This window comes from Lactuca saligna, chromosome 5, assembly GCF_052625555.1.
Source record: "Lactuca saligna cultivar CGN05327 chromosome 5, ASM5262555v1, whole genome shotgun sequence".
NCBI lineage: Eukaryota > Viridiplantae > Streptophyta > Magnoliopsida > Asterales > Asteraceae > Lactuca > Lactuca saligna.
In genome coordinates, this window is record NC_136421.1 from 185,819,206 (window position 1) to 185,891,294 (window position 72,089).

At 33.7% G+C, this 72,089-nt stretch overlaps 5 protein-coding genes across 10 annotated transcripts; 2 read left to right on the forward strand and 3 right to left on the reverse strand.

Moving 5' to 3' along the window:
- Nucleotides 1-6,651: 6,651 nt before the first annotated feature.
- LOC144997909 (Calcineurin-like metallo-phosphoesterase superfamily protein) lies at nt 6,652-17,156 on the reverse strand. 3 transcript variants are annotated; one of them, XM_078957775.1, is made up of 9 exons: nt 16,972-17,156; nt 16,838-16,888; nt 16,414-16,435; nt 16,138-16,252; nt 8,345-8,377; nt 8,022-8,147; nt 7,516-7,622; nt 7,359-7,430; nt 6,652-7,246 (listed from the first exon to the last, which is right to left on the reverse strand). In XM_078957775.1, the coding sequence occupies exons 1-9, from the start codon at nt 17,137-17,139 to the stop codon at nt 6,900-6,902; spliced, it is 1,041 nt and encodes a 346-aa protein (XP_078813901.1). In that variant the 5' UTR covers nt 17,140-17,156; the 3' UTR covers nt 6,652-6,899. The 3 variants fall into 3 exon arrangements, with proteins under 3 accessions (XP_078813901.1, XP_078813903.1, XP_078813902.1); XM_078957777.1 differs by having other exon boundaries at nt 16,371-16,435; nt 16,972-17,111; XM_078957776.1 differs by lacking the exons at nt 16,414-16,435; nt 16,838-16,888; nt 16,972-17,156 and adding an exon at nt 14,169-15,096 and having other exon boundaries at nt 16,138-16,245.
- A 7,659-nt stretch (nt 17,157-24,815) lies between these two features.
- Nucleotides 24,816-47,790, reverse strand: LOC144997910 (uncharacterized). Of its 3 annotated transcripts, XM_078957779.1 has the most exons (18): nt 47,339-47,788; nt 47,004-47,061; nt 46,748-46,856; nt 46,513-46,657; nt 46,198-46,249; nt 45,751-45,897; nt 45,535-45,646; nt 45,156-45,282; nt 44,821-45,071; nt 26,512-26,593; nt 26,304-26,378; nt 26,186-26,222; nt 25,937-26,020; nt 25,776-25,836; nt 25,582-25,688; nt 25,433-25,498; nt 25,173-25,298; nt 24,816-25,088 (listed from the first exon to the last, which is right to left on the reverse strand). In XM_078957779.1, exons 1-17 carry the CDS (start codon nt 47,461-47,463, stop codon nt 25,197-25,199), a joined length of 1,740 nt encoding a protein of 579 aa, XP_078813905.1. In that variant the 5' UTR covers nt 47,464-47,788; the 3' UTR covers nt 24,816-25,088; nt 25,173-25,196. The 3 variants fall into 3 exon arrangements, with proteins under 3 accessions (XP_078813905.1, XP_078813906.1, XP_078813904.1); XM_078957780.1 differs by lacking the exons at nt 44,821-45,071; nt 45,156-45,282; nt 45,535-45,646; ... (4 more) ...; nt 47,004-47,061; nt 47,339-47,788 and adding an exon at nt 27,273-27,510; XM_078957778.1 differs by lacking the exons at nt 24,816-25,088; nt 25,173-25,298; nt 25,433-25,498; ... (4 more) ...; nt 26,304-26,378; nt 26,512-26,593 and adding an exon at nt 39,460-40,579 and having other exon boundaries at nt 47,339-47,790.
- LOC144997913 (large ribosomal subunit protein eL39z/eL39x) lies at nt 31,804-32,789 on the forward strand. The gene is made up of 3 exons (XM_078957782.1): nt 31,804-31,953; nt 32,437-32,540; nt 32,637-32,789. Exons 1-3 carry the CDS (start codon nt 31,951-31,953, stop codon nt 32,683-32,685), a joined length of 156 nt encoding a protein of 51 aa, XP_078813908.1. The 5' UTR covers nt 31,804-31,950; the 3' UTR covers nt 32,686-32,789.
- On the forward strand, nt 40,778-44,545 carry LOC144997911 (ATPase 8, plasma membrane-type-like). Its single transcript, XM_078957781.1, has 6 exons — nt 40,778-41,105; nt 41,211-41,453; nt 42,582-42,984; nt 43,122-43,636; nt 43,751-43,924; nt 44,010-44,545. Exons 1-6 carry the CDS (start codon nt 40,827-40,829, stop codon nt 44,166-44,168), a joined length of 1,773 nt encoding a protein of 590 aa, XP_078813907.1. The 5' UTR covers nt 40,778-40,826; the 3' UTR covers nt 44,169-44,545.
- Nucleotides 47,791-51,633: 3,843 nt separating the features above from the next.
- DCL4 (dicer-like 4) lies at nt 51,634-60,297 on the reverse strand. Of its 2 annotated transcripts, none has more exons than XM_078957786.1 (25): nt 59,821-60,297; nt 58,858-59,035; nt 58,524-58,634; nt 58,302-58,442; nt 58,131-58,203; nt 57,991-58,031; nt 57,744-57,887; nt 57,545-57,673; nt 57,319-57,457; nt 57,126-57,225; nt 56,834-57,026; nt 56,486-56,646; nt 56,214-56,420; nt 55,660-55,916; nt 55,298-55,575; nt 54,803-55,233; nt 54,619-54,713; nt 54,336-54,541; nt 54,039-54,248; nt 53,505-53,966; nt 53,130-53,402; nt 52,732-53,058; nt 52,367-52,664; nt 52,152-52,269; nt 51,634-52,059 (listed from the first exon to the last, which is right to left on the reverse strand). In XM_078957786.1, exons 1-25 carry the CDS (start codon nt 59,979-59,981, stop codon nt 51,906-51,908), a joined length of 4,887 nt encoding a protein of 1,628 aa, XP_078813912.1. In that variant the 5' UTR covers nt 59,982-60,297; the 3' UTR covers nt 51,634-51,905. The 2 variants fall into 2 exon arrangements, with proteins under 2 accessions (XP_078813912.1, XP_078813910.1); XM_078957784.1 differs by having other exon boundaries at nt 57,126-57,240.
- Between the last annotated feature and the right edge of the window lie 11,792 nt (nt 60,298-72,089).

Below are 72,089 nucleotides of genomic sequence, written 5' to 3' on the forward strand. Positions count from 1 at the left end.
CAAGTGGATAGCAGCTTGAATTATATTGAGAGGTCGGTCGCGATTCTGGATCGGAAGGCAAAGACCTTGAGGAACAAGGTAATTCAGCTAGTGAAGGTGCAGTGGGAGCACCGGAAGGGGTCTGAGTGGACGTGGGAGGCTGAAGATGAGATGAGAGAACATTATCCCAAGTTATTTGCAGATGCAGCAGCAGACTTCGAGGACGAAGTCTGAGTCAAGTGGGGGAGAGTTGTAACGACCCGTCTCTGGTATGTTGTTTTTTTTAGTATTTATTTTTGAAGTTTGTAGAGGAACTCGGCGAGTCTATGTCCCGACTCGTCGAGTGGGGTCGCGTTGTTGATCAGCTTATAGATCGGCGACTCGGCGAGTCCATATTCGGGACTCGGCGAGTCGGCCTGCCAGGTTGAAACCCTAAATCTCTGGGTTTGCACCCTATTTAAACCACCTTATCAGCCCCAAACTCGCCTCCTTCACCTCAGAGAGCTGTGAGAAACCCTAAACCCATCCCTTGATTGATTGAAGTGTCTTTGTGTGGATTCTTGAAGGCTTGAAGAAGAAGAAGAAGAAAGGAACAAAGAGAAGAGGTGTAGAGCAAAGATCCAAGGTCAAAATCAGAGTTCTTTGAGGTATTTCTCGGAATCCTCCTATTTTATGCTTAAAATCTCCATTAGAACATTTCTAGGGTTAGTTGATGTATTTTTCCAACCTTATAGTTGATTGGATGCCTTAATAGGTCGAGATATCCTTAGATCTGTTCATTTGGGAGTTGTAGAGCCCAGATATATTGCCTTTTTGAAGTTGCTTTGTATGAGAACCCTAGATCGAGCCTTTATCATGCTTTTTGAACCTTATTATCTTCTTGGATGCTTATGTACACGTAAAGATAGAATCTTTACGTGTTAATCGAACTAAGGAAGCCCAGATCTATAAGTTTTAGATGCTGGATCCAAGCAGAATCGAGTTTTGAGTAGCTGCATGGATGCGACTCGGCGAGTCGGAAGAACGACTCGGCGAGTCAAGCCGCGAGTCCCGATTTTTCCCCTTTTGAGTGATGTCGAGTGGGAACCTGTGAGTGGGAGAGTGGACTCAGTGAGTTGGAGGGCATACTCAGTGATGGAGGGACTCGACGAGTTGTTCATACAACTCGGCGAGTCCAAGGCAATCTTCTTATGATTCAAGAACAACTCGTCGAGTTGTTCATACGACTCGGTGAGTCGGATGCAGATGACCTGAGTGTTGATAGAGAGCGGGAACTCGTCGAGTGTATGCCATACTCGACGAGTAGCAGCGAGCAAGGTTGAGAAATGAGAGTAGGGACTCGGCGAGTTGGCGGCCCAACTCGACGAGTCAGGTCAACTATAAAGTTGACTTTGACCAGGAGAGTTGACTTTAGCCAGGGGTAAAAGTGTCATTTACCCCAATGCAGTTATTAGTAATTTGATTGAGTGTATTTGTGGATTTGTAGCCGGGGAGATACCGGAGCAGCAGCAGATAGTTCCCGGAGCCACACACTCAGCAGCCAGATCACGAGGTGAGTTTCCTTTCAGTTGGAACGGGTCTAAGGCCACAATGCCGGCCCGTTTAGCTAGCAGTAGTATCCGGACTTCGGTCCGATGCAGATTCTAGTATGTTTGATGCCTTCGTGGCTCAGACAGTATTTTGTGTTATGTGTTTCGGGTTACATCCCGATGTAGTATGCTATCTATGTACTCATGTTAATTGATATGCTTATGTGATGCTATGTTCAGTATGTTCCGGACTTCTGTCCGATGCAGTCAGTTTCGGACTTCAGTCCGATGCAGTTAGTTCTGGACTTTGGTCCGATGCAGGAGGCAAGGCCTCAGTAGTTCCGGATCCCGATCCGATGCAGAGGGCAAGGCCCTGGTTAGTTCCGGACTTTGGTCCGATGCAGTTTCCGGACTTCGGTCCGATGCAGTGGGCAAGGCCCAGTATGTGTTTATATGTATTATATGGTATGTGGTAGTTTGCGGGAGCTCACTAAGCTTCGTGCTTACAGTTTCAGTTTTGGTTTCAGGTACTTCCGCAAGCAAAGGGAAGAGCTCGGGTTGATGGCATCGCACACACACACCACAGCTTCAGCCGTCCTGGGAGTTGTTTTGATTTTCATAGATGTGATTGATATGGTCTTGATACAGTTTACTCATAACACTTTACTTTTGTTTGTGAGATATTGACGTGCGAGTTTACCTTATGATTTTATCATGGTGTTTTAGTAATTATTCAACAAAAAATTTTGGGTCGTATTTTGGGATGTTTCAAATAGCATATAATAGGGACTAAATGTGGACCAAAGACTACTTTAGGGACCCATGTGAAAATTTTACTCTAATAAATGAAAGTTTTTTTTGCCACATGACACACTCTCATTCAATTTGACAAATGTTATTTTGTGGTTATTTTGAATTAATTTTTTTTCCACATGTCATTTTATAGGTCTTTCTGTTTTAAAAAATTTCACATAATACTAAACTCCTTGACATGAAACATCAGGTTGATCTATTACGTTAAAGTATTATGTGGAATTGTTTAAAATAGAAAAACTCATAAAATGATATGTGGAAAAAATCAATTTTAATAATTTATTATTTTTCTTATTTTCTTATAAATCTAAAGTTTTTAAATATTCAGACCTTTATATTTAAAAAAATTTAATTAACTCATGTAATACATAGTTACACCTAGTAAATAAATAAACATATCGAATGAGATTGTACAATAATTGCTCTAGTTTTTCATCTTTTTTCCTTACAACAATAGTTTACGAAAATAAATATTAGTTATCTCATAGTATATATTTGGAATGTATAGATCATTCGTAATGTCATGTCCTAAATATGGTTATTCATGAAGATGCATGAAGCATATACAAATAATTGTCAACCATGCATTTCACACTGAAAAATATATAGGACCACACCCCCCAGGAAAAAATCTACACTATAATATATGATGTTAATGTGCGATATAATATAAAATATGATTGCTGAAGACGAATATCAAACCGAAACAACCATTAACAACCTAAAGAAAACGCCAATATCTGAAAGCAATAACAACTAAATTTTACGAATTCCTTGCTCGGGCATAAGCAAAATAAAGATGGAGAAATATAATTACTGATTTTCTAAGTTGTATATGTTGGATTTTAATCATTTTGTATTCAGCTATAAATAAATTAGATAGAAATTTTTATTTATTAGGTTAATAAATAAAACCATCTAACTAAATAAAGTATTATAATTTTAATGTTGCAAATGATATTTTCTGTTTATGAACTTTCTAAAAAAGTTCAATACATATCGATCGAAGGCAAACGGGCAACAAGCTGCGCCGCTAGTCCTTTCTGGATGGCAAAACCAATTCTTTTGAAAACAACATTTGTGGATCTAGGAGATATGCATTATAATGCATGACCCGTTGGACTCTATGAAGGAGCTCCACCGCCTCTGGTACGAGAAAACCAAATGTATCGAATGCAAAAGGAACAAACACATGTTGATTTTCTCTACATGCATTCTCGTGCTTTACCACTTTGCAAGCAGCGGCTTGCCCAGCTGCAAAACCTCCGCTCCCCAAACCAACGAGAGGAGATACACCAGTAAGATCCACGCACGCATGCTTCCCTCCTATCCATCCAAAGACCACAATGTCAGCCGGTCTAAGTGTGGACCTGCCATCCTGCTGGTCCGTCAAAAAGTTCACTGGCGCTTCTTTCTTTACAAATATACCAGCACGCCGACAAACATCAAAGAGAACATCCCGAACCACATCATGTCTATACTTGAAACCATGGAGCTCTTTACAATGAACCGCGTGTTCCCCAAATGTATCCAAACATGCCTTGCGACAAACTGGACATATCTCGTCAATTGAGAATATGAGAATCATGAGGCGGTAACGAAGAATAATTCGAAACTCCACAGGAGACATAAAGTATGTATAAAGTTGAACCAATTTTTAGACTAATTAGGTTGAAAGTAGATGGTTGAAGAGTGTATTTAAAGATGCATTATTTTTTTCTATATTTGAAGATAAAGAAACAAAAATGGTTAAATATAACCTGAAAACACCATAATTCAAAAGAAAATTGAAATCACATATAGCTTAAAAAGTGTAATTGTACTCCAAATTTTTAGAGGAAAGTAACTCGTTTTTGTAAATAGTAGATTGTAAATCTTCCTTCAATTCCTTTTTGTAAAAATAAATAAATAAATAAATAAACACATGTATTTGTAATAAAAAAAGAACATAATAAATTTATTTAAAATTTAAAAGGTCAAAATTGACTAGGTCAAAAAGCCAAAAATATATATATGGAAGTTGGTGTCCTAACAAAAGCCGATGCCTTGAACAAAGCCAAAGATGACAAGAGTTTCTTCTTTTTATTCCTTTGCAAACTTACATCCTGATATTTAATACAATAACGAGTTCATTAAGCCATTATTAGGTATTGAAGTGTAAATAAGATTAATATAATGAAAAAAAAAAAAAATCTCTCTCATGAGAAATTCATATTAGAGATGTTGATGTGGAAAAACATATATCACAATGAAACCACTTATTACAGAAATATCAACATATGACCACGGTTTTCAAATATGGCCTTATTCCTAAAATGATTTATGACAAAAAGGTTATCCATGAAATATTTCGAAGTTAATTTGGAATATGGTTCAGAAATAAGCTTTGTCGAAATGGCTTATGGTTTTCGAAATGTGATTACAAGACCTAAAGTAATTTCGAAAATAACATTATCAGAAATCGTGAACCAATTTTTGAACTCACTTAGATTTAAGGAATCAATTTTCTAACATAAATAACTCAATTTTGATGATTTTGAAATATATATATATATATATATATATATATATATATATATATATATATATATATATATATATATATATATATATATATATATATATATATATATATATATATTATCTATTTAAGGATACATTTTCAATCTATTATTTCTTTCTCTCACTTTCAACCCTCCCAAGTCCCAACCCAAGAAATGGAATCCTCCCTACCACATAATATGATACAAATATACAAGCACAAGGTACAAGTTGAGATGAGAGATAGGAGAGAGGGGTATCGGCTCCAAGAACCGTCTCGACTTAAATTTTTCTGGTATCGACCATGGTGGAGCCTTGTTCCTAACGGTACCAAGTGCAACCTGAACGCCTTGTCGTTCGATTTTATCCACTCTTCAAGGGTAGGTTTTCTTTGCTTGAATACGTTATCAATGTATGTAGGTGGCCATCAAAACCTTTTGAGTTAGGTGTGTGAGGACATACACGTAAGTGTTATTCAAATTCTTTTTTAAAGAGATTATCAAAACAAGAGAAATCATCTGGCCAAGAAGAAATCTAGGAAGCAGGTACAACAAATGACGCACTACATATGGTGTGTAATGCATGAATTAATTACGATATGCAATGTTGGAGTCGCAAACGGCTAAACAATGCGTAATTCAACTTTCCGAATTGGTTCTTACCTACGATTTGGCCACTATTTAAAATAAGTAATAAGGCTAAAAACAACTGTGAAAACATGCTTGGATGTATATGGATGGTTTCCCATGGTTGGATGTATGTGGATGGTAGAGTACATAGCAATAGTAACAAAATTTTAGGAATTTATATCTATTTCTCGTTTGATATCAATTCAGGTGAAAACGCGTCGGAAACTAATCTTTTGAGGGAGTTACTATCACATAAGAAGTAGCTATTTATTCCTAGATTTATGAAGAAAAAAAAAATGTTGTAAGAAACACTTATCATTTTGTTTCAATTTGTAATATATACGCACTAAACACATTAATGATTTACTATGGTTTTATGAGTTCTTATTTCTAAGTTTTGAGTTACCAATTAATGAAAAGACAACAAATAAATTGGTTATAGCAAACTAATTTTATTTATAACAAAGTTTCTTACATAATATATTCCTAGATAAATTGATTATTATGTACCAAAAAAACTAGTAATAAATTTATCTCTTCCTTAACAACCTTTTGCCAGAAAACAATTTCAGTTCCTAGATTGACAAAGAATGTTGGAACAAGATCTACCAAGACATCTAACTCTAGTTGTAGGTGGCAGTCCAAGAACCTAAAGACATTACATCGAAGACATGAATACCTTATTTGTTAACTTTATTTTCTTTGTTTTGACAATCTTTCAATGCACATACGACCTCAAATTGTTCTATTAAAAAAAACATAATGCATATCAACTAGAAATAGTTTCGAAAATAACTTTCTAGATTTGCGAACCAATTCTTGTTTTTTAAAAATATTAACTTCATGCTTTTAACAAAATATTTTGAAAATAAAACCAAGATAAAATACTTCTATTTATGCAAAACGATGTTGAAGATAAAATTGCTTCACATGTTTTCGAAGACATGTAATCTGATTTTCGAACATATTCTTCAAAATTAGGTTGTTACAATGTAATATATGTTTTTCCTTTGTGGTGAATTATCTCTTAATATCATCATTACCAATAACAAAAGATACCATTTACCAAATCCTTGAAGGATGAGTTTATTTTAAAGACCAATTTGCATGATTAAAAAGAGTGTACTATCAAACCTAAACAATAAAAAACAAAGTAAAAGTAAAGTAAAGTTGGTGTAGTATTCAGTATTCAAAAGGAATGAGTCAACACTTACAAAATTAGTTACACATCCGACCCCCATCACCTTTAATACTTTTCATTTCACCTTTCAACATTTATCTAGGTGGGTCACTACTTTCATCTCATCTCCACCTGCCCATCGTAACACCCTAAAAGTCCACTTACTCATATAGAACTTTACGTTTATATATATATATATATATATATATATATATATATATATATATATTATACAGAAGATGTATTGGGTATGTTGGTATTAGTAAATAAAATATGTTCCTCCTCAATAGTGGTGGTGTCTTGGGTTAATGAAACTGAAACCCAAGTTTCTGTTATTTTTTGGAGTTTTCCATGTTTTGAGTCTATTAAAGTAAAGGCTCGAAGTGTGTTGTGAGAGAATCTTTTGACCCTAGGAACAATAGCCCCGTTTAGGTATATGGTGTTGTCATCCCCAACCACAATCATTTTACGTTGACCATTTCCAAATGCCAGCTCCTTATGCATGTGTCCAAACACCACCACTGGAATGGAATATTTGGTGCTACCTTTAAGTTGAGATATAGCAACCGCTAAATCTGTACCACAAATAATAGTAAATCACCGTTTTGCCCCTTAATAAATGAAAGTGAAGTATGTTGTTGATATATATATATATATATATATATATATATATATATGATCAATCACCTGGATCACCATGGTCTCCACCTCCACGCACCCAATCTCTTCCACAGATGTCATTCATGTTGGAGCCAAGCCCTCAAGAAATTTTTTGCAAAATTGATTTGACCGTTTGACCATGAAACATGAAATGAGATGTTTATATGTTGGGAAAATGGCGTACCTGTGGGCCCATTGTGAGCAAGAAGAATGATGGAATGATCCTTTGGTGTCCCTACAGCAGCTTCACAGATTCTCTTTGCACTTTCCTTCATGTTGTCGACTCCATATCTGTCAGCAACACGTGTATAAATACTAGAAATAGCAACCTACTTTCATTTATTTGTGTATTATTATAACATCCTACTCAAAATCATTGTTCAACAAAAATCGTAAGAGATTGAACTTTTTGTGTGAATTTTTTTTACCATTTGGCGATTTAGCCATTGAACTTAAGGTTTTTCTCAAGACTTGGACACTTAAATATTATTATAATATAAAACTAATCGTAGAACAACAATCCAGTGGCTAAATCGATTAAAAAAAAAAAAAAAAAAAAAGGTGAAAGTATGTTGTGCTTTTCTGCATTACAATTTTTTTCAAAACTTGCAACCAGGGTTCAGGGTTTAGGGTTCTTCAATGCAATCCTATTTAAGTTGATACATGCAAAAAACTTAAAAGGAAACAGACCTTTTAGTCAAAAGTTGTTTTCTAAAGAGCCTTTCACCTCCACAAGAAAAGGGGCGTCCTCCAACAACACTAAGCTTCAATGAATGGAAGTCTAATCTTTGGTAACCAACATGCTCTTCCCCAAAACTAAATGTCAATTGTCAATTGTCAATTGTCATCTCACAATATAATTATACAATGGATTCTTTTTTTTTAAAAGGAACATATGATATTGTATTAAACATGATTGTTATATCAGAATATTGAGTCATGTAGGTTTTTGAGCTTAGAAATAAGATTAAAAAAAAAAAAACTTTAAAACTGGAAATAAGTAAAGCTCTCACCTTTCCAGCTGGAGTTGAACAGCATCTTTCCCCCTTCAAAATAAATGAATGGACACAGTTAGAAGATTTCTTACTTTTCTAGTATTTAATTACATAGTAATCATAAATTATGAAGATAAATAAATCAGAAGTTGATAATGCATTTTATTAAAAATTGTCTAAATTATTATTATTTACAAAAGAATTGTTAAATAATTAGATGGGTGTCTAAATTTGAACCTTAAGGTGTCCTTGGCCCTTGAGGTGTGAAATTTGTATTTGATTTTGGGGATGGGTTTTTGACATACAAATCACTTAAAAATAATGATAATTTTATATTAGGAATTTCATCACTTGTGTCTTCCAATTAATATGTGTATTTGATGTCATAGCTTCATTCATTCTTCTAAACAATCATTCCATTAATGATCCAAATTTTATTTGGAACAGCTCCAATGCTACCTTTGACTTCTTTAACTTGTGAAGCTACAACCATTTGCGAATACGAAGTTAGAATGTACATATGTGTGATAAAACTACATTGCGCGACACGTCCATTTTCTGGACTCTGGTTCACAGCATCTCCATCTTTTTCTCTCTTTGTCATATCCTACAAATATGCACCGGATTGTTTTCTTTTCTAACTTGCTGTGAAGGTGGTTAGGTATGAACACATAGCATACACACCCAAATACTCGAAGGTAGCTTACATTGGGTTTTACTTTCCAAAGTAGTTCGAAAGGGGACACAAACTTTAATCCTTGTTGTGGAATTCGATTGATTACATATGAGTTGTTTGCATGGCTTCAGCCCAAAACCTCCGGGGTATATTTTTATCATGTAGCATGCTTCTACATATTTCATCCAAGTGCCTGTTTTTTCTTTCAGAGACCACATTTTGTTAGGGTGTGTTTGGGGATGTCAGTTGCCTCTTGATCTTGTTAGTGAACTCAGCTGAGTCTGAACATAAACACATTACAACATATTTCAAGTCTCTTTTTGCTTCTTTAAATTCCTTAAACTTTTGGGATACTTCTGCCCTTTCTTCCATGAAATACACCTATTGGAATGTAAATGTTGTACATATGCATTGGCCTAGTTTTAGCCCATAGGGTTTCCTATGTCTAGGGATCCTGCCTCTTTATATACCCTTACATCTTCTTGTAATAAGATATCAATCAATAAGGTTATTTTCACCTTAAATCTATTTTCTAGTTTACATGGTATTAGAGCGATGTTTAGGGTTGGAGGGTTTTTTGCATTGAGAGATTACTGTTCACGGAGTATTGTTCATTCGATATTGTTCACAAAGTACTGTTCATCGGGTAATGTTCATCGAGCACTATTCTGGTACTGTTCATCGGTATTCCAACACCACCGTTTTCTGATTAGGGCATCTTGTGAGTGCCATTCTCTTTTCTTATTTGTTTCTAGTTCGTAAAGATGTCCAGAGGAGACAAATCATCTAGCAGCAGTGGTCCACAAGTACCTGAGTTGCTTCCGGTAATTGCTAGATTCACCGACAACAAACTTAATGGCTCCAATTTCTTTGAGTGGAACAAAACTACTCGGATCTACCTCCAAAGCATGGGAATGGCTTCTCATCTCATATCTAATCCCCCAAAAGGTGATGGTTCTGATTTGTGGTTACAAAGTGATGCTCGTTTGTATTTGCAGATTGTCAATACTATCGAGCCTTCTGTCTCTTCTCTGGTTAGTCACTGTGAATATGTAAAAGAACTTATGGACTATCTTAACTTCTTATATCCTGGACAAAGCAACATCTCACGAATCTATAGTGTTTCTAAGTCCTTTCATAGTGGGGAACAACAACATCGATCACTCACCACTTGTGTCATCGAATTTAAGAAAGTATATGAGGAGCTCAACTCTCTTCTTCCCTTGAGTGCTGATGTCCAAGCTATGCAGACTCGGAGAGAACAAGTGGTTGTAATCAGTTTCTTGACCAGTTTGCGACCAGAATTCGACTCTATTAGATCTCAGTTCTTGAATGAATCCGGCATTCCTTCCCTTCAAGAAATATTTTTGAAATTAGAATATTCAGTCTCCACAACTTCTGATCATAATAGTGATTTGGTTAGTCGAGGAGGATTTCATGGTGGCTCCCAAGGAGGATCTCGTGGGGGTCACAGAGGGGGTCCTAGAGGTAGTCATAGTAACCAAACTACAGACTCACAGGTTGCTATCTCAACTTCTGATGATGTTGAGTGTTACTATTGTCATGATTTTGGTCACACCAAACGCACTTGTAAGAAGCTCTTGTCTAGAAATCAGAAAAGCTCATCAGCACATGTTGCTTCTTGATCAGACAACACTGTTACCATACCCGCAGAAGAATATGCACACCTTTTAAAGACAGAAAATTCCATTGGTTCAACTGCTGCATTTGCTGAAAAAGGTAACCCTAATACATCCCTATTATCTTCTGCCTAAAAATGGGTAATCGATTCAGGTGCCTCGGATCACATGACGGGTAACCCTAATACATGCCTATTATCTTCTGCCTCAAAATGGGTAATCGATTCAAGTGTCTCAGATTACATGACACATGACAAGTAATCCTACCCTCTTCTCTAGTCTTGATAAACACACATTTTCATCTCATGTCACGATCGTTGATGGGTCTACCCCACATGTTCTTGGTTCTGGCACATTGAACTTACGCCATCTGTTTCCTTATCCTCTGAACTGGGACTACCAAATTTCTCATTCAATCTATTATCAGTCAGCAAAATTACCCGTGCCTTAAATTGGTTGTCTCATTCTTTCCTGATTATTGTTTCTTTCAGGATCCGTCAACAAAGAAGATTATTGGTAGAGGACAGGAATCTGATGGCCTATACATATTCAAACATCAAACACCTTACTCTTTGGCGTTATCCACTTCATCCCCATTTGAAGTTCATTGTCAATTAGGTCATCCGTCTCTGCAGAATCTAAAGAAGTGTCCTGAGTTTTCTTATTTAACGTCTTTGCAATGTGAGTCTTGTCAGTTTGCTAAACACCAACGTATTCATTTAAGTCCAAGACTCAATAAGCGGGTTTCATCCCCATTTGAGTTAGCCCATTCTGATGTTTGCGGACCATGCCCTATTACTTCAAAACTTGGGTTTAAATATTTTGTTACGTTTGTTGATGATTATTCGCATACTATTTGGCTTTATTTTATGAAAAATCGATCTGAAGTGTTTACACATTTTTGTTCATTCTATGCTGAGATTAAAACACAATTTAAAATCACCACCCAAACCCTTCGTAGTGATAACGCAAAAGAATATTTGTCTCAAACATTTCAATCTTACATGCTTCAAAATGATATTCTTCATGAGTCTTCCTATGTTGACACACCAGCCCAAAATAGGGTCACAGAACGAAAAAATCGTCATCTTTTAGAGGTGGTTTGGGCTCTTTTATTTCACATGTTTGTTCATAGAACTTATTGGGCTGATGCGCTTTCTACTGTTTGTTTTCTCGTTAATGGATAGTATTCTGTTGTCTTGGATGGTATGAGTCCACTCTCGGTTCTATTTCCTACAAAGTCACTGTTTCCTGTCGAACCAAAGATCTTTGGTAGTACGTGTTTTGTCCGTTATACCCAACCACACCTAACCAAGTTGGATCCAAAGTCCTTGATATGTGTCTTCCTTGGTTACGCTAGACTTCAGAAGGGCTACAAGTGTTTCTCTCCTGCACTTAATCGATACAGTGTATCTCAAGATGTTACATTTCATGAAAATATACCCTTCTTTCCTATGACTAATCGTTCCAACCCAAGCATGTCTGATGATCTGTTGGTATATACCATACCTGCTCCCGAGTCTCCTAGCTCATGTAACTCCACACAACGTGAAGAGCATATTAAGCCACCAATTATTCACGTATATAGACGCCAATGACCTACATCAAATCCCGATCTAATACCATCTTCTTCTATAGATCCAAGTACTGATGAAACTCATGTGCTATGAGTGATTCATCACCTTCCTATACACAGGAACCTGATCTTGATGTTCCTATTACCCTAAGGAAAGGTAAGCGTTCATGTACATACCCTATAGCCTCTTTTGTATCCTCCGGTAAACTGTCTGCAGCTTCACGCTCTATGATCTCTACACTTGATACTATACATGTTCCTAAAATGATTGGTGAAGCCTTGAACCATTCTGGATGGCAGGATGCTATGATTGATGAGATCAATGCTCTTGATCATAATAATACATGGGAGTTGGTAGAATTACCTGTAGGTAAAAAGCCGATCGGTTGTAAATGGGTATTCATGGTGAAAGTTAATCCAGATGGATCTGTGGCTCGTCTGAAGGCACGGTTGGTTGCTAAAGGATATGCTCAACCTTATGGGGTTGACTACTCAGAGACATTCTCTCCTATAGCCAGGTATCCTCTATCCGCTTGTTCATTTCATTAACTAATACTTACGATTTGGGCCCTTCATCAACTGGATGTGAAGAATGCCTTCATGCATGGTGATTTACCTGAGGAAGTTTATATAGAGCAACCACCTGGGTTTGTTGCTCAGGGGGAGTATGGTAGGGTTTGTAAGTTACGTAAATCATTGTATGGTTTAAAGCAATCCCCTCGGGCTTGGTTTGGACGGTTTAATGTTGTGGTAACAAAGTTTGGCTTACAAAGAAGCTTTTATGAGCATTCTATGTTCTTTGCTTCATCTTCTTTTGGAGGCATTCTGCTAGTAGTGTATGTTGATGATATTGTGATTACCGGGAGTGATGGAACTGGAATCAAGAAACTGAAAGATTTCCTTGCATCTTGATTTAAAACCAAGAACCTAGGTCCTTTAAAATATTTTTTGGGAATTGAGGTCTCTCGTACTCGAAAAGGGATCTGTTTGTCTCAACGAAAATATTGCTTGGATATTCTGAGAGATTATGGGATGATTGAAACAAAGCCTTGCGAGTCCCTAATGGTTCCGAATATGAAATTGAAAGCAGATGATGGAGATCACTTGAGAACCCAGAGAAATACAGAAAAGTTGTGGGAAGACTTAACTATCTGACGATTACACGTCCAGGCTTTGCTTTTCCAACGAGTGTTGTAAGTCAGTTTATGTCGTCATGGTATCCTATATCAAAATCATAGTTCTCATGTCATTGAAGGGTTCACAGATGCTAATTACAATGGAGATCCTACAAATAGACGATCTACCACAGGTTATTGTATATTTGTCGAAGGGAACCTAGTTTCGTGGAAAAGTAAAAAGCAAAATGTCGTTTCACAATCAAGTGTTGAATCTAAATATAGGGCTATGGCTCAGACTACATGTGAGCTTATATAGGTACGAAATTTGTTAGGTGAAATTGGGTTTGCTCAATCAAAACCAATGAACTTGTATTGTGATAATGAGGCGGCTATCCATATTGCAAACAATCCTGTGTTTCACGAAATGACTAAACATATCGAAGTAGACTGCCATTTCACTCTTGAAAAGCTAGAAGATGGAACCATCTCTATTCCTCATGTTCGAACAGGAAGCCAATTAGCTGATGTCTTTATCAAAGCTTTACCGGGTTCGCAGATATATACAATTTGTAACAAGCTGAGAATGTTTAACATTTATGATCCAGCTTAAGAGGGAGTATTGGAATGTAAATATTGTACATATGTATTGGCCTAGTTTTAGCCCATGGGCTCGCAGGGTTTCCTATGTCTAAGGATCCTACCTCTTTATATGCCCTAACATCTTCTTGTAATAAGATATCAATTAATAAGGTTATTTTCACCCTAAATCTATTTTCTAGTTTACAACACCCAAACAAATCTTGAATTGTCATCGATAAAAGTTACCATGTACCTTAAACCTTTGACTGATGGTTGCTCCACAAGCGCAAATACATCTGAATAGATAAGCTCTAAGGGTTGTTTAGCTTGAAAGTTCGACTTCTCAATTGTAGCAGTTAAAGGAAGATCGTTTGTTGTGATAGCGACCTTTATTTGAATCACGACCCCTTCCTTGAGAGTCGGAACTCTTAGCCTTATCTTTATCTCGCTTGAAGTTTTGACTCGAACCTCCCTTGTACTTTGTTCGACTTTACTCAGCATAAAGAGCTTCATCGGTTTTATCAGTACCACCTCCCACCTGCTTTACTAGAGTCTCTTGTGCTGCCAACAAATTTTCGAACTCCACTAAGGAGGGTTGGATTGACCGCCCTTGAATCATTGCTACAAAGCTCAGGAATTTTGGTTTCAAACCATGTATAATGACCCTTTTCATCCTTGTTTCACCAATGGGAGCTAAAGGATCTAACTCTCCAATCTCTCTGCACACAGCCTTAACTTTATGAAAGGATTGAGCCATTAAGGAATCAAAAACTCCTTTCGAGACATTGTCAAAAGATCATTCTCGAGCATCTGGAGCTTTGTATCATTTTTCTTGGAGAACAATGTAAGCAAGGTTTCCCATGCTTCATTTGGATTTGTAGCATCTCTTATATGTTCTAGCATTGCTTCTTCCATAATATTCTTCAGCACAAACATTGCTTTCCCAATCTTGATCTTCCATTTACGTAGTACACCATTGTTATCTTCAGCCTCTGGTTGGTTTATTTATGTTCCTTTTACAACTTCCCAAAGATCACGGCCTTGCATATACGACATTATGCAGGTAGACCAAGTATTGTAATTGTTTTGATTAAGCTTCTTCACACCACCAGCCACCTGCATCTCATGCATTTCAGCCATGACCCAGTGCTTTGATACCACTTTGTTAACCTGCTAGAGACCTTAAACAACACTCACACAAAGTTCTTTGAATGTACTATGAAGATAAAGACATACAGGAAACATAAGACATTAGACGTATGGAGAACACACACTAAGGGTGTTTGTTATTGCTAGATCAACTGCGGAAACAAAAACATCACATGCCTTATAAACATTACAAGGAACATGGAGCACAGAACATGGGATAACCCACCCCTACTTCTAAACTGCAAAAGACTAAATAAACAAAGTACTAAATAAAATAGATAAGACATAAAATGTAGAGTCTTCGATGCATAGAAACCGGATGCATAAAGGTGTTGTACTTTCAATACAAACTCCTATTGATCCTTGACTGGATCCAACCTAAATGATCTAACGGGAAAATGACCCTATTGCCCCTGCTAACTGTATTTAAGCCACAAGTGGAAGTATTACACCCAAGACGAGTTAAAAGTGTAACATTCTTGCTCAGAGTCCTTCGGTTCATGTTCTTGCAAATTTACCATTTCAACTATAAAACTCTCATAGACAATTTGATATAATCATGCTCCAACTTGAGAGGGAGTGTTAGACATATGTATGTGGGTTTGATTGCTTTTGATGCTTTCTTTTATTCAATTTCCTAGTTAGGTAATATTTTCATATAAATGGGGCTTTAACCTCACTATAAATGTATAAGAGACATTTCCAAATTTCCAGTATATTACAAAATTCAGGGATGGATGCCATGGTATATGTTTTTTTCTCCAATGACATTGTGGAGTAATATAGGTGTTTCTTTACTTCTAGTATCAGTATTTAAATCCCCCCCTCCCCTCTTTTTTTCTTTCACCCATGTATGGCAAGCACTTTATTCTTTTCAAAGAAGGTATATAATTACCATAATGCCCTTTTAAATATTGATGATTTTTACGAACAGAATTGTTAAGCTGGTTCTTTTAGCTCCAGAATGTTGGCCAGTAACTGAATTTGGGAATAAAATCGGTAGTGGTAAAAATAGTATTCCTATTATAGTCCAGTGGCAGTTGTTGCACTTTAATGACTAACCTAATACTTACTTTTCAGAAAAACTTTGTGTATTCCAGGCATCATGGTTCCCTAGAATAGCTGCTTTGGGCATTTTGAGTGCTGCAATGCTTCTAACAAGTTTAACATTTTCATTACCAAAATCACCTGGGCAAAGAAAACCAGAAGAAGATGATTAAAGAAAAGAGCACCAATATAAAGATTATAAGTAGACACTGAATTCATAAAGAAATTGCTTTGAAAGCAAAAATGAAAGAAATCTTGCCAGACAAATCTAGAAGAAAAAAAGCTCTGCACGAAAAACCTGCCTGTAAATAGCACCAAATCTGGCTGCAATTTCAAACAACAACTATTAACTAACAATAGAAAAATGCATAAGCATAACAATAAGTTCCTGAGTGAAAATGAGATAAATTCGTTATTTTGTTCAAGGTAGAATACACACCCACACAAATGTATATACATACTTATGAAAAAATCAATTAATGTTTGGAATGATCCACAGAAGAAGTAGCTGTGGATCCATTCCTACTATGAACTATATGCATAAGAACCACCTCAATCAGTCTTATATCGTTTCGAATTTGGAATTCATAAAAATTATATATTACTTTAGGGCAAAAAAGGAGTTGATTAGTTCATATTGAGCTGTAATAAAACAAAATTAAGCCAAACTTAGGAAAAGATGGAATGTGGAAATTAAAGCAGTTGAAGGACATAAATCATAATTACCCGCAATAGCTCAAGAGCCTTTGAATCTTCTTCGAGATTCCAGTCATCATGCTTCAAAATCCAACAATTACAGATAATTAATAGCTAAAAATCCATCGATTAGCACGTAATAATTAACACACAACGAAGCTCACAACGTCTCCGACGATGACTATCCTGACGGAGGAGGCCATGGATAAACGAATATTGCAGTTTAGCTTAGAAGAGTAAGACGCCGAAAAGGTCGGTGGCGATGGCGATTGGCTGGAGGAACCGAAGAGAACCGTCGGAATTGGCGTGTGCAGCAACGCGCCGGAGAACATAGAGGATCGTAATCTCGTGGTCGTACCGCCGTATATAAACTGCCACGACTTATATCTGATTTAAGAAAAATGTTACGATTAACCCCCTCAAGCTTTGAAACTTGTACATATAGTCCTTCAATAGTTTTTTAAGACAAAATTGCAAGAATGGTCCCTGTGGTTAGATCGAAATTGCTACTTTGGGCCAAACAGATTTGTACTAGCACTTATGGTCCAAATGTTCTAATTTTCTTGCCACTTTGGTCCAATTTACTTTAAACCTTTTTGTAATGACGATTTTGCCCTCAGATTTTGTTTTTTTTGTTTGTTTTTTTAATTTATTTAAATACTTTTATAATTAAAAGAAAAATAACAAAATTTGTATCTCTCTCTCTCTCTCTCTCTCTCTCTCTCTCTCTCTCTCTCTCTCTCTCTCTCTCTCTCTCTCTCTCTCTCTCTTTTATAAACACAAAATGATTTAGGGCTTTTATGTAAAAAGGGATCTCATGAGATACTGATTGTGTTTAAGTGGTCGAACTTAATGAAATTAGGGCTCATATTCCCTCGTTTTTCTCTGATAGTCAAACGAAAGGAAGTTGAACATGAAAGAATTGACATAGATAAAATCAACGACGTTGGAAAAAATGAGCATAAGCCTTCGTCGGTCGAATTGCAGGCCGAGATTGTCTCCAGGGTCGACTAGACCAAAGCGATGAAGGCGTGAAGCAGTAGCAAAGTTTCGCTCATTCCCATCCGAAGGGAGGGAAGGTGGGAGTCGAGAGAAGGGGACCTCTAATACGTCATTTTTTCATAAGTTACCCTACACTTACTTATTAACTTATAAGCTAATAAACTAATAAGCAATAAGCTTTTTTGCCAAACACCCCCTAAATGGTTATTACTTCCATTTATACATACCCAAACCACTTGTATTGTTTATCATCCTCTTTTTTTTCCTTAATTCCTTTATTAATTTAATGTCCTACTAAGTAAAATACTAAAAATATATAAATAATAGTTTATAAAAATAAACCTTTAGAATATCAGATGTTGTGATTCAAAAGTCGATAAATAGGTCTTTGAGAGGGCCAAAATACTCAGGTGTTAACTTGTTCATTGTGATTTTAAACCAAGTTTGGTCACAAATTAAAACATTTTCAACGATGGTATGTAATTCAAGGATTCATATTGATTTAGGTTCTCGAAACCTTAAAATATTGAACAAAATCTATATACAACCTTATAATAAGGACAATAATCACCGTAATCAGGAAGTCCATGTGATGAAACTTGATATTATAAGGACCAATGATGAAAAATGTTTCATTTTTAGACTAAACAAGATGAAAAATATACAAACTACCTTAATCATGTTAAATCTTGTGTTTAACCGTTCTTTGTTGCAAAAGTAAGATGCCAAAATATACAAACTAATGATAATACAATGCTCTAACTGGTCCTCTTGGTTGAGTTCTTTGAACCTGCAAAGCCAACACATTAAAGAAACATAGTAAAAACCTTTTTAGGAACAAACCTGATATAATAAAGCCTTCACCCAATATATTTATAAGATAAAATTACAAAAAGTTAAAAATGATGAAATCAATTACAAGTAAGGATTAAAATAAAAAACTTGTTAAGAAAGAGTCATCTGCATGAGAGATATTTGAATCAACATGTATTTTCTGATGGTTTCAAATTTTGAATTATCCGAAATTCAGGGAAGGAGATAGAATTTGTTGAGAAATATAAGGATTCAAAACACAGGTTAAAATTTAATATTATTTTATTGATGACTACTTGTACTATTAGATTAATGATTTGAACGTCTTAAAAAAATAATATTATTATATTCAATCTATTTTTAGAAATAGTGGGATTTGATAGTAAATATATATATATATATATATATATATATATATATATATATATATATATATATATATATATATATATATATATATATATATATATATATTAGGTTATAACTTGTGTACAACACTGCAAAATAAAACAACTTTAAAATTTAATTGGCATAATAATAATTAGTAGCAGATTTGCGAACAATTTTTTTTATAAACTTAGATACTTTATCTTGTAACTGTTTAATTTTTAATTTAAATGAATTTGGGTAAAATTTAAATCAATTTGGGGTAAACCATTTTCACCGCAAGAATAAAGTTACAATCCATTTTGACCATTTTCATAGCATTGCATGTTAAAACAATCAAAATTAATATTTTTATTCTTACATAGTCACAATTTCGTTTAATAACGACACTAAGGGGAATACGACATTTTTATATACGAAGAATGAGAAAAGCACAAAATAAAATACAAACACAATTTACTATAATCCACTAATGCTTATCATAAATTAGTTCACATTTTAGGATCTTTTATATTTATGCCAAATCTCATGTGGCATCCTGCATACATTGACATAGATTACAAGTATATGTCTTAAAAAATAAAAAATAATAATTCTTTGCGGCACACGAAGTATTCTACAAAAAAAACCAATGTAAAATGCTTTAAAAACAAATTTAGAAAAGTAATTAAGATGCCATACAAACAAATCATTAAAAGTAAGATGCTATAAAAAACAAATAACAATTTTTAATCAGACATTTTTTGACAGCCACTACAAGAGATATCAACTTGTTAGCATTTATCACTTGAAAGTAGGATGCTATAAAAAAACAAAACAATAATATTAAATTAGTTGCTATTTTTGAACTATTTTCTTTAAAAGAGAGTGGTTTTTTAGACGTTATCACCCTTAGTTTTTCCTTGAACTCAGCATCCATGAAGAGCAACATTAAACCATACCCCAAATTCAATAACTTCGCGAGACCTTTCTACATGTACAATAAAAATTAAAATGGTGATGCCACCAATATTAAAATGATATTTCTTTTTTTTTCACGCAATAATCCTCTGTTTCAACCTGTTGTATGTGATAATAATCTTTAATGAAATCAATCATATTTTAACTCTAACTAGCTCAAAGTTAACTGAAAACATTATGTAAGTGACTTATAATCCTTCATAATCAATTGAAATACTCGCATACCGTCATTATTAGTATGTTGATATGAGCAACTCAAGTTTTCAATTGATAACAACAATTTAAAAGTTTATTTTCATCCCATTTTGGTAAATGTTTTTCAAAACAATAAAGACCAAATGATAGATATACAACTCAATGATATTAGTTAAAACCAATTAATTGATAATATGGCTTTAAAAGAAAATATATATACCTTAGAAGGATCACGCTTTAAGAAATCAGTTAGGGTAGCTGGGCTCTACACTCAATTGATACACATAGACGCCATACAATAGAAGAATCTAAATGGACCGAAAAAAGATTTTAGAAATGTAATAAAATAATAAAAATAATAAAAAACTACAAAGTAATAAAATTCTATTAGTTGTGCGAGGTAACGGTGGATGTATCATCAAGTTCTTATTATCCTTTGTTAGTGACACAACCACAAATGTTAATCGGGTAATGATAAACATAGAAAGCTGAAATATATTATATAGGTGCTCATGATTCCAATTTTTCTGAAAGAAAATTAGTTCTTATAAATTAGTTATATTTAGTTGCAAGAAAAATATATGCTCTTTTTTAACCATATGATGGTTTGCATAAAAGCAAAAGCATTTAGATATCAAACAAAAGTTTTACATGTCTCAACCTTCACACCAGATTTCAAATTTATGGAGTAAAGAAGTAACACATACATACACACACAAACATACATTGAAGTATGTAACAATCTTTCATAGGAAAAAGAACTTCTTATGTTCATTTTATCAAACATATAGAATGCAACATCAAAATTAAGTTTTTCATCACCAAATCATGTACAAAGAGGAGTTTAAATATCATTAGATTATCACAATCAAATACCACACACACACACATACATACAGTAATGAACAACAAACTGAAGAAGAGAAATGGTAACAGATAGAAACACCAAAATTGTGACAATTGGAGGCATAATAATAATCATATTTCATATGTAAATTTAAATGTGGAATCAAACTTCTTCCATTTGGTTTCTAACCAATAAATCGTGAATATATTTTTTTATTTATATAAAAATTAGACATAATCGAATGTTGTCATTATCTAAAAAAATCTCCAAAACAAAAACTCAAAGTATTGGCTCTGGCTCCACAAAATCGCAAAATTAGAACTACATACCAAAAAAAGAATCAAAACTAAAAAATCATGAAATATCTTGCATCAAGAACCTTTATCGGGATCCTACTGTGAATCAAAGTCTTCATAATCAATTTTACCTTCAAAAACCTTTAAAGAGAACCCATAACCTGGCGAAGAACATGAAATAACTCAATTTTGCATACCAAGAATGACGAATTCCTGTCAAATTAAAAAAAATAAAACATTAACTAATTGATCAATGACAGAAGAAGAATTACAGGTTATTTGGTTTTCAAAAGAGATTGAGCGAAGGCGATAACAGTTGGAGTCAACAAATAGGGCTTTATTAAAAGGGATAATTAAGGAAACTTTTTAAATGTAACCAAATTATCCAAAAATTTTGAATTTCAATCAATAATAGGTTATTAATATCAATAATTAGTTGTCAAATATATCCTCTAAATTTTCTTGGGCGGGAAAACGAAGAGAAGATGGTCTAAGAAGGTGCCACGTGGAATGAAATAGGTCTATCAAGGGGACACGTGGTGGTTTAGGAGTCTTTTATTAGGATTAGGTAGGTGTGTGTGTGTGTATATATATAGATATATATATATATCTTTATTATCTTATAAAAGAAATCCCACTATTTCTAAAAATAGATTGAATATAATAATATTATTTTTTAAGACGTTCAAATCATTAATCTAATAGTACAAGTAGTCATCAATAAAATAATATTAAATTTTAACCTGTGTTTTGAATCCTTATATTTCTCAACAAATTCTATCTCCTTCCCTGAATTTCGGATAATTCAAAATTTGAAACCATCAGAAAATACATGTTGATTCAAATATCTCTCATGCAGATGGCTCTTTCTTAACAAGTTTTTTATTTTAATCCTTACTTGTAATTGATTTCATCATTTTTAACTTTTTGTAATTTTATCTTATAAATATATTGGGTGAAGGCTTTATTATATCAGGTTTGTTCCTAAAAAGGTTTTTACTATGTTTCTTTAATGTGTTGGCTTTGCAGGTTCAAAGAACTCAACCAAGAGGACCAGTTAGAGCATTGTATTATCATTAGTTTGTATATTTTGGCATCTTACTTTTGCAACAAAGAACGGTTAAACACAAGATTTAACATGATTAAGGTAGTTTGTATATTTTTCATCTTGTTTAGTCTAAAAATGAAACATTTTTCATCATTGGTCCTTATAATATCAAGTTTCATCACATGGACTTCCTGATTACGGTGATTATTGTCCTTATTATAAGGTTGTATATAGATTTTGTTCAATATTTTAAGGTTTCGAGAACCTAAATCAATATGAATCCTTGAATTACATACCATCGTTGAAAATGTTTTAATTTGTGACCAAACTTGGTTTAAAATCACAATGAACAAGTTAACACCTGAGTATTTTGGCCCTCTCAAAGACCTATTTATCGACTTTTGAATCACAACATCTGATATTCTAAAGGTTTATTTTTATAAACTATTATTTATATATTTTTAGTATTTTACTTAGTAGGACATTAAATTAATAAAGGAATTATGGAAAACGAAAAAAAAAAAAAAAAAAAAAGGACGATAAACAGTACAAGTGGTTTGGGTATGTATAAATGGAAGTAATAACCATTTAGGGGGTGTTTGGCAAAAAAGTTTATTGCTTATTAGTTTATTAGCTTATAAGTTAATAAGTAAGTGTAGGGTACTTATGAAAAAATGATGTATTAGATGTTCCCCACCGAAATAAGTTATTTTAATCCAAACATTTTTTTAACTTATAGTGATGTGGAACCTAATAAGTTGTTTTAAAAAAAGTTTAGCCAAACACCCCATTAATATGGTATGGTAATGCTCTTGAAAAATAGATGTCATTTAATATTCATTTCTCGAAGTGAACGCAAAACGGTTTTAACTCAAAAGAGATCAAATTATTCGCCGCCCGCCGCTTTGCGCGGGTAGACGGCTAGTATGTGTGTGTATATATATATATATATATATATATATATATATATATATATATATATATATATATATATATATATATATATTGCATTATTATAATTGTTGGTTAAATTATCTTAGTTTGATTATGAATTATTGGAGACCCTTTTGATCAATTTGGCTAACCATTGTTAGCATATTCTTTTCATTGGAACACGATATTAAATTATGTGTTATTAAACCATTTGACTTTGAAACATGAGTTAATAAACCATTTTGACTTGAATTTGGTTCGTTGTACCCTTGCCTTGATATTATTTTGTTTTTTGAAACTTTGTTGGTTTTCTATTAATTTTTGGAGGTCTGACTTGAGTGAAATGATTGTCAATATTATTTACTTAGAATGAATCAATCTCGGGTATTCTCACTAGTCATTCATTTCATGACTATATCAAATATTCTCACTAGTCATTCATTTCATGACTATACTTTGATATGTGCTCAAATTGAAAAGTAAATAAGAAGATAGATAATGCAAGGACATTTAGAAGGCCACAAATTTGTAGTAGTTTATTTAAACTTTGTTTTGTTATTGATTGATGTTACCTCGCTAATTTGGAATTTATTAGTTTGTTTTGAACTATGGAGCCGTATATTTCAAACTTTTGAAACTTAAATACCTTTTCGGATTTAAAATCCAATGATTTTAAAAATATTTTCAAAGTACTCTAGCAAATGGTGTTTCAATGCATAAAAGTAACATTTATAGCAAAGGGTGTTGCAATTACTTTATTATATTTATTTGTTTTTTCTTTTTTGTTATCTTTTGTGGAATGTCTTCTACATAAAGAACAGTCTCTCAACCTATGTTGGGGCTATAGACCATCCTACATTTCTCTTACCCCATTTGTATATGTAGTTTTAATTATTGGAAAACCAATCTGTTTTATACCAATTGTGACACCCAATTTTCATAAATGACATAGTATAAAGTTATAGAAATATTAAAAGTTGATATTATTGGGAGTTCAGCAAAATTCTCAAACAAAGATTGTATTGCTAGTCATCTATTATAAATCCCTAATCAACCATCCACAAGGGTCGTCGAGGGTGTAGTTTACATTTTTTTTTCCTTGATGGAGGCATAGAATATCACATTTCTTCTTATTTGATTACATATCGAGTCTATAACATAGTTGCAACAACGTAACATTTGAAATATTTCACAAGATAAACAAAAGAACATAGACATCGAGAGCATTTATGTATTATTCAACCTAGTTCTAGGCCTCCAATTTCAACTTAAGTTAATTCATTTTGCGACTACTTAAAGGCATATAGCTAATTAGTAATTACTATTCAACTTATGTTTTAGTATATTAAAATTTTGCTTCATCCATTAATCCTTTTGTTATATGTTTTTATCATAAGAGTACAAGGTGATAACCACGGATCAACAGTCTTAACTTTTTTCCATTTTTGTCAAGAGTCATCCGACCAAATGTCACTTTTATCAAATAAAAAAAACTGCTATAATCATGAATCAATATCCAGACAATCATTTAGAATGATGGAATCAGAGCAAGAATGAATGGTTAGAATATTTGAAACAAAACATATATTTTTTGCCCAAATTCAGAAAGAAAAAAATGTATACGAAATTAACGTTTCATTTAGTACTTAGAAAAAAAAAAAAAAAAAAAAATCAAATTCTTATGCTACGAACAAACATTCAAAGAGTAGGAGCCATTTTTGGCACAACAAAGTAACAAAGCACACTTGCAAAAACGTATTCTCATTTCTCTCCAAAATTGACATCATCTCTATAAAATTCCTGCCAATAAAACACACAGTTATTATGTTCCTATATAGAAGAACTAAATGAATGAAAATACATAAATACCCTTGTAGAAATTACCTTGTATAACCAGCATTATACATATTAAGGGTGGGTTGACTTTTCTCTCAACCATTCTACAAAATTGTCAAGAATCAATGGCCATGCTTGACAAGCATCATAATTTTCAAGCTCTGGAAACTTTATCTGCAAAAATCCAAAATACATACAACTATAAATTTTTTGTTTTTATTTATTTCAATATATAACAAGGGTACGGAATGGAATCTCCAATTCCAATTCCATCATAAAATCCACAAAAATAAAGATAAGTTGAGTACCTCTTGACAAAAACGAAAAAAGTTAGTCCATTGATCCATGTTAACCACCTTATACTCCTTTTGTATCTATCAAAATTCAAAACATAACATAAAGAAATCAATGATTATAAACAAAATCACAAAAGTCAAATCAGAATTAGGCTACAAACCTTTAAGTAGTCACAGAATGAATCAATCTGAAGTCGGAAATAGGGCCCTAAAACAAGATCAAGTAATACACAAACACTCTCGATGTCTAAACTCTTTTGTTTATCTTCTGAAATTACATAAAATCATACAAATGTGTTACAAAAATGGTATTTGAGATGCTATTTGGAATTCAAAATAAAAACATAAAGATTACCTGTTAAGCAGTAACGAAAGGAGAAGCGATAAAAATCTTCAAAATTGTTTGGCTTAGCAACCTTAATAAAGAACAAAAAGTTAGATACTAGATACTATTTGGAGTTGAAATATATAAATATTTTATACAAATGATTACGAGGGGTAAACACGTAAAAATACCTCTCTCTCCAACTCAGAGAGTTCTTTCTTTAGCTTTTTAAGAGTGTCTGCACGAAGAGATTTGAGGCCTGTTCTCCATTCTTCCTGATAAGATAAATCGAGAAGCATTTTTCGAAAAACACCATTTTCTTAAATATTAAAACATGTTATGTAAAAAGGGTCAAAATGCATTGAATTAGATTAGGAAAGATTTATATACTCTTTGATGTGAGAAACTAAGTAAACTTATAAAACACACCTGTGGCATACCTGTGTAAAGTATCCCTGCTTCTTCGCATTCATTTTCCTGGAATATCTTTAACTCTCAATAACTGAATTACCTTAAAAGATTCAATTTCATTAAACAAAATAGAAAAAAGAAACATACCAAGCAAGCATCAAGATTCTGACATCAGTGTGTTCAACTGATAGATCTGAGCAGAGCTTCTCAACCCCTTCTGGACTATTACAGACAAAAACAAACTATAAGAATCCATGATCAAAAGCATGAAAGATCCAATAATAATTTGTCAAAAGAGTTTTTAATAATGATGATGGTAGAGATAAATAGTTAACAGAAACAAATTTATACTTACTCAATCATGCCTATTGAAGTATTAGCATATGATGCAAAGAAGTTGTCTATTCGTTCCACTTCCTTTGTGGCTTTCTTTGGGGCTGGAGAACAGTTGAGAAATAAACAATAAGAATATAGTGAACAGGGTCTGAAAAGGTACAAATTTCACTAGGTGTACATTTGAATTCCATGAAGATGAATTCAAATCCTTTGAAATGGAAAGCCTAAATCTAAACAAATCAGTATAGTAATAGATGGTGTGAAAAAATTGTATATTAAGATCAACAATATTCTCAACCAATCCCATGATAAACCCTGCAATATAATGTACTACAACACAACTGCATAAATTTGTTCCTGTTTTTCTTTACTCAATCTATCAATCTAATGCTATCACGCACCAGATCAATGTAACAAAGATTTTTAGGAGATCAATTTCTTCCTCGTTTCAGTGATTGGTTGTAATTCTACACTCCACATTCTCCATATATCCCTAACAAATAATTCTATTCAAACCCTTTTTAATACTTTACGGGGGTCCAATTTCACAAAGGCGGACTCCCATCACTTAAACCTCTAATTAATCAAGATAAGAACTCGATTTCTGCAATCAAACCGCCAAGATAATTTCAAAATTCGATCAGCATCGACCCAATTATAACAAACCTACGCGTATAAGATTATGAAGCACGGGTTTCATGCAATTTCAGTAGCGTCACAATTAACGCAAGAAAAATATGGAAGAAGTGTATCGTTTTACAAAATATCAAGATTACTGACCAGGTTCGGCAAGAGATGATTTTACGGCGTCCGATTTCCTCTTCGAAGCGCGAGGCATTGTTGATTACGTAATGAATTTTACAAAATAAAATCGGAAATATAGCGGTTAAAGCATTTGATAGGAGAGAGTGTTTTGGAGAGTTTTGAGGGTTTTGGATTTGCTGTGTTAGAGCTACGAAGACAAACTGCAATGTCTATGTAGAGACCAGAGACTACACAGTGGGTTTTATAACAGAGGGGAAAGGTTTGAGAACTCACTTCGGGTCCTCAATTGGGTTTTTTTTTCCTTTTTTTTTTTTTTTCATTTTTTTTTCTTATATTTTAGTCTCGTCTTAATTTAGACCAATTCGATTTTGCGTTGTTTATACTTGTTTTGTCGGTTTATTAGTTTAAATTTCGGGATTTTACGTGATTTAATTTTGTCTTAATCTAGACCAATTCGATTTTGCGGTATTTATATTTGTTTTGTCGTTTTATTAGTTTAAATTCCGGGATTTTATGTGATTTAATTTTACTTGGATTCATAGAGAGTCGTGTCACGTTGTAGGTAGAAGTTGTTTGAATTCATAAATGGTCGAGTCAACTTAATGTTTAGCGGTTTCATAAATGATCAAGTTAGGTGGTTTATAAATGGAAGTGTGCACATTTTGATTATTCTACTTTTATAGCCTTCTTCCATTGTATGAAGTCTTCCATTCTCAAATCCCCTATATAAGATTCAAGTCCACATAATATGTTAGTAACATGTAGTTTGGTAAAGGATAATACATTACCAAAGTTATTTTTTCTCTGGTGGATCTTTGAATAACAAGATATTCATACTTATCTTTGTAACCTTATCCCATGGACTCTCAATATATACAAGTCCATCTAAGTTCACACTGCTTCTTAACTTTCACATATCTCATAAGTATTGATAGGTTTTACAATGTTGTATTCTAAGATTTCATCGAACTTAACTTGATCTTTATTTCATGGTTGCTTTTCTCTATTGGAGCTTGTTGCAATCTCATCCTTATATAGGGGCATTCTTGTTAAAGACTACATCCTCGCTTCTAATAACCCTTTTTGTTTTGGTTATCCTGGAAGCAATAATCCATGTCATCTAAACTATAGCCTGTAAAGGTGCATTTCCTTGCCTTTGCCTCGAGCTTGTATTTTTTCGGAATCCTCCACATTTAAGAAACAACCTAATACTTTCAAGTAACAGAGTGAAATCTCACGACTCTTCCATTTCCCTTATGGAATTCTGAACCATATAGGGACTGAGGGTCCTCTATTAATTAAATATGTTCTTGTACTCATTAAATCTGCCAAAATATCTTGGACAACTGTAACATCCCAAAAATCATAGTAAAACTTTCTGCATTTCAAATAAGTCAAACTATTCATTCGTTGTTCCAAAAACGATTAGTATTAATGTATTCTCAAAACATCGGAGTAATTTGTAAACATTCAGTGTGGAATAAATCTCTAGGGGATGTAGTGCGATCAAGTTAGGCCCTTCCTTTTGAAAACAGAAGTATCGGAAACCATAAACATAAAACCGTAAAAATAAAGCTTAATGAGTTTCCCAAAATATTCCACATAATAAAATATACAAACGCGCATGTTGGGTCCACATTTATCAGACTAGATTACCCCCCTCCCATGCCCACAGTCATCAAATTGGATTGCCCTGCACACACTGGGTCCACAATCATCGGACTGGATTACCCTTGGGTCCATAGTCATCAGATTGGATTGCTCTCCCGCCCTCAGCTGATGTCAGGATTGCTCCCGAGCCCACAACATAAGTCTTGATAGCCCTCCCAACCCTCAACTTATGTCTGGATTACTCCCGGGTGTGTTGGCATACAATACGAAGCAGTACTACCTCAACCCAACCATACTATATCGACATATATAACAGATAAATATATAACCAACAAACAGATAATTAGGCGAATCTATAAATCTAACAATTTACTACACCATAGCAACATCATATATACCAGGATACATCATACAACCTAATGGGCCGATATTGGTGCCTTTGACACACAAGTACATTGAGGAAAAACTCACCTCGATCGGTAACGGATAGATCTCATACACGAGCCGCTGGTGCTAAAGTCTCTCCCACTAGACATATCCAAAACCAAACCCTAATTAGCAATTAAGGTAATATCCTACTTAATAGGTCCAACAATCAATGTTAATCCCCATATAGGCAAAAGACCATTTTGCCCTTCCAAATCCCTAACCCCTCACAGTTGACCAAGGGTCAAACTGGTCAAAAATTCAATGGTCACTAATTAACTTACGTCCTGCATAATGAGAGTATTGTTGGATTAGTGCCTATGTCCATAACTATATTTGGTATGTACTTGACCCGGTTGTTGCATGGTCCTTTTGGGTTGCCTTCACCAAAACAACTAGACATGATGATTTATGGAGAGAGAGAGAGAGGATATTATGGTTTATTAATATATTATATATGAATAATATATTAAAGGAGAAATCATATTGTTTAATTAATATTGGTCAAGAATTAATTTTGTGGCTAAAAGAGATTAAGTAAATAAAGGGGACTGGAATTGTCAATTATAAGATAATTGACTTTGGGTTGTGGATCTTATGGATTAAAGGAGTGGACGAATTTAAGGTGGAAGCCCAATTTGAAATCGTCTAAGGTCCCTATTCCAGAAGGTTCTTGGAGCTGATTAGGGCCTAAGGTATCTAATTAGGGTTTTGACTGAAACCCTAGAAGCTCAACTATTTAAGGACCCCTAGGGCTTCATATTTCGGCTACACAAGAAACCCTAGAGTTCCTATAGCCAAAATTGTGCCTACATTCCCTCTCTTCTTGATCATCTTCTTGCCTTGTTGTTTGTAAGCCATTAGAGGTATTACACCTGTGATACTAAGCTCTTGAAGTTTAAGATTCTTGCTACCATCAAAAGGTAATCATCTGAACTTGTGTTAGTTGTAGATTTCGATTTTTATAGTATGCTAGATTAGGGTTTACAAGCTTTGGATAAATTTGCATGTACAATAGAGAAACCTAGATCCAAAGCTTTAGGGTTTTGCATGTGCACATAGGAATGTTATTTTACTCAAAACCCATCAAGTACGCCCTACCTACTTACGATGTTAAGCCATTTCCTATTTTTAGCTCTTAATCCATAAAGACAAATCATCAATTGCTCATATATGGTCCTGATAAAACGTCTAGAGTGATAAAGCTCCTAACTTTATGCCTTTGCATGGCTAGATAGAGCTCAAGTCCAAACTATAACTTCCTAACACCTTCTAATGTCTAAAAACTCTTTGCATGAATGAATAAAGACATTTAAGATCCCATTTTTATGACTCCTTAAACTCATAAACCACAAGAAATGATAACCATAGGGTTTGGAGTAGCTTATACTCACAAGACCCAAGATTATTGTAATGGGTTTTATGCAAAACAAATAAACTTAAACTTTTAAGTGTCCATGCAACTGTAACACCCCGATTCTCAAGTATTGTCTAAATATGAGTTATTGGGTTAAGCCCTACTCAACGAGTTGGTTGATCTACTCGTCGAGTAGCAGCGGGAAGGATCGCGGGAGTAATGTGTGCATATGTTATGAAATTTTTTTGTTATTAACATGTGATGTGACCATTTTTTATTTTTTTATTTATTTTTATTTATTTTATTTATTTATTTATTTATTTTTTTTTTTTTGTGAAACGGTATAAATTTTATTAAGAATAGAAAAATACTAGGAAATAACAAACCCTTTTAACATCTTCAAAATCATATCTAATTCAATCGTTTTCATTAATATACCGTTTTAATGTGCAAATAGGAAATATGGCAAAAAAATTTACATAATCAAAAGTGTGTATTTAACATGTTACATAACGTACACTTATCTTTTGTAAAATCTAAAATAGGTTACCCAGTTTTTTTAATCTAAAGTATATTGTATATTGAATATAGTTAACTACAAAACTAAGGAAATTATATAATTAAAAGAATATTATTAATTTTCAATTTAAATTTGAAAAAAAAAACAGTCTAGCTAGGACTCTTTAAGAGACTAACACTGCACTCAAATTATGCACATAGGTTGCTAAGAAAAACTTTATTAATTTTATCTTTGCTGAAGCCAAATGCATTTACGTATAGTTAAATTCAAATCTTAATCGATATTTATCATCACGAAATCTATCTCATCACCATATACTGAAATAGTGAAATTGTTTGTTATAAACTTTTATGGTTTTATTGATTTTTAAGTTTGGATAACGAAATTAAAAATTAAGAAAAAGTTGATCGCAGTTATTTGCATTTTATCCATAGAGTAATACATATGGCGTTTTGAATAAGTGAAATCTAGTCTTTAAAAGTAAAATAAATAAACAAATAAATAAAAATTAAAAAATACTCGTCAGTCAGCCAAAATTTGTTTAAAAGAATATATTGATTACAAAAATAATTTTTTCAAATAAAAATAACTTACTTATTTATTTTTCAAAATCGATCCTTTTAAAGTTTAAACCCTAATTGGGCTTCTTCGACATAGCCCACCCAAAACCAGAACAAAACCCTAGCTACATATAACTTCTGTCATAGCGGCCACCATCTTAAGCGAACCAGAGAAGATCCGAAGAAGTAGAGCTCTTGTGCTCTCCGAAGACGAACGCCATGGTAATCTAGTCTATCTATTCTTCACCCTCATGTTAAAAATTGCTGAACGTAACTACAAATCGTAGCTAGTTTCTTCCCTTTAGATCAATTTCAGAACTTGAAATCATGTAACTCTACTTCTGTTTTGGTTATAAGAAACCACTACGCACAACCTTCGATGAAGATTCTAGACTCATGTTTTTCGTTACTTAGGTTTTCAGAAATTTACGGGTTGCGGTTGTTCGTTTAGGGTTATAAGAGAGATATTTGCTAGATAACTTAAGGTTTGATCGCTGTAGTGTAATATAAATTGGAGAATGTAATCTCCATCGCAGATTCTGTGAGTTGGACCTAAATTTGCTGTATATCGATTGTTGCAATGAGCTAAAAGCATCTAGAAAATGAGATGCTCACTTAGCTCTGGTTCGAGCATTCCATGATTGTTTATCTTTGAGCTTCTAGAATTCGTATGAACAATCATATAAATGTTTAATTTTGAAACAGCCTTCACACAAATCATTCATGATCAAGAAGAAGCTCGCAAAGAAGATGAGGCAGAACAGGCCAATTCCTCACTGGATTCGCATGAGGACTGACAACACAATCAGGTCAAATTAATTTCTCCAACTTTCATTATCATTCTGAAATCCCACTTTTTGATTTTGCTTTTGTATTTTTTGTTGACATCTGTTTGTTTGATTCAGGTACAATGCAAAGCGCAGGCATTGGCGCAGAACCAAGCTTGGATTTTGAGGTGTTTTTTTGTTTAATTCAAACCAGATTTTTGTTCTTGTTTTCAATATGTAGCTTACAGTGGATTTGAGTTTAATGTTTTTAATTTCATGGGGATTTGAAGATGCTTTTGTTTTGATCTTGTTTATCATGTGTCTTAAATGATGTTAGGCTATTTGTTGTTTTGATCTAACTTGCTGTTCTTAATCCATTCCATTTTTGAGTGTAGTAGGAGATAATCAAAGAAATCTCTGCAGAGAGTTTGTGTCTGAATTTTTTGACAAATCAATAGTAATCTTTAATAGAAAGAATAATGATGTAATCTTTAATCTAACTTGCTGTCTTAATCCAATCAATTTTTGAGGGAATCAGTTTCATCGTTCTCGATCCTTTACTGATTGGGTAGAAATTGTTTTTTTTTAAACTAACTATTAAAAAATGCTAAAATGTGATTTTTTTTTTTAAATATTAAACGACGGATTGGTTTAAAATAATTTTTTTTACCCTCTTCAACCTTTATAAACTGACTATTAAAAAATGCTACAATGAGAACTTTTTTTACCCTCCAACCTTCAAACTGACCCTATATGACCTTTATTTTCCTTTAAAAATTCTGATAATTAAACCTTAACCTCCGATAAAAAGAAAAAACTTATGTTTTGAGTTTAAGCACCCATATTTGAAACATTTTTGCTATTTTGATTCATCATCACAAAAAGTTTATTGTTTAACGTCCCCAATTCAATGTTCCAGTTCAATATCCACTATAATTTCAATATCAAAATGATAAACATTATTTCCCGGTCCAAGTTCAAAATGTTACTTTGCTAATGTTTTCAAACTTTGTTGTCTTTCCCGATCAAAATTCGCCAAATTAAACTCAAACCCAAACCCAACAACTTTTTCAATTTGTTAATAAGTTGGATGACTCGGAAGAAGAAGAGATGGTTCATGAAATTCAACCCATACCACCCGCACAGCGCAAAGGAAAACAACAAGTGCACAAGGGTGTCGCATAATCGGGAAGACAAAAATCGACAAAATGGCTTCCACAAGAAGAGCTAGTTTTGTTAAAGATTAGGTTGACATTTCTGAGGTTTCGAAGACGGGAAATGCACAACCGAGAGATCATTTTTGGTTTCACATTTTAGAACAGTTTGGGAGGAGCAAGAAAAAGATTACGACTAAAAACCCAACGAAAAAGCGGCCAATGCGACAAAGAAATACTTTAAGAAGCTTGCAATTTTATCTTGAGGAAGTCGGAAAACTATTAAAGTTGTACTATTGTTGGAATTATTGTTTAGATGTCATAGGTGGAAAAAATACGAGCAATATTTTAATTTTGGAGTATAACAATCAAAGCGAATGAAAACGTGCTGTAGTGGTTACACAACTTCCTCCGATGCTCGAGTCGGTCTAAATTTAAATCAGGAGGACGAACTTGAGCTAGAAGAAATTGTCCGACTGATGGGTAGTGACAAAGCAAAGAGGAAGGGAAAAGGGACTTCTTCGGGTGCATCAGGCTTCAACATGGACGTTGACGAAATTCAAAAAATAACAACGTCGTTTGATCGATATAATATTAATTTCGCTGAATGTTTGACGTTCGACAAAGAAAAAGAAGATGCAAGGAAGAAGGAGCGTGCAGAGAGACAAAAAATGGAGGGTATGAAGTTCTTGATGGAAAACACCGACCATCTCTCGGGACCGACTCTCGAGCTCGTGATGAAGAAGAGGGAAAAAATTATGAAAAAATAATTTCCATAGGTTGTTGGTCTGTTTGATTTTTTGTTTGTGTGTGTGTTTATTTATTTATTTATTTATTTATTTATTATTAATCTTAAATTTATTGTAATTTTTAATTTAATTAATGAAATGTATTTTCTTTTTAATTAAATTTTTTGGTTGTTATTAATTTAAAAATTATAAATTATAAAAATAAATTAATTTTATTTAAAAAAATAAAAAACAAATAGTAATGGAAACGTCTTACCCATTCATTGGGTTTGAGTGAGTAAAAGGAAAGTGAAAGAAAGGATGTTATGGTCCACAAAAAGTGAGGAAACTTTCTCACCCACACCTTTTGATCTATTCAATTGTTTTTCTTGGTTTGACCACATTTGAAGACGAGTGGACATACTTGGCTTTGTAGTCAATTCATCAGGTGGAAAATAGATGAGAATATTAAATACCTTCAAGAGTTTTTAAATTTGTTGCACGGTTTAAATATAAACACTACATTTTATATTTGTTTACTTAAATTGGTAATTTTTTTCTTAACAAAATCGATGTATTGTTTTACTTATGACTTGCAACATCAACAAAACAATCTGTCTTACATATGAGATTCTAGGGATATCAAAAAGCGTTGCATGTCATGTCATATATTCATCATATTTACCTGGCACCTAAGCATTTTTTAAAAAATATTTATATTTGGATTGTATAGAAGAAAAATAAAACAAAACAATATATTACTTGGCACCTAAACATTTCTTAAAAAATATTTACATTTGGATTGTAAAGAAGAAAAATAAAAAAAAAAACAAACAAAGAAAGACCAATCACATCGATTTACTTTTTGAAAAAAAGAAAAAAAAAGACCAATGGATTGAGGGGCACATTAAAAGGTCCAACTAGGTCTTTTGGGCCTGGTTGGACCTTAGGTTTTTTGGGCTTGAGTAATGGGTTGAGAGGCCCATTAAAAGAAGGGGTAAAATGATTGGCATGTTAGATGGTGATCTGGACTTTTTATGGGCTATTATCCCGATTATTTATTAAGGTTAATTTGGAATGTTCAATGTGAGGAGCTGTGACATCCTTATTTTTACGGTCAGAAAAGATCGATTTATTTATGCTTTATTTAAAAATCAGAGTACCATTTTTATAAAAATATTGCAGAATTTGTTCCCAGAAAAACATGATAAATGTGTGATCAAAGCATTTCCGAAGAAATGCATTTCATTTTTATTAAAACTTTGGGATGTCATCGTCAACACAAAAGCAAAAACATAAACAGACCTTACATTAATTTACACTAGTGATCTACATCTCCTTAATCTCTTAGTGTAAAGTAGCTTCGCATCGACACCTATGATACAAATAAACTTGAGTTGGTGAGGTTGGGAAACCTGGTGAGTACATAAGGTTTATAACCCACAATAATATAATTATGTTTAATGATTAAAAAATCAACCCAATTATCCAGAATTATGACATTCTTTATTAGGCGCAACTGCCGATATTGTTCTTTAGGCGTAGCTGTTAGGGTTATGATGTTCTCTATTAGGCACAATTGTCGATACTACCCTTTGAGCCCAACTGCTAGGATGTTTAGAGTACATCGTAGATCACTACATCTACAGGTTGTGGCACAAATGTCAATGCTCATCTATAGGGTACTAAGTCCATTGCTGCAAATGTTCCTCTATATCAACTTTCATCCATTATCATTCATCTACTCATATTTTACCCAACATATTTTGTAGATATAAAATACATATACAGTTTAAATCATTTAAAACATGTATAAGATCGTTCATCTAGCATAGTTATCAAGTAAACAGATAATATACACACATAACACGTAATTTATATAAAATACTTCATATCTATGTGTAAGATGAAAGTAACTATGCACTCAATTGTTAAGTAATGATTCCAAACTCGGGCAACGCTTCGCTTCTAACGATTCTATTTTCCTTTGACGAAAGTTAACATTATTATCGCTAAGTTATAGTATAATCTTTATTACAACTAATTATTAGTCTAGATTCATCATTAACTCAAAGTCTACTTTCATGATCTATCAAGTAAGGAACAACCAGTTATGATCATATTGGAGGTATGGTCCGTTTGGTATACAAAGTATACTATTTGGAAATCTCACTTTAAACACCTAACTAAATCACAACCTAGACATCATCCCCGTAAGTAGATCAATCAGTATAACGACTTGGAATCACTAATAAATCTTGTTTATAGGTTCATAATAACGATAATGAACTTAAACATAAGTTATAATTTAAGTAGGGTCAGCATAACTCACTTACTAGGGGGTTTTGTTAGGAGCCAGACTCTGCAGGGGTAGAAGTTTTGAGCCAAAAGATCTTATTCTTGGAGCCTTCTGGCGCTCTGGGACTCGCTTCTAACACCTTGGAGGTGCTAGGGAAACACCTTGAGGGTTTGGGGGTGTTTAGGAGAGAGTTGGAGTTAATTGGTGTGGAAAAATGAGAATAAACAAGCTCTATTTATAGGCTGGGCGGAGGGTCGAACGCAGCACGTTCAAGAGACGAACGCAAGACGTTCGTGAACGCAACACGTTCCCTAGATGAACACAAGGCTTTCGTTGCCACATGTCGCCATCTTGTTCCAAGCCGTGGGGAAGAAGGTGTGGCCCAGATTACGCCACGTGTCACTCATAGATTACCCAAAAAACTAATTATCTTCTAAAATTCGTAACTTTCGCATACAAACTCCATTTTTTGACGTTATTAATATCCACACGTAGGTATTGACAGGATCTACAACTCTCCTTTTGACTCTGTCGGCTAATTCTCGATCGATTTTAAATTTAACAGTATGAGAAGATTACACTATTAAATGACCGTGTAAAATCCATAACTTTTACATACGGACTCCGTTTTCGTCTGTCTTCTTATCGTTGAACTCTTATTAATGATATATTCAATTCTCATTTAGATTGCGTCGGCCAAAATTTGATCGATCTAAAATTCGAATTTCGGACTGTATACTATCATGCAAAATCTTAGAAAAATCCTAACTTCCTCACACGAAGTCAGATTTTGATGTTCTTCTTATGCACGTTTTTGGTTTAATGTATACTACAACTTTAATTTAGATATTTAAGGCTAAAAAGTAGTTTATCAAAAATTCACTTTTTATGATTCTCGGTGTCGTACCGGTTTTGCCGTAAAAATTCGACAGGTCATAATTTTTTCGTTATAACTCGGATTTCAACGTTCTTTATATGTACGGAACCCTTGTGACATATGTTATAACTTGGTTAGGATTATTTAATCTAAATAATCTTCTATTAAAAATTCATTATTGACGCTTATTGTTTCTAAATTGACTAGCCCGAATCTGCTGGTGTTATAGGAGCCGTAGTAGCAATAGCTCGAGAGTGTGGTTTGTGTATCTTCAGACTAAGGTGAGTACCTTCACTGTAATTGTGGGTCGAAGAAACTAATGCTGGCCTACTGGATTATGTGTGTAGGATGATAGTTGTCTTTATGACACTTACTGTTATGCAATACGTGTTTGTTGTCTTTGTGACTCTTGCTGATATAATTATATGCTTAGCTGTAAGGGTGAAATAAACTAGATACCGGTTGAAATAGACCGAAAAGGGGTAAAATAGACCTAATATTGGTTGAAAGAGACCGAAAGGGGCGGGGGGGGGGGGGGGGGTGAAATAGACTCAGTTATGTTTTGACTGTTATGTATGTATGGTATGAGGTATTTTTGGGAAACTCACTAAGCTTTATTCTTACAATTTTATGTTTATCGTTTCAGGTGCTTCCAGCTCGAAAAGGAAAGAGTCCGACATGATCATGTCGTATCCACCCTTGTTTTCCGCACTTTCATGATTTTGGAAATTATACTCTGATGACTATTTTACTATGACATACATTTGAATGGTTTGATATGGATATTTGATGATTTGTATTGAATTTAAAAATGATTTTTCTTTTTATCTATGATTTTTGGTATGTTCCAGCTATATTGATAATTCTAATGTTTGTGATAACGATTATTTTGAAAAAAAAAACTTTCACCGAATGAGATTTTATTTTTGTTGTGAAAATTACAAAAAGAGTCTAATCCCTTAATTACTATAGGAAAAATAGCCAAAAAAACCAAAATTATAAAAATAGCCACCAAAATCGCAGTTGGACTCAATCCATCTACGATTTTACTTGTTCATATGTGAGCGTACAAGTCGCTAAAACACATTTGTTCTTTAGCGACTTATACGTTCGCAGATGGACTCAGTCCATCTGTGATTTTGCGTCCATCTGCGATTTCCCCTTTTTCAGGAGTATAAAAACGTAATTTTTTTTTCCTTTCATTTTTCAAACTTTTTGTTGGAGAACTCTTTGTGTCTGGAGGTACCATGGACAATTTCATTTTTCAAAATTTTTGTAGAAGCATTCATTTTATTAGAAATGTTTTAAACAAATTTTTCAAAAAAATAACAGTTAAAGTGATAATTTTTTGCAAAAACTTTATAAATAATAAGGTTTCGTAGTCAAATCCTATCTATTACGTATTAAAAAAAATAAAAATAATACAAAATCGTAGGTGGATAGAGACAAAATCGCTTAGTTCGTTTGCAATTTTAGTTTGAGATGACAAATATTTATACGGGAAAAATTTTGAACACTAAAAAAAATCACATGCGAACGTACAAGTCACTAAAGCATACACATGCTTTAACGACTTGTACGTTCACAAATGGAGTGTTAAAATCGCCTACGGGTTTAATCCATCTGCGTTTTTTATGGTTTTTTTTTTTTTTGTTAAACAGAAAAACAGAAATATTATATATATATATATATATATATATATATATATATATATATATATATATATATATATATATATATATATACTTTGCATGCATTTTAATAGTAATAATAATTATGTCACGCAAATACAATAAAGATAACATGCAATATGGATATCCCATGCATAATAGGACTTACATACAAAAGACATTAATCTAGGGACAATAATCAAACGTGTGAAATATGAAATAAAAACCTCACAAAAAAAAAAAATGTCTATATAAAATGAATTAATGAATGAATGAGCACATGTTATGTTGTTACATGGTATACTAACCTAACAAAATATCAAACGTATCAAATAAAACCTCACACGTAAATGAAGGACCGAGCTTCCTGGAAGCAAATAATGGATTACCCCTAGTTCCTAATTGCAGGGATGAAAGAAAGAAACTAAAAGCGACTCATCTTGAAAACCAGAAGATACGAAGCAAGTATTTCTTTTTTAGATAAAAAGGGGCTTCTGCAATTCCCTCTCATCGTCTCCTAAAAAAGCCTCTACTATGTCCGCAAGCATGGTGGAGCCTCTCTGAAGAGGGATTTTAGAGAGGCCCGATTTTATCTTAACATCTTTATTGCTTTATTTTTCATTTAATTGAATTTAGTATTTTCTATAACCATGGCTCATAATTCCATGGATCAAATAAAAAATAACGAAGTTGATCTTGAGAAAATCCCTATCGAAGAATTGTTCAAGAGCTTAAAGTGTAGCAGAGATGGGTTGAGCGACGAGGAAGGTGCGAGAAGGCTCGAAATATTTGGCCCCAATAAGCTCCAGGAGAAAAAGGAAAGCAAACTCTTCAAATTTCTAGGGTTCATGTGGAATCCCCTTTCATGGGTGATGGAAATTGCAGCGATCATGGCGATCGTTTTGGCCAATGGTGGTGGTCGGCCGCCGGATTGGCCGGATTTTGTAGGCATCGTTGTGCTTCTTCTGATCAACGCAACCATCAGTTTTGTCGAGGAAAACAATGCCGGAAACGCCGCCTCCGCCCTGATGGCCAGCCTGGCTCCCAAGTGTAAAATTTTGAGAAACGGGAAATGGAGGGAGGAGGAGGCTTCTGTCTTGGTTCCCGGAGATATGATATGCGTGAAGCTGGGAGATATTATTCCGGCCGACGCTCGTCTCCTTGAAGGTGACATGTTAAAGATCGACCAAGCTGCACTTACCGGAGAATCGCTGCCTGTGACTAAGAACACCGGTGACGCCGTGTACTCCGGGTCCACGTGTAAGCAGGGAGAGATAGAGGCTGTTGTCATCGCCACCGGCGTCCGTACGTTTTTTGGCAAGGCTGCACACCTTGTCGATAGCACTAATCCATCTGGTCATTTCCAACAGGTAAAACGTACAAGTGCTTATGCATGCATTTTGCATCTTCTTTTTTAATGCCAAAAAATATCATATACTATATTATATATTTTTATCATTTGATGCACGTGACACTTTTCCGAATAAAGTTACAAGTGTTTAATGCATGTACCATTTTTTTTTTCTTATTAGAAATTTCACATGTTCATTAGGTATTAACCGACATCGGTAACTTTTGTATATGTTCGATTGCGGTTGGAATGGTGATCGAGATTATAGTGATATATCCGATTCAACGAAGAGCATATAGAGACGGTATTGATAATCTATTGGTCCTTCTGATTGGAGGGATCCCGATTGCCATGCCTACAGTGTTATCTGTAACAATGGCAATCGGGGCCCACCACCTTTCACAACAAGGTGCCATCACCAAGCGAATGACCGCCATTGAGGAAATGGCAGGCATGGATATTCTTTGCAGCGATAAAACAGGCACCCTCACTCTTAACAAACTAAGCGTCGACAAAAACTTAATCGAGGTCATTTTTTTTTTTTTTTTTTTTTTTTTTTTTTTTTTTTTTTTAATTATTAGCTTGGACAAACACGGATTTTATTTATATGATTATTTGTGAATCAAATAATAGGTATTTGCCAAGGATTGTGACAAGGATACAGTGGTATTGTATGGTGCTCGGGCTTCGAGGACTGAAAACCAGGACGCTATTGATGCGTCCATGGTCAACATGTTGGCTGACCCAAAAGAAGCGCGAGCGGCAATCAAGGAGGTTCATTTTCTTCCGTTTAATCCCGTGGATAAGCGTACGGCCATCACTTATATTGACAATCATGGGGATTGGCATCGATCTAGCAAGGGTGCACCGGAAGAAGTAATAAATCACTTTCTTTGTTTGTCTTTTCTATTGCATTTAATTCAGACAAAATACAAGAAAACAATTGTTTTTTATATATAGTTTTTGTCGATTTAGTTACTAAATTGTTTTATTTGCTAATTAAAATATTATAATTTTTTTTTTTTTTTAAAATAACCATTTTTCAAGTAATATGATTTCAGCAAAATGCAAGATATTTCGATTTTGCTATTAAACTTATTATTATTATTATTTTTTAATTTATGAAGGACTAACTTGACAAAAGTATTAGAATACTTGTGTGATTAGTAAATCGCTTGTTTATTGTGCATTTTCTATCGGATTTAATATCAAACAAAATGCAACAAAAAAAGACATTTGTAATTTTACTATTTTATCAACTCAGCCGGTTAATTATTATATCGAAGTAATTAAAACGTTATAACTTTTTTCTAACGGGTAAGCTACTACTTTTGTGACTCTCGTAACAATAGCTCAATAGCTAAATCGACAAAAGAATAACTAATAACTGAGAGAGACTAAACCAATAACATAATTAAATTATGTTGGTTTATTGGTATTTTGCCGGGGCAACTGACTTCTAAATAGTAAAAGCCTTCTAACTACTGAATGAATATTATGTTTGGGATTTCTTTTTTAAGTTGAAAGTCATTCTGTAAAAAAAACATTTTCTAAAAGAATTTTTTCTAGAAAAATGTATTTAAAATGTGTTTGGGTGGATTTTTAAATCTTTTAAGAGATAAAAACCAAAAGTTACAAAAAGATGAGATTTCACTTTTTAAAAAACTCATTTTTAGTCATGACTAAATGACTAAAAGTTAATTTAAAATGAGTTTTCTATTTTGTCAAACATCTTTTAGATTTTTTTAACTTTTTGGAAAAGTTAAAAGTCTAAAAGTTATTTTAAAAGCAAAACCAAACATATTATCTTTTGTATTTTGACTTTAAAACCGAGTTTGTGAGAAAAAGCTTTTTTAAGTCAAAATACGATCGATCAATCACTAAGTAAAATAGCTACGTTATTAAATCGATAAAATTGTAAAACTATAGAAGTCTTTTTCTGTACTTTTCCCTTTAATATCCAAATTTTAAATTGCTAACCGATGACTGGTATATATTATCTAGATCATCCAACTTTGTGAGCTCAAGGGCGAATCGCTGAAGCGGGCAAATGATGTCATTGAGGGGTATGCAAACCGAGGTCTTCGATCATTGGGAGTTGCTCGTCAAACTGTGCCAGAGAAGTCGAAAGAGAGTACAGGTTCACCATGGGAGTTTGTTGGATTATTGCCTCTTTTTGATCCACCAAGACACGACAGTGCTGAGACTATTCGAAAGGCTTTGGAACTTGGTGTTAAAGTTAAAATGATAACCGGTGATCAACTCGCTATTGGTAAGGAAACCGGTAGAAGACTTGGCATGGGGTCCGACATGTATCCGTCTTCTTCACTTCTTGGACAAGGTGGCAACGATGCTTCCATTGATGACCTCATCGAGAAAGCCGATGGCTTCGCCGGAGTTTTCCCCGGTAATTAATAATAATCCATAACGCCAAGTAGAGATGCACAAAGACTAATCCAATGCATGTCAAATGCAGTACAACATGTTTTGTTCTGTCATGTCTATTACACTTGCAAATTAACATGAATTTCTTCGTTCCTATAGAGCACAAATACGAGATTGTCAAGAGATTACAACAAAGGAATCACATATGCGGTATGACCGGAGATGGAGTGAATGATGCACCCGCACTCAAGCGAGCCGACATCGGAATCGCAGTGGCCGACGCCACAGACGCTGCAAGGAGCGCCTCCGATATAATCCTGACCGAGCCCGGGCTTGGCGTTATCGTGGACGCAGTATTAACAAGTCGAGCAATCTTCCAAAGGATGAAAAACTACACGATCTATGCAGTCACCATCACCATCCGTATCGTGATGGGGTTCATGCTCCTCACACTCATATGGAGGTTCGACTTCTCTCCATTCATGATCCTCATTATCGCACTCCTTAACGATAGCACCATCATGACGATATCAACCGATCGGGTCAAGCCATCGTCCGTCCCAGATTCTTGGAAGCTTAACGAAATCTTCGCCACTGGTATCGTCCTCGGATCCTATCTCGCACTCGTAACCGTCCTCTTTTTTTGGCTCACAACAAGAACCAACTTCTTCCCGGTAAGTCAAGCTGAGACAGTGATTTACCTTCCCCATGTTGGTTGTGTGACCGGTTTATTTTTTATTTACAGAATTAACATTTTTAACGTATGAAATTTAATTAAAATATTTTAGAAGCTTTTTGGTGTTCACTCGCTCATTGGAAATGAGGACGAAATCACGGCGGCCGTTTACCTTCAAGTGAGCATCATTAGCCAAGCCCTCATCTTTGTGACCAGGTCTCAGAGTTGGTCATTTGTTGAGCGCCCTGGCTTCTTGCTGTTACTCGCATTCGCTCTAGCCCAAATAGTAAGGACCAAAATAACATCTCTTTTTTTTAAAAAAAAAAAAATTAAAAGACCAAACTACCCTCACCACCCATATTTTTATACAGGTGGCTACAATGCTTGCGGTATATTCAGACTGGGATTTTGCGGAAATGAAAGGAGTTGGATGGCGATGGGCGGGAGTAATCTGGCTCTTCAGTATCATCACCTACATCCCTCTCGATATCCTCAAGTTCATCATCCACAAATCATTGAATGGAAAATAGTCAAATAGTCAATATCCAACACCGCCACATGGCGTAAGTCAATGGTGGTTGTGAAGGGATTGGCCACCCGTACCCACAAAACACCGCCACAAACCACCACACTAGTACTACGCTAGGAAAAAGTCTGAGGAAGTTATAATAGGAAAAGAAAGGAATTCAGCAAGAAATGTGAATATTTTTTTTGTTAACTTTTGATGTCCTATTTGTTGTTGAATCTGGTAGTAGGGAAGTCTTAAGGGTAGACAACTGGGATTTTGACTGGTGTAGATGAAGAGGAAACTACAAGTGAAGTGGGTAATGCATAACAGAACCAAAGAGTATTGTAATGTAAATTCTGTATCTAATACTTTTTTGTGTTTGTAAATACTTATCTTCAATCACAATCAATCATTATATTTATAACTAAATTTCCAATTCCCACCAATCTTCAACAAAACGGACTAATAGTATCATAACTTTGGTCTCCATGAGGTGAATTCTTGGGGTATTACACCCTCATCACAAGAAATTACAGCTTGTGCCATTAATTTCCCGAGCCAAGCATGATACAAAAGACCTCGAGATCCGAGGCCTGAAAATAACCAGAATTTACTCGAATGATTTTGAGAGATGAAATCATCTACACACCCTAAAAGTGGAAGAGATCCGTTACCTGTGAGAGGTGGCATTGCTCTTAGACCCGCGGATGCTCCATGAAAAACCCATTTTCTTAAGCTCGGATATACCGCAGATGCTTTCGGTAAAAGTTCTTCCAAAGCTCTAGAAGCTTCTTCCATCGACACTTTCTGTGAATAGTTGCAAGATTTCCAGTCCCATGTGGACCCCACGTGTAAATTTCGTGGATTCTGGATCGCAAGCCATGCGTCTGATAAAATCGAAGGGCTATGTTCAGGGATTTCTTCTCTGAAACATATTTTATTAGCAAGAAGTTCAATTTTTAATATAAAATCAATCTTTTTTTTTAGTGCAGATTAAATATATTAATACCCGATGTTTTCAGGCAGATGGAAGTGGGCAGTGACACCTCTGCAAGTCCTCAATGGCAGCCTTCCGGAAAGTTCTGGAAGGAAAGTGGATCTGGCGCCCAGACATACGATAACTGCATCATATTCCCCTAAAATGGATCATGTAAACATATTACTTAAGAGAGGAAAATAGGAACATACTTCAATGTACTTTATTTTTTACCCATAATAGCAATGTACTACATTTATTTACCAATTATGGAAATAATTAAATAAATAAAGTACAACACAATTTTTCCTACTTATATTTAACAAGAAAATCAGCAACATAGTATTACATGACATTCATAGAAAGGAACTATAAAAAATATATATATACATATATCACATATGTTACTTACCTTCTAGTTGAAGGAGATTGTCAATAGATTTCTTGTGAAAGTTTATCTCTTTTTCACCGGGGCCCACACTGGACATGTCTGTAGCTAGAGCTTCACAGGCTACATATAGGGCCTAATCAAAGTGAAATTTCTATGCAATCAATAAAAAGGATACAAGAAACAATGGTAAGTGGTTAAAATATATGTGTATATATTATTATATTAAGGTTTCCATACCTCAAGATAGGGTTGGGGATGTATATTTATAGCACCTTGCATATGAAAGGCCAAATTGGAAGGTACACATATGTTAGGCATTAATATCTGGGCTGCATCTTCATTGATTGAATGTATTCTGCAACTGGCAAGGGATGTCTGAGCATTCTACTAGTAGGAAAAAATTAATTATTATGTGCCTATTAAGAGAAAAAGCAACATACTTTCAAATGTATATATTCTATTACATTCTTCTTAAGGCGTTGTGTTTTGAAAAATCTACTCAACTATAGCATTGTACTTTCAATCTTTTCTTTTTTCATTCTTTGGAAATTCTAGCCAATTATAATAGTTGAAATTGTTGCTATAATTTGGTAGATTTTTCAAAGTACAAGGTTGTAATAGGATGAAATGAAAGTAGGATCCTAATTAACAAATCAATAGATATGTACAATTTGGAGAACTTACTTCATTCATTATGCTCATGTTCTTCAAGCTGACTGCTGGTCTAAGGATACCCCTGAAGTGAATAAATTCAATTATAGCTTATATTTGTTAGATATGTACACCAAGGCCCAACTTTTGGACCAAAATTCTTATGAAAAATCACAATGGTAGAGTTAGAGATGTAAGTTTTTCTATCTTATCCATGTTTTTGTATCAAATGATATAAATCGTGTTTGTATGATCTTTATCTTTCATTTCCTACAACTACTATTATCTGTGTGAATGGTGATTCTAACAACTGTTATACAGAAGTTCTGAGAGAATTGAGGGCAAAACCTTCTTCGTGCAATAAATTCATAAGAACTCTGAGCAATTTCTCCATTGTTGAAGCTTGATTCCTTGGTCTGTATTGCTGTTTCAGCAATTCTTAAAAGCTTTAAACTCTCTTCCCAGCACTCAGCTGCCCTCCATAAAGGCTTAACTACAGAAACAGACTTATCCAAATATCAAAATAGAAAAGAGACATATAGCTAAAAAATGAATGGAATATATAGTGGTGAAATGATGAGACCTTTAGGAGAATAAGGATGAAGGAGTCCTCCCGACACTCCAGAAGCACCACCCCCAATTCCAACCTCATCAAGAACATCTATGGAAATGTGCAACTCGATAGGACTATGCTGAAAAAACATTGAGAAATTGGAACTTTATTCTTCAATTTTCATGAAAATGCATGTTATATTCTTCAATTTCTATAAACAACTCAAGCTTCTTATTTCAAAACTTTCAATTATCACACATATACATAGGAGAGAAAAAGTGTGTACTTCCAGCAAGTGCCATGCTACTGATAATCCAGCAAACCCCGCACCAAGTACAGCATATCTACACATGAACATAAACACTCTTCATTACGCTCCAAACTTAAATTCTAATTTACCAAAAATCGTTTCTTAATAAGAGTTCAGTTTGTTATAACTAGTCCAATTGCGACTATGAAGCTCAAAATTAGGACGCGCAATTTAGGTTTTGGAGCTTAAAGAAGCTTTTACTTAAATGATTATCAGTTTTTTGGCTTCAACCACGGCGATTTTAGTAGGTCTAACGTTAACAAGTAATCTTCAACAGACACCTAAAGATATTACAATCAGACTATATTTACCTGAGAGACTGTTGATGAAGATGAGAGGAAGAAGAAAAAGCCACCACCGGAGATTGGTGTTTTCCAATACGCATAAGTTGTGAGGTTTTGCCTATTACCGAAAAATTCGAATGCAAAGACAGCATCTTCTACGATTTTTGATAGTGGTCGTCGCCACCACCGGCGTAATCCCTCCGACGAGGGGTCTGGTTTGAAGATAGGATGACTCTAACTACCAGTTACTACTCTAAGCGGCCGGACTTCCAGTCCGGGTCCGATCTCCAAATTCAATGAACCGCAGGTCTTTATCGGTCTCAAGTCGAACCGGTATCGGTCAAATCACTATTGTCTCTTAAAATCTCTCAAGAATTCCATCATACTTTTAAATCTATAATCTTATGATTCCAAATAATAGAAAAATATGGGGAGGCGAATCTAGTTCTTGTGTCGCTTCAAAAGTTTGTACTTTTGATTTGTCGTTACCATTTGAGAAAGTTAGCAAAATAACCCGTACCACGACTATTTGGAATATCCTCCTTTTTTGCCACTTGTCATTTTCTCATTCATTTGAACACATGGCATTTTCTAGATTTTAAAAATTTTCTATTTTCCACTTGTCATTTTATTGTATTTTTTATTTTATTAAATTAAAATTCCACATTTAATGTATAAGGTAATATATATGTAAAATATTTATTAGAAAGAGTTTATATATGTAATGTATTCAATACATTAAAATCTCATTAATTTTAATAATTCAAATTTTTCTATTTTTCTTATAAATTCAAACTTTTCAAATTGTTAAAATTTTATATTTGTTTTTTTTTTAATTAAACCCATGTAATACATGGGTCTCACACCTAGTGTATATGCAAATCCGACAACAAATTAAATTATTTGCTAGATGCAATTGATGTAGCTTTGTTATTTCCAGACTCCGATAGCAATTTCATACGATATGATGTAAATTTTCGTAAATCTAATCATCATTTTTATAATTTACTTAATTTATAAAGTGTTTTGTTTGGATACTACTATAAATACCATCATTGCTAGTTGCACCTCCTAAACTCAATCAAATCAATTGAGTTGTTGGTCCCTGACCGAGTTACATTGACTATTTTATAATAGTTGTAGATTAACATATATATATATATATATATATATATATATATATATATATATATATATATATATATATATATATTATGTTTGTTTAATCTAATATTAATCTCCGATTAGTCCTTAGACGGTAGGTTGTCGTTTCAGCCACACCTAATAATCATGTCTAAGTAAACATTTTTAAGTGTTTTGACTGGACAACTTTATAAGTAACTTAAAGTTTTTTTTGTGCTCATTCGTAATTATATATTAGAAATAGTCAATGATATTGACCTTGTAAATTTAATTACCAACAGGTGCAACAATATCAATGTAACGTCACAAATTTCAAACTAAAATTTTCATTTTGGGATACAATATCAAACTTTCTTCCAAAAGTAATATAAAAACTCATTTGTTAAACTTTATAAAAACATAGTTTCCAAAACACTATAAAAACATAGTTTCTAAAAATAATATGAAAACCCTATCGTCGATCCGTCGTTAATCCTCAATCATTATGCTTTGTTCTTCAAATTAAGTATAGTAGTTGTTTAGAAATAAACAATTTATGTTTTATTAAGTATAATAGTTATTTAAAAAGAAATAATTTATGTTTTACTAAGTATAATAGTTATTTAGAAAGAATTAATAGGTATTAAATATAGATTTATAGCTAGCTATCGTGATACTTTTTTTTCTTTATACTTCTTGTGTCTTTTTATATTTAGTTATTGCTTTTTTTCTTGATAATTTAGTATATGTATATCAATAATTATTAGTTAATCCAAGAAAATAAAAGCATTACAATTTCCAAAAAAAAAGTGTGAAGAAAAGGGGAAGATAGCGGAGGAATAAGTAGATGTCATTTCAATTTGGGGTTTAAACCAAATCAAAAGTGATTTTGACTTAGTAAAATGGTTTTGACATGTGTAATTCGGTGCCAATAACAACACCCTTCAAATTCACTTATGAATGAAATTTCACAAGAATTTATCCATACGAGCACAAAGAAATGCTTGGAGTTGGACAATAGTTATTTCTATTTGTTGTAGTGAAAATGATTAGAGTGAAATTCAATCAAATCTATTCAGCAATTATTAGCACATATAATCATTGATTGATGAAGACTATTTCAACAACATAATTCATCTAGTGAACTACTTCAGAGATCAGATTATGCGGTAACTAAAATGTCAGTTTATCATGACAAATACTCATTTTATCATTACAAACACGTTATCATTCATCATCTAAAAAAGAAGGTTCAACAACTTTTATGGTCCATATTCATGGTCATCATTATGTGATTGTTGATTTACAAAGAGTATCAAATGCCTCCTATTGTACCACTTCGGTGGAACTCTTTCACTCTTTAATTGATCCCTTAAAAATGCAAGTCAAGAATTTTTGTTAACAACTTGATGTGATTACTTTGAATTCCACCTCAACCCAAAACTTCTTTGTAAATTGATCCCAAAAATGATACACACACTCAAAGAAGACAAGCTCGAATTAAACTTGCAATTAATAATTTCGATTCCGATTGTTTTCCAGCCAGCTATCCTTAAGACCACATTAAAAGTTGAGTTCTCAAAATTGATGTTGCCTTAATCTTGATCGATTATCATCTGTAAAGTTGCAATTAAAAACCATCTAAATGGTTGAAGTTGGCCCTGGTCTTAAGAATAATCCTGAAATCTTATGTATAAAAGTATAAACCAACTCAATATTTTTTGGGGTAAATTACACGAATGGTTCCTGTGATTTGGGATAATCTGTGTGCTTGGTCCCTAACTTCTTTTTTTAACTCGGAAGGTCCCTATATTGCATTTTATTGCACGTTGGGTCCCTCACAAACATAAAAAGACTAAATTACCCTTATTCATTTCTTTTTAATTTTTGTATTGTTTATTTACTATTTTTCTATTAAAAATGTGATTAATAAGTAGGTAGGTCCCACTCATCCTTAACCTTCACCATCTCCCTCCCTGTCATATTCATTCTTTAAAATCATTTGTCGAATTCCTCTTCAGCATTTGACGAATTCACCACTACATTCCAACCATAATCAAAGGCAATCAACTACTTCTATTATTCCTCCTTTACAACCACCTCTCCAACAACCAGTGCCATCACCACCGTTTACCTCCGATAACCACCATCATTACCTTCGTTCACCGTTTTCGGCCATCCCCAATCCCTACAAAACATCAAACGGGCCCACTATCTCAAGTCTCTTTATATATGTACTTATCTTCATCTTGTTGCTTACCAAAATTCAAGAAAGCTAACGACATAGTGTGTTGTGATGAAACATAGACATCGTGTTTTTCATCTGAAACCAGAAACCTAAAATCAAAAGTCCATAAATCAAAACAGACATATCTTTGTGATGAAACTTCCATTGCCTTGGTGTTCAAGTGTTTACATCTGAAACCATAAATTGAAATGTTTGAAACCCTATCGATAATGAAAGATCGATGATGGAGCCAATCGATTTCTGTTTTATGTAAGAGAAGAGTATGTGACGAAACCCATATGGGAAGAAAATGTATAAAATCGAAAGGGTAATCGTCTTTGGCATTTCCAGGTGGGAATTTTGACGAGGCTAGATAATTTCTGTTAGGAGTTTCTGAGAAGAAAGAACCAGACATCTGCCTCAATTGAAATCAAAAGGGTATTCAAGTTTTCCTTCAAATCAATGGGATTCATGTCCTCCTGGAAATCAACAGGGTCGAATTGAAGAATGGGGGAAGGGGAGATGTACGTTTCCCATGAAGAGATAGGAAGGAGGAGGTAGAAGGGTGGGTGGTGGTGGAGGATTAGAGTGGCAGAGGAAAGCAAATAAAATGAAGGTTTGTGTCTTTGGTACAAGGGAGAACAATAGGGCCCATATCATATATTTTATTAATTTTGAATAAACTAATAAATAATAAAAAGTAAAACAAAATAAGTAAGGGTAATTTAGTTTTTTTATATTTGTGAGGGACCCAACACGTAACAAAAATATAATATAGGGACCCTCCAAGTTAAAAAAAGATGTTAGGGACCAAACACGCAGATTACCACAAACCATAGGGACCATTCGTGTAATTTACCCTATTTTTTTTTGGCAATCACACACATTCCATTCCAACTTGCTATCAAACACATACAGATACAAACAAACAGATAACAGACCTTAAGCAGACATTTCTTGAAAACTGAAACTGTTGAATAAACTATAAATTTTACCAAAAACTCTTTTTAACCACTTCTTCCAATACACAAGAAGGAAGACAACACATCACATCATTCATAATTGTATGAAGATAATGCATACAGCTTCATAAATGGTGCACTCGACTTTGTGTGTGTATACAGGGCTCTATACTATATGTATACCCTTTGCCTCACACAAGTCATAACTACCACTACACTACATCCAGTTTTATATATTATATATATATGCATACATTGATCAAAATAGGAAAATACCGGGATCCTAATTTTGTAAATACCCGACTTGCTTTAAGTACCAAATTACCCCTTGAGCTGCAAACTCAGCTGCATCTTTCTTTTTAGTGCGATGATCTCCTACACACTCCAAGATTGTATTAGAGGCTTCTTCAATTATCACTGTCACTTTGAATGCAAACCTAAATGAAAAAACAAAAACAAAAAAAAAAAAAACATGTATATAAGTATATAACACTTGTTGCAGATCGACCAATGATGCGCTTCAACTTACTGTTTGAGGTGGGCGGGTCCCATTTCTTGGAAACATTCAAACAAAGGTGGCTTCCAACAGTTGATAGCACAAATTTCGTATAAATGTGATTTTGCCGATGATTTCTTCACCCCGTCACCTGAAAAGAAACCGGATATTACATGACATGACAGAACAGATTGGACTGGGACTCAGACAGATGTCTGTCAGTGAGACAATTAATTTTTTTTTTTAACCTGAAGGAGCTTGTGAATTGCTATCACTGACGTCTGAGGATGAAGGGCTTCTTTGAGGAGTGGGCTGTGACAACCGTCTAATACCGCTACTGCTTTTAACCGAAGAATTTAAATGACGAGAATGCCCTTCTATGGGAATATTCCTAACTTTATCCGAGTTCAAGTCCACAGCTTGATTGGCACGTGAAACATCAATATCTGTCGGGATTTCATCGTATCCAATCAATTTCGCCTCCATTTTTTTACTCGATTTCAAGATTTCCTCTAACGATTTCACTTTCGTCTTATAACCTTTGTCCTGTAACACCATAAACCCACGTAAGAAAACCGTGTAAAGAACCCAAGGGTATACTGGTCTTTTTTACCTTCAACGACAAATACAGTTTCTGACACGCGATTCGCTTGGCGGTTTTTTTATTAAAATTTGTAGCAGAAGCAGTGTCACTAACTCCAATTCCATCAACGATTGCTTCAACCGTAAACGCCCCGTCTTTCTTTAGGGACGGAAACGTCAATTCCCAATTATAGTACTGACAAAGTTCTTGAAGTTCCCTAACAGGATTAAGCTGCAAGGCGGAAAATTTCATCACGGGATCAAGAAACGAGATCATTATGTTCCAAACCACATCCAAATCAAACCCTGAATCAAGAAGAATGGCTCCAACACAAGACTCAACCAAATCACCAAGAGCCTGAAAAATAAAAAAAAAAATTATTAATTATCATACAAGACATAATAAAATATTTAAGTATAGTAAGTTACCTTAGGACATGACACGGTTTCTACTACACCATTCTTTGATGCAGAAGTCTTGAAAAATTTGGCATATTTATCCACAGACAGGACAAGACTATTGGAATCACATAGCATGTATGTGTAGAAAGATCGATTTACAGCAATACCCGCGAATGAATTATTGTTGACTGAAAGGGATCTTAAATCGGTGAGTTGACCGGGTTTCAAATTTGGATACACCGAATAAAGATAAGAGGTGATCAGGTAATCCAATACAGCATCTCCAAGAAACTCCAATCTCTGTTAAAATGTTATCATAAGTACCCCATTTGATCAAGTTTAAGGTAAAAATATAGAGTTACATGTAAGAAATAGGTTGAGATTGTGGCTTGTGGTGTTTACCTGATAGCAACCACCGTAATTGTTATGGTAAGATGGATGTAAGAAGGCCTGTAAGAGAAGACCTTTATGATGAAACTGATAGCCTAAAAGACTTTCAAGGGTAGGAATGTCAATTTGGTCACTGAGTGCAGTAAAGATAGCACTGGAAGCACAAATTTCAGCAACATGAGAGTCTTTGAACTCCACTGGGATACCAATCCACTTAAGAAAAGCAATTGCAGCTTTAAAACCACTATCAACTATAAAAGCTCCAACAAGAGCTTCCACAACATCTGCAACGGTTTTCTTTTGTAACCAATGATGACCTTTATTGCATCTAACTTCAGTGGTTACTCCTGTGGTTAAATTGCTCTCATGTGAAGAATGGATGCTGACTCTTGTGGCTTCTGTGCATATTTTCAAACATCTTCGACCCAAAGGGTAGAAATGGAAAGGCTCGAATGGTTGATCACGTACGTAAACCTGGACAAAAATTTCATCAAATGTTCTCAAAAAATAACATTTATTAGAAAAAGAAAAGAAACAGAGTCTTACATGCAGATTGTTGGATAATGCAAGCTTGAATAAATGGGAATTGTTAACCATATTGGAACGTTTTCTCGTTAGTTGTCCTTCATCAAGAGCATTATTCAACAGAAAAAGGTGTCTACCAACTGCAAATTTGAGAAACGCATCACCTAACACCTCGAGTCTTTCAAGAGAAAATCGTTCATTGCATCTCTCTGTAGTAATTGCTTCAAAAATCTGATAAATCGAAAACACAATAATCTCATAAAAAGAGGAAACAATGGTGTAATAAGAACAAACAAAAGTATTATCAAGTATCCATACGCGATCTGCAGAAACTTGTGAGCCTTCTGGGAATGAAGCAGACAGTCTATGCCTCAGTTCAATTGCAACAAGAAAGCTTTCCAATCGGTGTACAATTGAAGGCAATAATGACAATGAACTTCCAATGTCCTTTGAAAAACCAAGAATTTTCACAACACATAGTTCAGGAGGTATCTCTACGAAATGCTCCTCCTTTTCTCGTGGCTCTGTTTCAAATATCAGGATCAGGGTTTAGGGTTTAGTGTTTAGAAGAAGACATAATTAAACCGGTTTACAGCTTTACCAGCATTCCCTCTCTTCCTCAACAAGTTGTCCAATCGAAAGAGTTGTTTGGCTTTTAAAAGAGGTTGATTGGGGTGCGACATTTTGATGCCGAATCTGTTCATAAATTAGGAAAGTAGTAAATAACTCGATTCTCACAAGGGGCAATCACGTAAAATTTACAATTGGAAAGGGTAAAGACGTACACTTCCGCATAGTGGTCGACATAATTTGTGTTTTCTTTAAAAAGATTGAACGCGTCCTTGTCATGAAGAACATCCGAGACAAAGAAAAACGTATCTTTGCATGGAACATAAGCCAAACTATTCACTATGTCATCGATCCGTGTGGGCCCATTTGCAAGATACAAACAATCATCCAAACAAAAAGGTTGATGTTGATCAAATCCAATATCTCGTGGAGATTTAAAAATCGGTGATGATAAACATCTTGTAATCAGCTTCCAGTCAACACTCATCGATCCTCCTTGGTCAACAGTCACAGGTAGCATTAGGTAGAATGTCGAGACGGAATTGCTGACATCATCTTTTCCTAAAGGGACAAAATTGGAAGCAAAATCCGACTTGTCCACTATTGCCTTTAGCCACATCTCTTGGAACCTCTCCGCTAGCACAATCTGTATAAATAAATTATCATCACAGATATTATTAACACTGACATTGACACTGTAATATGATTACCTCGTTGTTGTCGAATGTGGAGGCGCCACATGGGACGATTTCGGTCAAGACAGATCGACCCTTAGCCAAATGGAGATCAAGTTTCATTCTTTCGGCCTCTTGAGGGATTGGTGCTTTTAAAAAAAGACCAAAATCTTTATAAAGTCTATCAGCAGGGGAAGGGGTAAATTTTATGAAGTAGGAGTTGAGACGAATCATTGTACGTTTGGATTTAATCCAGGGTTCTCGAAGAGCAGAGGGAACAAGCATCTCATGGAGCTCTCTTCGTGAGTTATCCTCTGTTCACAAATTTCATTAAATTAAATATAAAGATTTACTACTATAAAATAAAGATTATAACTTGTTTCATTTATGAAACTAACCCTCATCGGAATCAGAATCAGAAGAATCTTGGGTGTCTTCATCAACTTCATCATCGGGTAAGAGGTAGTTGGTTAAGGCGCCCAATTGATGCAACTGTTGGCATGCTTTTAAACAGGCGTCTTTTTTTGCAGCTTCACGAGATGGTTGAGGCAAACTTATGATTTGGTAGATAGGGGCATTTGCGGGAAGAATTATGTAACAAACTGTTCCCTCCGCATCATCAAAGTAATATAGCCGTGGTTTAGGGTTGAAGAATCTATACATAAAAATAAAATTACTAAGTTTACAATGTTGATTAGTAACACACACATAAACTTGCTAATTTACTCGAACTAAATTACATAATAGTCATCTTACTTGGAGCAACTACAAGGACCAAAAGTGTTGCAAGAACTTCAAATAAGGACCAAAGATGCAAAAGAAAACTTTTTGGGGACAAAATTTGCAAATATCAGCTATACTTGGGGGCCAAAAATGTAATTTACTCTAGAATATATTAACATGCAAATGCAAGAAACTTATGGTTCCAAAGATGTAGAAAAGAAAATCTTACTCATCGTGTGGGAGTTTGGAGCAATATCGGTGAAGTAAAGAAACACTAGATCCTGAACTAATGGTGGCACCTGTTGAATCAACTGTATATGTTTTCTCCTCAAAATCAACATATTTCACAGTTGATGATCGTGAAGATATTTGATTGTTCATATTGACTTCATCCTTGGTGAAGTTCTGTATCAAATTCATCTCTTTTTGGTTCCCCCTGCAAATATGTAACAGTTTAAGACTTAAAAAAAAAAAATAATAAAATAAAATAAAGTGTGTTACCTATCTACCAAAAAGGCGTATTCAGATTGTGGCATGCGTGCACGACCTCTTGATTGTATAAAACTAGCAACGGTTTCCGGAAGATCAAATCTTATAACAAGACAACATGTTTGGATATCAAGCCCTTCCTCTCCCACTTTTGTTGCTACTAACAAATTCAACTGCCATAACAAAACCCTAAATTACCTCTTTATGCAAAAACATATCTGTAAAATGAGGCTCCACTTGTTATGCATGACAGGACATAACAGACACTGACCCTGACCCTGACACTGATAGATTGTGACACGACCTGTTTATGTGAACAAGTATTCATACAAAATAGGTGTAAAGTAGCATAATGCATACCTCACCAGAACGAAACTTCTCTAAAATGGCGTTTGTGCTTTTTCGTGAAATATTTCTGAGCCCTGAGTGGACCCCAACAAGGTAACTACACCTCCATGCGGACAAAAACCTAAGTTGTTGAAGGACATATGCTAACGATCTTGCGGTTATGATTCTATTCACAAATATTATACATTTCATATCCGGTATTGCCCTGGGAATAACAACATATATATGTACGTAAAAAAGATTGTTTAGTGGTGAAAAAAAAGTTTCAAAAGTTGATTGCTTTTTCTTCCCATGTGTTACAAACCTAAAATTGGAAAGAATTTGGATAAGTCGTAAGAGCTTCCAAGAGAAATCCGGAACTTTCAAAGCCTCCACGGATGATAAATCGGCTTCCATGCAGTTTGCTTCAATAGGGTAATCTAGAAGAAGCTTATTTTGACTTAATGCAGAAAGAACAACTTAAAGGAGAAATGCTTTTTGGAAAGAAGAAAATGTACCTTTTTTGCATTCGGAAGTGAAGTAGGAAGCAACTTGTGATAGAAAACTTCCACATAGAATATCATCACTACATTCCTCATTTACCTCGATAACTTCATTTCTCTCAACCAGATCTCCTTTCAATAAAATCCGACATGCCTTCACAATTTGAAACAAAATCATATTTAGGGTTTAGGATTTATAAATAAAATCACAAGTATGATCAATAGTGCAATGAGAACTTACTTGTAATGCTCCCCAAAGGCCAAGATTTTCAAGACAAAACAACAGATTTCCATGAAGACGTTGAAGTGCCTTTTTGGTGTTCTTAAGAATAGAAGGATCCTCAATCTTTGTGATCAAAGCTAACATACACTAATATATCAAACACATAATTAGCAATAGCAAAAATTTAATCGAAAAAAAGACATAAAATAGATTTTACCTCAGCCTTTATTGTTTCAAGTCTTGCAGAATAAGTAACATGAGGGCTTAATGAATTGCTTATTGTAGTGCCATAATAGTAGACATTAACTTTAGGGGATGACACAAATCGATCTAGCTCTTCCCTAGCTTCAACAGTATAAACCTATAAAAATGTTCGATAATGAAAATGTTGAATTTAAATCTTTAATTATTGAAAAATGAATAATTATCGGGAGAAAATGAATCTTGTGACATAGATGACACACCTTGGCATGAAGTAAGGTTTCAAGACTACCAATTGAAGCACCTAATAAGACAATAATGACATACAAAACATTTAGATGAAGTAAATATTTTTACCTATCTAATATACAATGCAAAAATATGCTAAACATGATCATATTACCTTTTCCAAATATTGGTGATGCAGTCATGCCAAATATACGGGGAAGTTTAGCAACACCTGGTTTGTAAAATATCTGCATCAATTCAAAAAAAAAAAAAAGTTAAATGCATTGACTACAACATACTCAAAGCATTAAAGAGAAACATCAAGAAACATGTAATTAATTATTACCTTCATGATTTCAGCATAAGGATGATTGCTTTCAACTTGTGCATAATGGCACTCATCAAATATAAGAAGGGCAATGTGCTCAATCCTAATGAAGCAGTGTGATAAATTATGCAACAAGATTTGTGGGGTCATAACAAAGACCTGTACATTATCAAGATCAAGAGTCAAGAACTTCGATGTTGAAATTACAAATATACCCTTTGTCAAATTAAAGCAACAAACCTCGTGTTGTTCCAATTCCTTCTCCCAATCATGATGATTCTTCAAACGATTAGAACTCCCACAATAGATTCCAACTTCTAAATCTAAAGAATCTCTTATAACCTTGGCTTGCTGCATAAATAAAGTATGATAAGGAACAAGAAGAATATTTCACAATAAAATCTAAGTTTGACCGGTCAAAGTGAATAATTATTGGTTCCAGTCTTCAGTTTTCATCATCAAGGCCACACTAGTAGTAAAAGTGAAAAGCTTCTCAAATATATCAAACAACACTTTTTAAAGGAAAAAAGAAAGGAACAAAGGGTAAAGAAGGAAACAAAGGAAAGCTACTAACTTGTTCAACAAGAGCCACAGTGGGAGCAAGAAAAATGCATATCTCCTTTTGGGACTTGTTCATCTGGCGTTTGATCTCATAAATAAGTAAAACAGCAATGTGGGTTTTGCCACAACCTGTTTCTAAATACACTATAATGTTCTCCATTAAAGCCTTTTGACATAATTCAATCTGGTAACTGCAATAAAAAAACAAAGGGGAACAATATAAAAGAGTGACCATGAAATCTTTTGATTCAAAAATTCGTATCATTCTGTAACACAATTTTCCCCTGTTCTCAACATATCCACTGGATAAATGATGTCTGAAAGATATGTGAACTAATTAAATGATCCGATAATCAACTTTTAACACACAATATTTAATAAGTAACATGATATTATAAGCCAAGAATTATAATTATGTAACTAATTAAAGAACTTTATGCAACAAATTAAAGAAGATAGCATCCATGTATATTTAAGAAAATAGATAAGAACCCAATTATTCGATTCTCATGAATGAAGTAATAATTAATATAGAATTAAGAAAATGATTGTTCTTCTCTTTCATAACAAGAAACACACTAAACATAAATATTTACAAATAAAACGCCATAAGCCTATTCTTACCCAGGGAATTTGACTCGATACATACAAATAAGAAATTTAAGTAAAAAGATATCTAAATTCAAGAATTGCTTATGACTTTTTAACCAAAGAACAGGTAAAAAAAATCACGGAATAAACTGATGAAGTAATGAATTACATTCAAAAGTATATATTTAACAAGAACATAATTTCAAGAAAAAAAAAACATAAATAAAGAAATAAAAGAACAAAAAAAAAAAACTATAATGTGGTGGTTGTGAAAGATATAAACTACATTCTATCACTAATCAAAAGTAAACAAATGAAGATATATGAAGAATCAGTAAAGAAAAATCAAATAAGAAAGCAAAAACGAAAGCACAAACTGGCATACCCTCTCGCAATTCTTCTCGGATCCTTTCCGGTTTGCTGCAATTGGGTTTCCGACATAGTCGATCCCTCGTCTTCTTCGCTTCCCCCATTAAAAATTGTGCTGCCGATCGACATCGCTTCGAATGCTCCCATGACATTAATGTTCTCGCTAATGTGCCCCATGGTTTGACTCTTCGTTGACGATAAACTTAAAGACTAAGACATGGAATAAAGTAACTATTTCGCAATCAATCAGGTCTCTAGAGAGAGAGAGAGAGAGAGAGAGAGAGAGTAGAGTAGAGAATATATTAGATTCTAGTTTCTAGAGAGAGAAAGAGGATGTGTGAGTTTTTGGTTTTGCGGGAGAGTGGGGTTGAAGGCGCATAGTGATGATGACGACTGAATAAGGTTTTGTATGACCAGGGCGCATAGTGATGATGACGACTGAATAAGGTTTTGTATGACCAGGGCGCATAGTGATGATGACGACTGAATAAGGTTTTGTATGACCAGGTCCTGCAGGAGTAGAGAGAGTTTCTTCATCAGTTTGGTTTTATTGTTTTTTAATTGTTTTGAAATCGTAATAAAAATAAGCAATTTTTATTTATTTAAGTTAACCAATTATATAAATAAACACTTAAAGTACAAATTCTTATTTTTTATTTTACTAGGTTATAACCCGTGGACATCACAGGGAAGAAATATAAAGCAATCACTTTCAATTATTAATGTATTATAGCATCCTACTTTCATTTTTTTTTCTATAAAGGGATTGTATTTTTTGGAAGCATAATGGTAACATGAAAACATGAAAGTATGATGATATACTAAACAAACTAATGAGTTGCAAATAGTTGAGAAACAAATGGCACATTCATTTAAAAGACTTAGAATTAACTAAAAGTGTAAATTTTGTTTTGTTTAAAAGAATAAGTTTGTAGAAAAAGAAACCAATTTCAAGAAACAATCATTAGAAAATTAGTATAACCATAACTATGTTTTCTATTACTACAATATTGTACCTGTTAGCGTAAAAGAAATCACCAAAATTTGATGCTGCCACTAAAGAAAAACAAAAGAAAATAAACAAAATTGATTGGTTTATTTTTTTTATAAATTCAATACAAATGAAACTTAAAATAAGCAATTTATTATTATTGTAATTTTTACACATAAGAATGCAGGGAAGTGGATATAAGAAAAGGATAAAATGCATATCTTAAACTTAGGAACATCTACGACCTAACATTAATAATGCAAAAGGTTAGGAAAGGTAAATTAAATCTATTTTTATTAATAATTTTTTAACAGCGTAACTATTATTTTACCACCGGCTTTGTAGAGGTTGGAAATTTTTAGTACTATTCTAATCCTATATGAAAAATGTAGTAAAGAAAGATATTATCTAAAATAATAGCACTTTTTGATGCATAAAATGAAGAAGGAAGTCAGTGAAGCAATATAAAAGGTAACATATGTGGGTAATCTTAGTCCATGGTAAAATGGATAAGCAATAACCTTTTTATTTTTGAATTCACATGAATTGCCGATGTCCTACTTTACCATTGGATTACCATTGTTAAAAATTGGATATTACTAAACTAAACAATTTACTTAGTTTGTGTTTGTGTCGCAAAGTTTTGGAAAATTATATTGAAAAGACTTGGTATGTTTTTTTATATTGCATCAAATAGTTGACATGCAATACAAAAATACATAAGAAACGTCATGTGTATAAAACAACAGAAAACATGCAATCCAAAAACATATAACATATTCCAGCTGAGTACGGAAGAAGTGATGAAATAACTGGAATATTAGGTAATAGGCAAATTAGACAACTATGTTATGCAAAACCAAGTCAGACACAAAATTCAGAAAATAAAAACATATATAATTTAAAATAAAAGCTACAAAACAACATATTTTGATAATGTTTGTGTTTAATAGAGGGGAATCACTTACTTTCTTTCTTATTTGTTCTTTCTCATTTGGTTTTCTTAAATTCAATTCCATGTTATAGACTGTGAGATTGCAAACAGATGGATTAGCATCTGGTTGAACTTACAAAAAGATATATAAATATATAATAATCAAAATATTAAAAAATTAACAAATTTTTAAGACATGTATTAAATACTATACCTCAAATAAACCAACATTGAGTCCCTTTGCAAGCTTTAATGTTTCATAACTTGACACAACATCATGTCCGACAAATTTACCATTATGCCCAGATAAACCATTTCTTTGTTTTTCTTAATTGGACAATAAATAAAATGTGATTGCTAAAAATTCAGTTTTTTACTGTAAAGACCCATTACGAAAACAGTTGATGTTGGGCAATAATGCTATATTTGGTGAAAAAATAATTAGTATGCATCATTGAGGCATTTCATCGAGCGTGTAAAGTGCAAGTGAGTTTTCTACTAAACTCATAAGTATAAATGGGATCCCTTATTCTCTTTCACCAACTTGATGATCTATACTAAATATTTCCCATCAAAATCATCAACAAATGACTGAATTGTGGACCGAATTTGATCCAATTGACAAAGTTGCAAATATTTTAGCGCCATAATCCTAGAATTCAAGGGAAAATCAACCCCCTCTCGCTCCCTTTTGAACTCCTTGAGTATTATGGAAAACATAATTAAGACTATGGAAGGGTACATACCGATCTCTGGGATGAATTCCGAAATAGCGAATGAGATGTCTTTTCCTTTTTGTCTATATCAGTGGAATGAAGAAAATAGAAGATACCTGCACAGTAAATTGAAAACCAAACTACAACAAAATCTACCAATCTTATGGAATTAGTTAAATAAAAACCTGTTATTGTTATCATAGTGTCAATTGTATTTTATTGACAACTTCGTTGTCACTTCGAAAGTTTCCAGATCCCATCTTGGCTCCTCCATTTGCAAGTTAGACACGTCTCCTTAAGCCCTAGGGTTTACAATGACACCCCTAAACATTCAAAGTTGAGATGGATAAGCCGAGAAGATGGGTTCTATTGATTTACAACCAAAGGGAGTTAGGTATTTTGAAATCAAATTTAGAATCATGGGACCGAGATTTTAGGCAAGATATAGTTAAAGATTTTAATATAGATTACTGATTTTCCGTGATTGATTGAATTAAAGAATTGAGCTGAAAAAGTTTTAAGGGGTTTGAATTGAAGTGAAAAAGTTTTAAGCGGTAAAAGCTGCAAAACAACTTGGGCGGGAAAGTTTTTTGTTAATTGCTTCTTATAATGCCACGTGGCAGATTCTTAGTCTAAAAATTAGACAAGTGGATTTTAGGAGAGGTTTTTATTAGGAGTAGATTTTATTTTTTAAAATTTTGGGTTACAAGTAATTTGGTTAGCAAGCAATAATTATTGCAGCCTTTTTTGGATGTATTTATGCAATGCATCAGTATATCAAATTTTATGGTCAATATAACATTATATAATTCAACATATCCATTTAATCAACTTATTTAATGGCTAGACATTCAGGTTAGCAATGAAATCGGTAAAATGTATGTCATAGTGAGAAAATGATCAAATCATCATTAAATTTTAGTTTGAAACTTATTCGTAAATTATGATAAAATAATGGGATTTTAATGAAACCAAATAATTAATGAAACTGGTAAACCGGAAAATGGTCAAATCGTCATTTTTACCTATAATTCATACTTTTTTATAAACAAATTTTAGTTTGGAACTTTTTCGTAAATTGAGATAAAATTTTAGAACTTTTTTGAAGATTTCTCATTAAAAAAATATCAAAACCAAGAATGACTAAATTATATAAAAATAAATTATTTGTAATAAAATCTGGTTTGAATTTATTATCTTAAATAATTGAAATTCCAGCCTTCTATTTTGGCAGAAAAAAAAATGATGATTTTAAACGACAAAATAAGCAAATTTTGATTATCAATTTATGCAATTTATTCAAATATGAATCAAGGGTTGTTGTTTTTGTAGATGTTAAATTATAATGCTAAAAATCTATTTGAAATTTTGAATGAACATACAAATAAAGATGTTAATATGGTGTCTTCATTATCAGTTTAAATGGTGGTTGATTATCAGCATATGTGGTAATTATCAATTTTAATCATTCATTTTAATTGGCATACATAGATTTTTGTAATAACCTGGTTGTAACAAATAGATAAAAATACATGAGATTTGGGGCAAAATTAATAGAAACGAATTGTTTGGCAATGTGATAAAATGGAATGAGAAATGGATTCCAATACGGAAGGACACTACGGTTTCTATCCCATTCACAACCAAATATGGGCCAAAATCTTAACACGCTATTTGTATGAAAATTGGATTAATAAATTTTCAAAAAATAAAAAATCTGTTTTTTAGCACAAATTTTGATAGATGATCATATTTCTTAAGATAAATAAAAAATTAATCTCTGAAGTAAGATAGTTAGAAAATTTTGATTTTTTTAAGAGAAAATGACTTGTAATGACCATTTTTTCAAAGATTTTTCAACGATAGCCAAAAATTATAAAAATAGGTTGTCAGTTGTCACATAAATTTTTGTCATTATTAGTATTTTTTTTTGCCGATGAGTAGAATGTGGTTTGTCATCCTTATCATCCAACTTTTTCTTTAAATGTAACATTTTATTTACTTATTAATAAAAACATGAATAATAATTAAAATAAAACTTAAGCTTCTATTAACCAAAAGAAAGAAAATTACGTAAATAAAAACTAAAAATAAAAAATAACATGACTGATTGTAACTAAAATTTGAATTGGAAACATTTAAGGTGGAAGAGTCGGCAACATTTTGGTTATTTCTTTAGTTGTAGGAAGACATTTTGAATGTAAAAATTGTTTAAAGGAGAACGCATTTAAAGACTAGTAGTACAAATGATGAAAAGTTGATGTGTAGATAAATGCAAAAAAAAAAAAAGTCTCAAATTTCAACGGCAAAAACATTTCGTTGGCACCTTGCCGACGATAACAAGCTAGGACACGGGACGATGTTTCCTACCGGTAGGCCGAACCCAGAAGATAGGACAAGTTGAACAACATATTCGGGCCCAACAACCATTTGGGACCCCAATATTCATAAATTTATTTTTATTGATGCATATATCTACCGTGTCCATATAATAATAAAATTTATTGTAGTCAAGATGATAATTTTTTATTGATATATATATATATATATATATATATATATATATATATATATATCTACATGTCCATATAATAATAAAATTTGTTCTAGTTAAGATGGCAAAGACATTTGTTTCATTTTTGGAATGTTACATGTTCAAATACTACCTTTCATACCTATCTGTATTTGTCTAAAGGATCATCACAACCACCCAAAACCAATACAACAACTAGGATATACATACATCCTATCCTCACTCTCTCGAGAGTGACTAATCCTTCCAAACTGACATGCTACATCTATAATCACTCATAATGACACTCCCCCAACACTTGCAAAAACACCACATGAGCACTACATACTAGGGGTGTTCACGATCTGGTTTGAAACTATGAAACCGGTCATCGGTTTGGGTTGGCGGTTTGTATTTTTCTTTACAGTTTTGCTTACCGCTTCAAACTTTTCAAACCGTAATGAGCGGTTTGGCTTACAGATTCAAAATTTTCAAATTGTATAAGAACCGAACTGGACCGGAGGATTTATAAATATACAAAATAATTTTTTATATGCAATTACATTTACTGTTAATTTAATATATATTATTTTTTATATAAAAATCATAGATGTGTAAAATGCACATGACACAAACTCTATTAATTATCAGGCCAACCCAATTCATTATTTGTGAAGTGAGAATTATGAAACTGATTGTGAAGCCCACTAAATTCCTATAAGTTAGTCGGTCACAACTTGCACCTTGCAAGCCTGCAACGACAACATATTGAATGAAGAACATAACCTAACCCTAATTCACAATTCTATACTTCGAATTCGTTATTCATCCATTCATTGGCAGTAAGGCAGCTAAGAGGCGAAGAAGGCAAACACGTCGGGGCCTTTGCAGCTCCGCTTGGTTCTTACAGGTACTCCTATAGCTCCGCCTTGACACTACCCCTGCTAGATCTCTGAATTGGTATGTACCGAGTTCTGATTGCTCACCCTGTCCCTGATTGCTCATAACAGATGTTGAAATTAAGCAAGTATTCTTCATTTTCTATCATGATCTTCGATATTGTTTGCAGGTAGCTTGACAAACTCCTCTCTCTCTCTCTCTCTCTCTCTCTCTCTCCCTCTCTCTCTCTTTCTCTCTCTCTCTCTGCTTTGTTGGAATTTAAGCTCTCAATTGTAGTTTGATTTGATCCTTAGATCTATCTCTTTTACTTCGAGATCTTCTTCTCCATTTAACATCAAAGGCAGCGACAAGTGTGAGCAAATTTTCTTAATTACTTCAATCAAGTAACCTCTTTCAACATCTCAAGAGAAATAAAACATGTCGAGCACTAAAGAGGCGGATGATTATCAATTGAATGGGCATCAGTTTCAAGGAGTGAAGCAGAGGTTAAAAGGTCAATCCATGGTATGATTTTGAGTTCGATTTTGTTTGTTTTTGTAGATTGTTTACACAATATTTCTAAGTTTTGAATTGGGAATTTGTTTGTTTGTTTAGAAAGTTGCTCAAAGAAAAGAGAACGAAGGACATCTTGTCAAAACAAGTTGTTAAGATCGCTCAACATGCTGAAGAACATGAAACTTTTATCACTAAGGTAAATATATATTGTGTTGTACGGATTGATCGACATATTGATTCTGTTAAAGAGTTAGTCATAGAATTGCTTTATGATGTAAATTGGTTGATTATCAAGTTTAAAATTGATATACACCATAAAACTTTGATCAAATTGTCTATAACAAACTAAATAAGCTCTTTTCTAATTTGTCACAAAATTTATACAAATATATGCATTTTGAAGCTTCATAACTATTACCAGAACTCAGAGTTTGACTACTTTTTGGGTTTTTACTATTGTAGGTTACTCATTTATGGTGTGATGTTTTAATATTGACTTTTTTGGACATCAAAATCTTATGTGCCAGTTAACTACTGCTTGAATACAATCACATGCGACATAACTTAAATAATCACAGCTTAAAAGATTCAAACCTACAACGGTTGGACTCATAGAAGAGTTCCGCAATAGGGCCAAACCCTTCATTCTAAAATTATTTAACCCATGCAGCATGTGAATTAGCATATTAAATTAATAGTTAATTCACACCCGAAAGAGTCATATAACAATGAGCAAGAAAACTCTATAGGAAAATAGGGCATCATACATCAGACAATTATATCATGCAATTCCTGAAAATCCTTGTCCTACAACTAGCGTGTTGTTCTACCATAAACATAATAACATATAACAATGTAGTAATTTAGGGTCTACTTACTGGCTCTGGTTGATTATACACATCACATCCTTTCTTGATTATTGTTGAAAACAATTTTGAAAAACATTTATAAAACCTTTGCATTTCCTTAGTTTGAGACTGGATTCATATGAGTGTTCATTCAATTCGATCAAACCAAGGCTCTAATACCAACTTGTAACGTCTAAAAAATCAAAACCAATTTAAACTTTTCAAAACAACTCATTTACTAGTAAATGTGTTTACAAAACCATGGTTTCCAAAATATTATTTAAATTAAGAGTTTCCCAAGATCAACAACATAAAAATTGGGATGTATATGGTCACGCCTTCGCCTTCCCACGATCCTTGGAAGTACGTGAAACCATAACAAAAAACGCTTAGTGAGTTCCCCCAAAGTACCACCACATAACAAACAACAACATGCATAAACTGTAACGCCTGTAGATCAGGCTAGTCAATTTAGAGACGATAAGCATCAAAAATGACTTTTTGATGAAAGATTATTTAGAATGAGTAATCTTAACTAAGTTATAGTATATGTTACAAGGATTCCGTACATATAAAGAACGCCGAAATCCGAGTTATAACGAAGAAGTTATGACCTGTCGAAGTTTCGCGACAAAACCGGCACGACACAGCGCGACCTAAAAAGTGAATTTACGTTAGAATGATATTTGGCCTTAGCGATCTAAACGAAAGTCGTAGAATACGTTAAACCGTGAGTGTGCATAAAAAGAACGTCCAAATCTGACTTCGTATGAGGAAGTTATGATTTTTCTAAGTTTCAACTTAGCGGTATACAGCCCGAATACTCGATTTGAGATCGAGTGGTTTTTAGCCGAAACAATCTAAACGAGAATCGAAGATCTCATTAATAATAGTGAAACGATAAAAAGATAGGCGAAAACGGACGTTGGATGAAGAAATTATGAATTTATAACGAAGTTTTTCCTGTCCCGGCCTACTAAAAATAAAGTCAAAATTAGCCAACGGAGTCTAAAGGAAGTTGTAGAGCATAGTCTCAGCTACGCAGGGATATAAAGAACATCGAAATGAAGCTCGTATGAGGAAGATATGAATTTTTGAAGTTTATTAAATAAATTCAATATTAAATTTAAATATAAATTTCCGATATTATCCAAAAGGGGAGGGGGGGGGGGGGGAGTCAGTGAGCTTATCCAGGTTACGCCCAACGTAACCTTAATTATGCCCATCGTAATTCGGTGGTTCAGCCCCTATAAAAGGGATGTGAAGGCAGCCGAGTTTTTTGCTCATTTCTTCCCATTCTTTCGCAACTTTGCATCGTTTTTCGTGCAAGAAATATCCCAAAGCCCCGATATCATTCCCGAGCCCCGAAGCAAGTCCCGAGGCCCTGAAGATCTCGAGAAGTGAAATTTTCGAGCCGAAGCTCTGCCCGCGAGAAGCCCGGTTTTTGTGAAGATCTTCTAGATCTACCGAAGAATACTACTTTTACAAGTCGTAGTGCTGTCCGATCATCTTTTGATGAAGTGAGTGTATAGTTACTTTCTTCTAACACATAAATATAAAGTATTAGCTATGAAATACGTGCTATGTGATATATATATATATATATATATATATATATATATATATATATATATATATATATATATATATTATTTGTCTATTTGAGATGGGCTTGGAATTGATGTTTTTATACGGGTGTTAAATGATTTAAACTGTGTTTGTATTTATACCTACAAAATTATTTGGTAGAACATGGGTAGATAGAATAGTTGGTGACGATCCGACTTCGTGCCTATTGAGTAAAACCTTGGTGACAATGCGACTTCGTGCCTATTGAGTAAAACATTGGTGATGATGCTACTTCGTGCCTACTGAGTAATCATTGGTGACGATGCGACTTCGTGCCTATTTGATAAACCTTGGTGACGATGTGTCTTCGTGCCTGTTGTGTAAACCCTGGTGACTATGAGACGTAGTGCCTATGGTATGAACCCTGGTGACTATGTGACGTAGTGTAACAACCCGAAATTTTCATTTGGTCAAACCCTATAAGTCAACCACTTCGTATCATAAATTAATATCATTATTTCTTATTTTTAAGAAATATAAAGTACGTTTGATTATTTTAATATTATTTTTAAACGAACGGGTGAAAGAAAGTGTCGTCTCGGGTTTTTATTTTGAAAACCGCAAACACTTCGCGTATTAGAATCACTCGACTAAACTTTTATGTTTTGGGTTTAGGAATCACCCAAAAACCGTAAACTCATGCCTATGTATGAGTTTACTCCCCAATAAACTAGTCATTGTGTTTACTCCCCAAATAGTCAAAAGAGTAAACTCCAAAAACTCTCTCAACTATCATCCAACATTTAACTCCAAATATTCGATCTTGTAAGTGTTCTAACCATTCAAGTTAGTAAAACACTTAATCTAGTGTTTGTGCATCTATTCATCCATTCATTTATGTATTTTGTTTAGATTTTCCAAAACACCAAGAACACCAAGAACACACACTAAGTGTTCCGAGCCTTTTAGCTCAAATCAAGCATCATTATAGTAAGTACTTCCACCCTTGAGTACTTGTAAGCTAGTATATCAATTAATCACCAAGAAAATCGGTCAAGAACACCATGTTTGAGGTGTTCACGGTCCAAGATGATGCTTGGGCCGTAAACACCATAAAGTCCCCCAAAATTGACTTAAGTCCCATGTTCAGCCCTAGTTTGGAGTTTAAGACTTACCTTAACATATTTAAACCTTCCATTGATATGTTTAAGCTTTGAAAAACATCAAACATCACCATTTATAGGTGTTTACGGTCTAAGACATTCCAAAACCGTAAACACCCAATAAGGTGTTTAAATGAGCCATTTTCCTTTCTTAGCCCTAAAAACTAACTTAGACATTTACCTAGTTGTGATAAGGACTTGAAATAAAGGCAATACCCTTTCCCATAAGGGTTTAAGGTAGTAAACCCAAGGGAAAATACCCTTAGGCCATAAACACCTCAAGGAGGGTGTTTTGTGGCCCTAGTCCATTCCAAAGGCTAAACCACTTAGCAAGATTGCTTCAAAGGACTTGTTAAACCTCCAAACAACTCATGGTTGCAAGAAATGGAGTTTAGACCGTACACCCTTGAGTAGACTGCCTTAAACTCCTAGGGTAAAGGTCATTTAGACTGTAAACTTCTAGGGTAAAGGTCATTTAGACTGTAAACTCCCAAGGAGTTCACCCTTGGACCCCAAACACCCTAGTTTTGCCCTACTAGCACTTAGATGCAATCCTTGTGATCTTTAACACTTGAAACAAAGTGTTTTCATGTTCTAAAGTGTCCCAACTCATTTTATTAGTTATAATGAGGCTAATTATATATATATATATATATATATATATATATATATATATATATATATATATATATATATATATTCATTATATGATAACTAGGCTCATGCGTGTGTAGAAGTCTCCATTTGTCACCTAGCTACGTAACCGACACTTCAATCCAATCCACTCACCACAAGTGAGTTCATACCCCTATAATTAACCTTTGAAATACTTTTAAATGTTTTAAATGCTTTTATGGGGGGAATACAAGTTGAATATTTATAGTTATTACATCAATTACATGTGATTAATAACTACAAAACCAATGATTTTACTACTATTCAAACTGTTTATCAAAGCTGTTTTACTTCCAACTGTTTTACAAACTATTTTACTTAGCAAACACTTTTACTTAAACTTTGTTATGCTTATTATAAATTGCATGCCCGTATATGTATAGTTATATAATCAATGTTTAAAAGGCTTAGGAAGGCCGCACACCCTATTTCCTTTTCCTCGATTTGGATGTGGTCTGTGGGATATCGGGTACGTCCGAAGTTCGTTTCAGTATTAGTTATATATCATATGTACATGTATGGTCATAAAAGTTCTTCCATGTTAATACATACTAGTTACATCATTTGTAAGTTACCATCGGGGTAACACAGGATCAAACACATACTATTGTTAGATCAATGACTCAATTCATTCATGAGTCAATACTTATACTATGAGAACATATACAACTATACTAGAAGGAGAACATATACAACTATACTATAAGAACATATACAACTATACTAGAAGGATAACATTTACAACTATACTATGAGAACATATACAACTATACTAGAAGGAGAACATATACAACTATACTATGAGAACATATACAACGATACTAGAACGGGTAACAATACATTACATATACATATATACATTGACAGAATTGTGATCCACTGTATCGGAGCATGCCTTAAATGTCATGGCCCGAGTTGTTGCCAGAGTCTCTTGGAGGGAGAGTGTGAGTTTGCGTATAGATCTATACTGGATTGACTATCCTACACCTTGCTGCTAGCTACAGCCGGACCTGCAGGTCTGCGGGTGCCAAACGTCATATCATTTTACGACCTACATTTGTCGTTGTTTATCCAGTCGATAGTATGGTACAACTAATCACATGATACCTTAATATAAATCCGGTTTAAGGTAGTTAGTACAATAGTAGTTCCTATAATACAACACTACAATACTACTTTAATTTACCCTTTACATATTTAGTGATCTTTTCACTTAAACATTTATGTACAAACTATATTTTGAGAATGATAGTTACACTTGAGTAAATTACACACTTTTACAGTAAACGAACATACAAAACAATTACGCCTTGGTAGAAGGCTACTTTTAAATAGAAAATATAGGTTTTTCTAGGAGATTCAAAAATTTACAAACACTTACAAACGTTTACAAATTCATACTTATAACTACGTTCAAACATTTTGATACAACCACCGACACTAAAATACTTATGAACTCACCAGTTTAATGCTGATAAACTC

What these genes read in the sequence shown, in the direction of transcription:
- LOC144997909 (XM_078957775.1), bottom strand. Translation starts at nt 17,139, where the DNA reads ATGTTCTCCGGCGCGTTGCTGCACACGCCAATTCCGACGGTTCTCTTC. An exon ending in AGGCTCTTGAGCTATTGCGG is followed by an intron (nt 16,436 to 16,837) that starts GTAATTATGATT and finishes TTGAAATTGCAG; the next exon opens with CCAGATTTGGTGCTATTTAC. An exon ending in AAACAACTTTTGACTAAAAG is followed by an intron (nt 7,623 to 8,021) that starts GTCTGTTTCCTT and finishes TGTTGCTGACAG; the next exon opens with ATATGGAGTCGACAACATGA.
- LOC144997913 (XM_078957782.1), top strand. An exon ending in AGGACTGACAACACAATCAG is followed by an intron (nt 32,541 to 32,636) that starts GTCAAATTAATT and finishes TGTTTGATTCAG; the next exon opens with GTACAATGCAAAGCGCAGGC.
- LOC144997911 (XM_078957781.1), top strand. Translation starts at nt 40,827, where the DNA reads ATGGTGATCGAGATTATAGTGATATATCCGATTCAACGAAGAGCATAT. An exon ending in GCAAGGGTGCACCGGAAGAA is followed by an intron (nt 41,454 to 42,581) that starts GTAATAAATCAC and finishes TATATTATCTAG; the next exon opens with ATCATCCAACTTTGTGAGCT. An exon ending in CATTCGCTCTAGCCCAAATA is followed by an intron (nt 43,925 to 44,009) that starts GTAAGGACCAAA and finishes ATTTTTATACAG; the next exon opens with GTGGCTACAATGCTTGCGGT.
- LOC144997910 (XM_078957778.1), bottom strand. Translation starts at nt 47,463, where the DNA reads ATGCTGTCTTTGCATTCGAATTTTTCGGTAATAGGCAAAACCTCACAA. An exon ending in ACATGAGCATAATGAATGAA is followed by an intron (nt 45,898 to 46,197) that starts GTAAGTTCTCCA and finishes TCCTACTAGTAG; the next exon opens with AATGCTCAGACATCCCTTGC. An exon ending in AGCAATGCCACCTCTCACAG is followed by an intron (nt 40,580 to 44,820) that starts GTAACGGATCTC and finishes GGAAATGACCAG; the next exon opens with ATGGATTAGTGCTATCGACA.
- DCL4 (XM_078957784.1), bottom strand. Translation starts at nt 59,981, where the DNA reads ATGGGGCACATTAGCGAGAACATTAATGTCATGGGAGCATTCGAAGCG. An exon ending in AGGAATTGGAACAACACGAG is followed by an intron (nt 58,443 to 58,523) that starts GTTTGTTGCTTT and finishes GATAATGTACAG; the next exon opens with GTCTTTGTTATGACCCCACA. An exon ending in ATTACGGTGGTTGCTATCAG is followed by an intron (nt 53,403 to 53,504) that starts GTAAACACCACA and finishes ACATTTTAACAG; the next exon opens with AGATTGGAGTTTCTTGGAGA.